Raw genomic sequence first — 72,089 nt, 5'->3', positions numbered from 1 at the left:
AGACTATTGCCAGATACAACCAATGAAGGCCAGAACTTGAGTTGACATTGGGTTGTCACCTTGGAAAAGTGACTCGATGACGAGGGTTAACCTCGGAAATGCCAATAAGTATGGACTTGGGTTTTCAGGAAAAAGAGAGAGTTGGTGCTTTCCAAGACTTATCAGACAAACTAGCTAGGTATCCGGCGAAAAGTAGATTGGAGGTTAAAAGCCGCCGAAATTGTATTGGAGTTAGGGTTTGCAACAATGTGTGGTGTTACAAGTATTTTCGATGCCCTCCCCTGTGGATCCTCCCAACCCTTATATAGTGAGCTAGGTCTCAGATTCCATCCCCGGATCGGTTACAATGACATATGTCGATTTACCCGAATTGGCTAATACTTGCCTAATTTCATCTAGTTTTTAGTCTTGGACTCTTCTTGGGATTCATTCAATCATTCCTGGATCCGCACTAGAGTTGGTAATGTCGAGTACCCAATATGGTATAACCATGTCACTCGTTACTCGAAGAGCGCCACCCAAAATGTAGTCCATGTGTGCTGCCAACCCCTCTTGCCAAGGTGTTGCTGCAATTCTCCAACCCTTGACACATAGGAAGAACTGTTGTACTATAGTCTTCAGGGCATCCAAAACACCTTTCCATCATAACTTCAAGACCTCCAATCGCAGCCACCATGACTTTCTCCACCTTCGTCAATACCATGGATATCTTTACTTAGAGCTCACGCCACATCCTCATGTAGCCTCTAGCGAAACATAAGGACGTGCACGACCGGGTCGATTCCGATCTAGATCTCCAGTGCATCATGCACCAAATAAAGATCTGCGATGGAAAAAAACGAAACTCGTTGACAACCAGATAGATAAGACCAGCATCAAGCAGATGAACAAATTGGCACGAGAAGAATTGTATGACCCAACCACCATTATTCAGGCTAGGCCAGCAGCCCCAAGCTACCAGCCGACACAAGTTCCTATTTATGGGGATCAGTATTGACCACAAATTTAACTAAAAAATCTATGCTTCCTCCAAACAAAAATATACTTTTAATTATCCAAAAAAAAATCGTGTATGCATTTCGATAATCTATGTGTGTTCGTATAGTTTCTTGGAAATCCGATAATTTTATGGTCGATTAAAAAAAGATAAAACATGTCTCACAAAAAAGTCTTACTTTTAGCACCAAATTTTGCATTTTTTACATAGCTGAAGCAACAAGTCGATTCTTCGTGGAAAGATTTTGTGCGTACACAACATGTGAAGATGTAAAAGAGAGTTTTTGTTGGGCGTGACTATTTCTAGGTCGACTGAGAACTAAATTCGTTCTCAGTCAGATGATATATCAAATCTCAGTTGCAAAGTTAGCACTAATCACAAAGAAAATCTAACGTTTTAGATAATTTTCCTTAATTAGTTGCATCTCCACTTGTAACTGAAATAATCTCAGTTGCAACTCAAGTTGTAACTGAGAAACTCAGTTGAACCTAACTCACAACTTATATGCATGAATCACGATGCAAAACAAACGGTGTAAGACTTGACTAAGCACAAACTTAGTTTTTAGCTAGCTGAGATCTAGCAAATCCCTTTTTTGTTTGAATTTTTTAACATTTTAAATTTTGTTAAAGGAGAAGACAAATAAAGGAAAGTAAACATCCACGCCCCCGCGCACACTTTGGGTGGGAGAGCTAGGGACCATTTCATTTCATGAACTACCACTGCCAAAATTCTGACTGATATCGTACTTCCTGACAAAACAGAGGCTCTTCCTCATGGAAAGAGAAAAAAAAACACAGAGGAATTTGCATCCTGTTAGAATAGATGAAGGCCTACACCGAGAAAAGAAAAGTAAGACGACGAGCGAGGATCCTCGTAGCATCTCATTAAGAAGGATGGTACAACATCACTACAATTGCGAGTAGTTGGGCGGCAACGACAATGACGTTGAGCATGGTTTGGTTGCTGCAAGACCGTGTTAGTCGGCTCCGTTCCGGCGTGTCCGAATGTCTTCAGGTTGGCCTCCTCTTGCTGTGAAGTCGAAGCTGCCTTTGGGTGGTGTACAACCTACGAGGGGCGGTTCGATGGTGAAGATCTTTTTCGGCGCAGGTCTTGTGCATCTCCTCTCCGTGGCTCGTCGTCATTATCGGAGCTACCGGCCTTTTCTTGGGGAGCCATCTGTTTGGTATAGGCCAACTCGAGCTTCGCGTTTGTGTAGCTTATATGGGTAGCCAGGGTGGCTCGGTGTGCCTTCGTGGCGTCGTGTGGGTGGGTGTGGGCTTGACCCTGTCTTTGTAGGTTTATGCCCGGTTTTCTCCTAAAAATCGGGCACCTTCTGCTTAATTAATAGATGAGGCAAAGCTTTTGCCTCCGTTTTGAAAAAAAAACAATTGCGAGTAGTAGCACTCGAACTTGGAGTATGCATGCCTACACTGAGACAGGTACCTGATTAGCTTAGTCTAGAAACGATGGACTACATTTTCTAAAACATTGGGGTATTGCACAACTGAGACGCCAAGGACATGGCAATCAGCTCATCCACAAGTGAAGGGCAGCTCCTACGCAGATGCTCGAACCCATCAGTGGCCATGGCTGCCCTCATATTTGCCTGAGAGCTGAGGAGCTCAAAGCACGCCTTCTTCAGATTGTCGCAATGGTGCTGCTCGGCAAGCGCCAAGACAGTCGCCACCGTTCCCACCTCTACGTCCCGGCATAGCTTTTCCTCGCAAATCAGTTTCAGTCTCTCCATAGCATACCTGTCCGCGGCGACAAGCAAATGCTGGAGCTTGAAATCTTCATCTTGTGTCGCCCGTAAGGTGCCAGTGTAGGCAAAGAAGAGCAAGTCCCTGAATACATCTGCCTCCATGTCTTCTATGCGTACGACCCCGGCGCTGTCTCCCTCCTTCATTGATCCGAACAGCTCGGCGCAGAAGACCGACGATCGGGCCGCGAGCACGCACCGGTGCGCGGCCATTGTCTCACCAGCGACCTCGAACACCACGTCGGCACCCTTCTGGCTGTCGAGGAGATCGCCGAAGTGCTGCCGTAGGTCGCAAGGGGGCACCGAGCTGAAGGACGTATCCTCCGTGCGGCAATCGTTGATGACGATGATGTCGCACCGGATGGTGAACGAATCGTTCCTAAGGCGCTTAGGATTCTCAAAGTCTTCCCTCCACCTAACGAATTTTGGGTACGGGCTCTTACCACGGCTAGAAAATATGTCAACCGGTGATGCATTTACCGTGGATAATGCTTGCTCCTCGACGAAATAGATGACATGTTTTGCGTACACCACCGTGGCGACATCTTCGTCGAGCATTAGGTTGATGCATATGTAGTCCTTATACGCCAACTCGTAACCATTGGGGTAGTAACACAGACGCCAACGATGGCTGCCCACGGTGAAAGGCTGGGACTTGATACACTCACCGCACGGGATGGACTTGGTGTGGGAGTAGCCGTCGATCTTCAGGAGGTGGTACCCAATCTCCTTGGTGGCAACGATAGTGGAGGCAGATCTCCACGTCTTGCCGATGGCGCCGCTGGTAGACATGGCGGACGTACTTGACGGAAGCTCTCTCTCTCTCGATCTAATGCGTGTTTTGTTTTGTGGGAACCGGCTAACCTACCTATGAAGTTAGTGCGTGTTTACGGGTTTTAACAAAGAAAGTCCCGATTCCCGAACGCAAACTGGAAAGGGGTGAGAAACATAGTCGGAGACGAACCACGTTTAGAGCATCTTCAGCCGCGTCCCCCAAATCATCCCCCAAACCGTGCCGGATTGAGCGTTTGGGGGACGTGTTTCGTTCGTGCCGTCTTTGGGGGACGTCGCTCCCCAGTCGCGTCCCAAAAAAAAAATTCGGAAATTTTAAACTTAACGAGATTCGATTAAGATTCGTCCAAACTTACATAGATTCGAACGAAATTTGACTAAATTTAAACTAAACCTAATCTAGAACCACTTGCGGCGGCCGGAGGCGTCGTAGTACTGCTGGAAGTTGTACATGTCGTCGGTGACGACCTCCTGCTTGACGCGCTCGCCGACGGGCTCGTCGACGGGCTCGTCCTTCACCGCGCCGCTTGGTCCTGCCTCGCCGTCATCGGTGAGGTCCACCAGCGGCTTGCCGGAGTCGCGGATGGACAAGGCGATCGCCGCGTCGAGGTCGCCCCTCCAGGCGTCCTTGTCGTTCATGGACGCCAAGAACGCCGCCCGCAGATCTGGGCAGTCCTCGGGGTTGTCGCTGCTGGCGATGAGCCGCTGCTGCCGCTCATACTCCGCCAGCAGCGCCGCCTGCGACGCTTCCTCCGGCTCCTCCTTCACCTCCGGCTTCGGGATGAGGAGGGCGCCGCCGCGCCTCCCTTGCTGCCGCCGGCTGCCGCTGCCGCTGCCGCCACGCCTCGTGTTGACGGGCGTCGCCGGCTCCTCCTTCACCTCCCGTTTGGGAACGGTGTACGGCGCCGACCGGTAAGACGAGGATGGCGTCGATCGCGCCGGTCCTGAGGAAGAAGAGTGCGAGGAGGACGAGTACGTCGTCCTCCTCGGCTGCCATTGAGGAGACGGCGGCGGCGACAACGGCATCTCCAGCCTTGGAGCGCCGTTGCGGATGCCGCGGATGACGTTCTCGAGGGTGCGCCCAGGAACGCCCCAGAACAGGGCGCGGCCGTCCTTGTTCTAGCTATTGGGGCCGCCGACGAGCCCCTCCATGCTGTGCATCTCGATGTCGTACTTCGCCTTGAAGTACGTCGTCCACCAGGCGTCGTTGTTGTCGACCGCCCACGTCGGATCCAACAGCTCCTGGGCGGTGAGTTGAGCCCGACGGGCCTTGACGGCGTCCCACCATTGGTCCGTGCGTGGCTTCGGCGGCGGCGGAACGCCAATGCCGTTCACGGCCATCTTCCAGCCGCCGCTGCTTGGAAGCCGCATGTCCGGCGGGACTGGATACCGGGCGTGGTACAGCGCCCACGCCTCCGCCACGGTGAGGCTGCCGCGGCCGAAGCCATTCGCCGCGGCGATCTTGCGGGAGGACGAGCTCGACATTTTTGGAGAGACGAGGAGAAGATCTGGGAGGGGGGAGGCGGCGGCGACGAGAAGGTTTGTGAGCGGTGAGAAACTGCAGGGCGTCTTTAACAGCGGCGACAGCGGGTGGTTGCACGCAATAACGCCGGCGCGGACGGCCACGCGGCCATGCACGACGAGACGCGTCCCTGCGTCGCCTGGGAAAACAGGGACGCCATTAACGTCGCTTGACCAAAGGTAGGCGACGGGGTTTTAGGCTTCCGAGCCGCTGACGCGTCGGGCCCGCGTTGGTTCGCCTCGCTTTTCGTTGTGTCCGGCGTGCCCGGTACGTCCCCTGTGGGACGGGGACGGGCTCGGGGCGCCAGACACCGTATGGGGGCGCGCCAGACAAAAATGGGCTTTGGGGGACGCGGCTGGAACGGTTTTTTTGTCCGACGCGCCCCAAATCCCTTTGGGGATGCTTTGGGGGACACGGCTGGAGATGCTCTTACAGGGCAGTTCCGGAAATTTTCTGGCGACGGTCTCGTCCTTCATGACGTCTCCACCGCTCACGTGGCCTCGATCATTTGTTGCTGCTGTGATCCCCTCGTCTCCATCTCTCACCTGGCATCGCTCCGCTAAGTGGTCAAAAGATCTATTTATAATTTTTATTTTCTTTGATGTTCTTTGTACTAGTCTACAGTAGAGGGGCGATTTTGTGAGCTCTTCCCGTCAGGCCACCTCGCTCGCCGACGAATCGGGGTTTACCCGCCCTCCGGCGGCCGCTCCGGCGACAGGAGGACGGGGGGACGTCGATTCCCGGCTTGTAAATAGTGTAGGTCTTGGTAGGATCCCAGCTGGTGGGGTCATGGAGGTGGAGGTGCTACCGGAGTGGTGTTTGCCGTCGATCTGCGGCCCATTCGACGATGGCGCTCTACGGAGTTTCGGCATGACGCGGTCGACTTCCCCGGGCTCGTGGTTCTCTGGATCTGACGAGTACTTATTGAAGCCCTGGCCAACTCTGTGTAGGCGGCAGAGCTGGACCTTGAAGAAGATGTGGAAGACGGGAGCGAATAGCTCCTGTGCGACATAGTTGAGCGAATTGGACTGAAAGGCGACGACGTTGACCGAAACAAGTCCCATGCGACACTTGTGCTAGTTGAAATAGCTCATCTCCGACATTCGACATTCGTTCGTTAGGCTTTGAAAAGAACATTAGTCCAGGTGGGACCCACGACTTAACCAGCTCAGCGTGGGACTGACGACTTATCCAACTCAGCGTAGACCCCACACCACTCGTGCAGCTCACATTTGCTGGAGACGGAGCCCGAGCGAGCTCGTGCCCACCATTGTTTACCATCTCGTCGTCCCATACCTTTTCCTCCGGCCCTGACTCAGCGGTGTCACCGTCCAACGAGAGATGCATAGCTCCACCTCGTCCACCGCATCCCGCCCATCGTGGCCTCGATACGGTCTAGTGTCGCAGACCCGCTGCCCTGACTGCCTACGAGTTGAGCCACTGAAGCGGTTGACTTGTGTGACGGAGAAGAATGGCAAGGCCGGGAGCGATTTCGTGAAATGTGAGAGCTTAGCACAACCGGGGCAAGTTAGATCTCTTTTCTGTCACATCCATTTGCTCTGATTTTTTCAGTTGCATGTGTTTTCCCCTTTTAATTTTGGATCTAGGGTTAATGTTGAAATTGGGGAAATTGGCAGAATCTGAAGCATTGGGACCATTTCGAGTGGATTGATGCATCTATTCGTACGATTGATAAGGAGGGCCTGTTTACGACCAGTGCCATTACGGGGTGCAGAGATTTTGGACCCAATTTGGGGGCAGTGCAGAGTTTGGGCAGTGCAGATGATGAACTGAAAGGGGAATTGAAGAAGATAAATAACAAGCTGAAGAAAATGATGGGTTTGAAGAAGCATTCGAACATGATGGCTGGAGCATTTTATTGTTGTATCGTTGCACTATTTTTCTTTTATTTGCAGCAGAAATAGTTGTATCATGTAAGTAGGGCTTGTTAGTGCTAAGTTCAGTTTAGGTTGTGAATACAATTGTAAAATGATCAATTTGAATAAGCAGCGTTGTTTGTGTTTGAATGAAATGGTAGAATATTTGAATTTGGGTTTTCAGTTCCTTAGTTTGGATTTGGAGAAGAACACATGCATATAGAGAATTATCTGTGCCGGCCCAAGTGGTAAAATAGATGTTGGAACCAAGTTAAAACAAGCCCAATCCAGCCAACACCCTTGTTCTTGTTGGTTTTGGGCTCTATTTGTTGACTAATATGTTTTCTGGTTTGGCAATATAAATTGTGGTTAGTTTTGTAGTAAAAAAAATATTAGGATGTGTTGTTGCTTCTTTGTGTAGTGCATGATCCAAAATAGACTGATATAGCACGAACTATAAAAACATAGATAGATAGGGGTAGATTGTACTAACCTTACATAGAAAATTCATCACACACACGATACAAACGCACACAACAAACCCCGGGCCCACAAACCCCACAACAAGACATAGATAATAAAATCACTCATGAAACTAGAAAATCAATAAAACATGAGACAACCCCGAGTCCTCCTTCGCTCCTCTACTCCTCCTCCTCATCGCCCACGGGACCGTCAATGTGGAAGATGTAGGGTAGGCAGTGCATGTTGAAACGGTTGGGAAAGATGATGATGAGTGCAGAGCATACCGTTGGGGAACCCCAAGAGGAAGGTATGATGAGCACAATAGCAAGTTTTCTCTCAGTAAGAAACCAAGTGTTGAATCAACCAGTAGGAGAAAGAAATGACTTTTGAAGGTGTTGCCAGATGACTTTTGGCAGGATGAACTACCGGTGTCAGCAACAACGTAGAACCTGCACACAACACAACCAAAATACTTTGCCCCAACTTACATTGAGGTTGTCAATCTCACCGGTTTTGCTGGAAACAAAGGGTTAACCGTATAGTGTGGAAAGAGATGTTTGTTTGCAGTGGAATTAAAGAGAACAGTGCTTGCAGTAAGTAAATAGAACATGTGTTTGCAGTAGATGATTTTATCAGTGTAAAAGAAAGGACCGTGGTCTACAGTTTACTAGAGGTGTCTCTCCATAGAGATAAATAACATGTTGGGTGAATAAATTACAACTAGGCAATTAACATAATAAATACCATACATGACAAGATGATTACTATGAGATTCATTTGGGCATTACAACATAATACATAGACCGTAATCAAACTGCTTCTATGACTAATAATCCACCTTTTGGTTAGCGTCCACACCCCTTTCAGTATTAAGTTGCAAGCAACAGATTATCGCATTAAGCAAAGCGTGTAAAGTAAACAATAGAATTATCGTTAGACAAAGTATTGTTGTTTTCTCCCTAGTAGCAACAACACATATACAACCTTAGAAATTATTGTCACTCTTTCAGATATTAGAGCCATGAACACACTATCGAGCATAAATACTCCCTCTTGGAGTCACAAGCACATACTTGGCTAGAACATCTACTAGTAACGGAGAGCATGCAAGATCACAAATAACATATGACAAGTATATAATCAATCTCAACCGTAGTATTCAATATTCATCGGATCCCAACAACACAACATGTAGCATTACATAAAGATGATCTTGATCATGATAGGGAGCTCACAGATCTAAACATGAAGCATAAATACGAGAAGACAACCATCTAGCTACTGCTATGGACCCGTAGTCCAGAGATGAACTACTCACGCATCACTTCGGAGGTGGGCATGGTGATGTAGAGGCCTCTTGCGATGATCTTCCTCTCCGGTAGGGTGGCGGGAAGAGCTTTAGAACACTCCCGAGCTAGGGTCGACAATGGCGGCCGCGACGAAACTTTTAGTGGATGGAGGCTCAGGTCCTTAGGTTTTTCTCGAACAGGTGAATAAATAGGCGGAAGGGTGAGGTCGGTGGTGCCCGAGGGGACCACACCACCCCTAGGCGCGGCCAAGGCCTAGGCCACGCCTAGGCCAGGTGTGGCCGCCTCGTGGCACTTCTTCATCTCTCCTCCGGACTCCTTCTTCATTAGAGTAAAATAGGAACTTCGGCCCTTTTTACGTCCATTTCCGAAAATATTTCCTGTACAACTTTTCTGAAATACAAAACAGCAGAAAACAGGGAACTGACACTATGGCATCTTGTCAATATGTTAGTTCCAGAAAATGCATAAAAGTGCAAGGAAGTGTAAACAAAACATATAGAAAATTGGTGTAAAACAAGCTTGGAGCATCAAAAATTATAGATACGTGTGTAACGTATTAGCATCCCCAAGCTTAACTCATGCTCATCCTCGAGTAGGTAAGTGATAACAAAAATAATTTTTGAGGTGACATGAAGCCAACACAATCTTGATCAACTGTATTGTAAAAGCATTGTGAGATGGGATCAAAGTACTCTAAACATAGGCATGATATATATAATTCTAACAATAGAACTTAGCAACTATGTTATAACATGAAAAGGAACTCAAACAAAAGATCATGAATAGTGCACTAAAAGCTACTGTTCATTTTTTAGCATAGAGAAAACATAGCAAAGTGGTACTCAACTTGTTCTTTATGAAGTAGCAAAACATAAATGTTATGACACCTTTAAAGTTCAAAGGGTGACTAAATACAAGTAATTTAAGAACAAGCAATAACATAATCATGAATCAATCGATAATAAATTTTGGGACTATGCACATTATACTCAGAATGATAACTATGCTCTCTTAATTGGTGCATAAAGTAAGAAGATGAAGACTCAACATAAAAGTAAAAGAAAGGCCCTACGCAGAGGGAAGCAAGATTACTCATGTGCTAGAGCTTTTTATTTTGAATGCAATAGAGATGTTGAAAATATATTTTGAGAGGTATGCATGTATATGTCAACGAATGACATCAAATGTTCTATCACCATTTCATGTTTAATGGCTTCAAGAGCGGCTCCCATAGAGAGAACAATAAAGTTCCTCTTCTCCTTTGTTAAAATAGGCTAAGTTCATGATTTCTCAAGTACATAGTGTTAGGAGATTTAGATTATTGGTTCAATTTATATTTAGTGGGTGGGCACCCGCACCTGTTCTTTTGAAAAATTAAGGTCTAACACACTGTGTATGCTAGTTAAAGTGTGAAGCCATAATAAACATGAAAAAGATGATAAAGGATTCAACACTTCCTCATGAGCTAAAACAAAACACAAAACATGTAATAATCTTTGAATATTTAAAGGTAGCATACAAGTAATTCACTTTGGAGTGGCGGTGAAATACCACATATAGGTATGTATGGTGGACACAATTGGTAAATTTTGGTTTTTGGTAGTTTGATGCACGAGTAGAGCTCATACTCAGTACAGGTGAAGGCTAGCAAGAGACTGGGAGCGACCGACTAAGAGAGCAATAATGGCCATAATCATGCATAACGACAAAACATTATTAATCAAAGCATAAAGTTATATTACAAGTCAAAAACTAAATGATCATAGAGTTTTTACGTGACTGGTTTCTAGTCATAACATGATGTAAACATGTGCCATCAACCCAATAAAGCATCAAAGGAGAATACCACAATATAATGCTTTGTATGATGGAAACAACACATGATTCTTTCAATGGAACATTAAGCACTCTCAGATATTTGAGACAAGTCATGCTACAACAATAACTACTAAGCATATTGTTAAAATAACATCCAACATGACATGCTAAAGTCTGTGGCATAGTCTAAACAAGCTTCCTTTTGCATCATTATAAGCATGAAATATTTTACTCGTCTCCAACATCAATCAAATTATTTGAAACAACTCTCATAGATAATAATCAATAAATACCAGAGAGCTAATCATACCTAATTAAAGAAAACTAACAAGCTCTTAACAAAATATGAGTGGAAACACAAGAGCTAAACGCATTACTAGCAAAAGAGAACACTCGCAGAACAATATGAGTGAAAACTAGAGTGTTCTATGCAATTAAAAGGGAGTGTGTCATTCTCCAAAACAAATATGCTGGGATACAACCATACGCTATAGCAAACAAAACTAAATAAAACTAAAAACAAAAATAAAGACGCTCCAAGAACAACACATAGCATATGAAATAAAAAGATGACCTGATACTTTGTCGATGAAGAAGGGGATGCCTTGGGCATCCCCAAGCTTTGACGCGTGTAACTCTTGGATATTTATTGGGGTGACATGGGCATCCCAAGCTTGATATGTTTTCCATACTTCATCTTATTACATCATTCTTCTCTCCCTACACTTGAAAACTTCCTTCATACAAAACTTCACACAATTTTCATTAGCAGCATTAGCGCAATCAAAATAACAAATCCACTTGGATTCAGTTCTAACATATGTAAAATCAATTAAAACATTAGCTATTGTAGCAACTTCTTTAAAAAGCTCTTTCCCTCAAAATAACTAAAAAAGAAAGAGATTAAGAGGCAAATGGAAATAGTGGCAGAAATCTATCAAAACAAACAACAGGTAAAGATCGATTTTTTTCGAAAATCTTCTGTAGCTCAAATCGAAAAGTGCAAAACTAACGAAAGTTAGATAATAACCTAGGGCATATGCTAAAAAATTATCAGCTCAAAATTACGTTCTTGCTAGAAATAATATTTTTTGTGACAACACAAAATCTGTTTCAGGATAGAAACTTCCCCAAATCTTACTTTCTTTCTATTAGAGGCTTTTCTTTCGAAAAGTATATTTGGCTCCCGAGCACCAGTGCTCTCGCCATTCTAAAAAAATTAAAAAATATTTATTAGTTATCAAAGAATCTGAAAAATAATTCTGTAGATTGTTAGTGATACATCTCACAATCATGGAAAATCTCAACCCAAAATTCTTTTTAATATGAGCTAGACAAAAATAACAAAATCTGACATATTTTTGTAGATTTGAAAATGACTACTCAGATCTGCACTTTTGTCTTTTTTGTGTAGCTTAAAATATAAAGTATTTGAAATTGACATTTTACACGTTTGTTGGATACATTATTGGCTATATGCATATATTTTTTCCAGAATTTTTTGAAACTCAAAAATATAATTTTTAATTTATTTTAAAAACGAGATCACTGGTGCCCATGTGCACCAAATCTCTGTCCCTTTTCTTCTCACAAAAACGAAATAAAAATGATAAAGAGAGGTTATTACATAGGTAATAAATTCCAAGACTCAACAAAAGAAAAAAAATTACAGAAATAAAATATGGTTTATCTTCCAAGATTGCTTTTCTTTAACGCCTTTCAGCTAGGCACAGAAAAAAGCCCGCATCAAGTATTTTCAAGTTAAGAAGCATCAACATCATACTTGTCCTAATAATCTAATCAAAATGTGACTTCTTTCTTTTTCTAGGGAAGTGTTCCATACCTTTCTTGAGTGGGAATTGATATTTAATAATCCCATCTCTTATATCAATAGTAGCACCAACAGTTCTAAGAAAAGGTCTTCCCAAAATAATAGGACAAGAAGCATTGCATTCAATATCCAAAACAACAAAATCAATGGGGACAAAGTTATTATTAACCATAATAAGAACATTATTAACTCTCTCCAAAGGTTTCTTCTTGGCAATATCAACAAGATGAACATCCAAATAATATTGTTCCAACGGTGGCAAATCAAGCATATCATATATTTTTCTAGGCATAACAGAAATGCTTGCACCAAGATCACATAAAGCATAGCAAGCAAAGTCATCTACTTTCATCTTAATGGTGGGCTCCCAGCCATCTTCTAACTTTCTAGGAATAGAAGCTTCATGTTTTAATTTCTCTTCTCTAATTTGCATGAGAGTATTTGTAATATGTTTAGTAAGAGCCATATTTATAGCACTAGCATTAGGATTTCAAGCAAGATTTTGTAAGAACTTAATTACTTCAGAGATATATCAATCATCAAAATCAAAGTCATTATATCAAAGGTAAAAGGACTATTGTCTCCCATACTTCGAAAAATTTCAGCACTATTATCAGAAACAGTTTCAGTGGTTTTAGGTAATTTTGTAGAAGGAGTGGGGACTTTTACTACACCAATTATTTTACCATTAATAATAGGCAGCTTGATAGTATTTGATACTTCAGCACTACTGGTGGTGGTAATGGTACAAATTTTAGTCAAATTATTATTTCTAGTAATTTCATCTTCTCTTTCCCACCTAGGATGCAATTCCACCAACATCCTAACATTATCATCAATTCTAACTTGAATGGAATTCAAAGTTTTGCTTTCTTTAACATCATGAGGCATAACCTTTAATTTAAGAAGTTCAACATCAAGATCAAGGCTATCAACTTTAGAAGCAAGAACATCAATTTTGCCAAACTTTTCCTCAACAGATTTATTAAAAGCAGTTTGTTTACTAATAAAGTCATTAAGCATGACTTCAAGATCAGAGGGTGCACTTCTATTGTTGTTGTAGGAATTACTATAATAATTGCCATAAGCATTATCATTATTAGAAGGATAAGACCTATAATTGTTACTACCAAAATTATTCCTATAAGCATTGTTGTTAAAATTATTGTTTTAATGAAGTTCACATCAAAATGCTCTTCTTGAGCCCAAAGAAGCTAAAGTTACGTTATTCGGATCAACATAAGCGTTACCATTAACAAGCATAGACATAATTGTATCAATCTTATCACTCAAAGAGGAGGTTTCTTCAACAGAATTTACCTTCTTACCTTGTGGAGCCTTCTCGGTGTGCCATTCAGAATAATTTATTATCATATCATCAAGGAGTTTTCTTGCAGCCTCCAAAGTAATGGACATAAAGGTACCTCCAGCAGTTGAATCTAGAAGATTTCTTGAAGAAAAATTCAGTCCTGCTTAAAAAGTTTGGATGATCATCCAAGTAGTTGGTCCATGAGTGGGACAATTCTTTACCAAAGATTTCATTCTTTCCCAAGCTTGAGAAACATGTTCACAAATTTTCTAAATTTCATTATTTCACTTCTCAAGGATATAATCTTAGCAGGAGGATAATATTTTGCAATGAAAGCATCTTTGCATTTAACCCAAGGATCAATATTATTTCTAGGCAAAGATAGAAACCAATTTTTAGCTCTCCCTCTCTAAGAGAAAGCAAACAATTTCAATTTATAATGTCACCATCTACATCCTTATACTTTTGCATCTCACAAATTTCAACCAAATTATTAAGGTGTGAAGCATCATCATCAGTACCAACACCAGAAAATTGCTCTTTCATAACAAGATTTAACAAAGCAGGTTTAATTTCTTAGAAAGCTGCTTCAGGAGCAGGTGGAGAAATAGGTGTACAAATAAATTCATTGTTGTTTGTGGTAGTAAATTCACACAACTTAGTGTTCTCAGGAGTACCCATTTTAGCAAAATTAAAAAAGCAACAGAAATAAAAGCTATAATAGAAATTATTTTTTTGTGTTTTTTATATAATGAAGCAAACAAGACAAAATAAAATAAACTAAGGAAAACAATAATAAAGTAAAGAGATTGGAGATGAGAGACTCCCCTTTGCAGAAATCCTCTTTCTCCCCGGCAACAGCGCCAGAAAATAGCCTTGATGAGTGCAGAGCACACCGTTGGGGAACTCCAAGAGGAAGGTATGATGAGCATATTAGCAAGTTTTCCCTCAGTAAGAAACCAAGGTTGTATCGACTAGTAGGAGAAAGAAATAACTTCTGAAGGTGTTGCTAGCTGACTTTTGGCAGGGCGCACTACCAGTACCAGCAACAACGTGGAACCTACACACAGCACAACTAAAATACATTGCCCCAACTTACAGTGAGGTTGTCAATCTCACCGATTTTGCTGAAAACAAATGATTAACTGTATAGTGTGCAAAGAGATGTTTGTTTGCACTGGAATTAAAGAGAACATGATTGTAGTAAGTAAAAAAAACATGTGTTTGCAGTAGATAATTTTATCAGTGTAAAAGAAAGGACCGGGGTCCACAGTTCACTAGAGGTGTCTCTCCATAAAAATAAATAACATGTTGGGTGAACAAATTACATCTGGGCAATTGACAGAATAAAGAACATACATGAAAAGATGATTACTATGAGATTCATTTGAGCATTACAACATAATACATAGACCGTAATCCAACTACGTCTATGACTAATAATTCAACTTGGTTAGCGTCCGCACCCCTTTCAGTATTAAGTTGCAAGCAACAGATTATCGAATTCAGCAAAGTGTGTAAAGTAAACAATAGAATTATGCTTAGACAAAGCATTGTTGTTTTCTCCCTAGTAGCAACAACACATCTACAACCTTAGAAGTTATTGTCACTCTTCCGGATTACTAGAGGCATGAACCCACTATCGAACATAAATACTCCCTCTTGGAGTCACAAGCACATATTTGGCTAGAGCATCTACTAGCAACAGAGAGCATGCAAGATCACAAATAACATATGACAAGTGTATAATCAATCTCAACCATAGTATTCAATATTCATCGGATCCTAGCAAACACAACATGTAGCATTACATAAAGATGATCTTGATCATGATAGGCAGCTCACAAGATCTAAACATGAAGCATAGATTGGGGAAGACAACCATCTAGCTACTTCTATGGACCCGTAGTCCATAGATGAACTACTCACGCATCACTTCGAAGGCGGGCATGGCAGTGTAGAGGCCTCCGGTGATGATCTTCCTCTCCGGCAGGGTGCCGGGAAGAGCTTCAGAACCCTCCCGAGCTAGGGTCGGCGATGTCGACCGCGACAGAACTTTTTGTGGATGGAGGCTCGGGTCTTTAGGTTTTTCCCGAACATGTGAATAAATAGGCGGAAGGGCGAGGTCGGTGGGTGCCCGAGGGGCCCACACCACCCCTAGGTGCGGCTAGGGCCTGGGTCGCGCCTAGGCTAGGTGTGGCCGCCTCGTGGAACTTCTTTGTCTCTCCTCCGGACTCCGTCTTCATTACAGTAAAATAGGAACTTCGGATTTTGTTACGTCCAATTCCGAGAATATTTCCTGTACAACTTTTCTGAAATATAAAATAGCAGAAAACGGGGAACTGGCACTATGGCATCTTGTCAATATGTTAGTTCCAGAAAATGCATAAAAGTGCAGCGAAGTGTAAACAAAACATATAGAAATTGGTGTAAAACAAGCATGGGGCATCAAAAATGATAGATATGTTTGCAACGTATCAGATGATGTGGAAGTTGGTGTTGATATTATACGTAGTAAAGGCGATAAACTCGAAACCACACCAGAACACCTGCCCTAGGAGGTGGGGCGCGTCAAAGGGGTTCGTGAAGTGGACGAAGAGACCAATCTCATGGTTGTTGTTGCCGTCGTAGTGGGACTCGATCGTGTACATGGGCGGCGAGCCTAGAGGGAGCTTGAGGTGGCGGTAGCCCTGGCGCCCCTTGATACGTCTCCAACGTATCTATAATTTCTGATGTTCCATGCTAGTTTTATGACAATACCTACATGTTTTGCTCACACTTTATAATGATTTTATGCATTTTCCGGAACTAACCTATTAACAAGATGCCGAAGTGCCAGTTCCTGTTTTCTGCTGTTTTTGGTTCCAGAAAGGCTGTTCGGGCAACATTCTCGGAATTGGACGAAACAAAGGCCCACGATCTTATATTTCACGGAAGGTTCCAGAAGTCCGAAGGGGAGACGAGGAAGGGCAGCAGAAGACCCACACCATATGGCGGCGCGGGTGGCCCCCTGGCCGCGCCAGCCTATGGGGAGGGAGCCCCCTGGCCCCTCCGACTCCGCCTCTTCGCCTATATAATCTCTCGTGACCTAAAAACCCGATACCAATTGACGAAACTCCATAAAGACTCCAGGGGCGCCGCCGCCATCGCGAAACTCCGTTTCGAGGGACAGAAGTCTCTGTTCCGGCACGCCGCCGGGACGGGGAATTGCCCCCGGAAGTCATCTCCATCGACACCACCGCCATCTTCATTGCCGTTGCTGTCTCCCATGATGAGGAGAGAGTAGTTCTCCCCCGAGGCTGAGGGCTCTACCGGTAGCTATGTGGTTCATCTCTCTCTACCATGGTGTGATCTTTATGTGATCATGAGCTTTGTATCACTATTAATCTATGTGCTACTCTAGTGATGTTATTAAAGTAGTATATTCCTCCTCCATGATGTAATGTTGACAGTGTGTGCATCATGTAGTACTTGGCGTAGGTTATGATTGTAATCTCTTGTAGATTATGAAGTTAACTATTACTATGATAGTATTGATGCGATCTATTCCCCCTTTCATAGCTATTGGTGACAGTGTGTATGCTATGTTAGTACTCGGTCTAAATTGCAACGGTCTATTATGCACTCTAGAGGTTACTTTAATATGAACTCCGGACGTTGTGGAGCTTGTTTACTCCGGTTTGAGGTGTGCTTTGTAGCCCTACACAATGAATGGTGTTTGTTATCCAACAAGAGTGTTTAAGAGTATCATTTATTTATTCAGTTATGTGATCATTGTTGAGAGTGTCCACTAGTGAAAGTATGATCCCTAGGCCTTGTTTCTAAGCATTGAAACATCGTTTCCAACAAGTTCTGCTACATGTTTGCTTGCTGCCATATTTATTTCAGATTGCAATTACTACTTACAATCATCCATATTACTTGTATTTCACTATCTCTTCGCCGAACTAGTGCACCTTTACATCTGATAAGTGTATTAGGTGTGTTGGGGACACAAGAGACTTCTTGTATCTTAATTGCAGGGTTGCTTGAGAGGGATATCTTTGACCTCTACCTCCCTGAGTTCGATAAACCTTGGGTGATTCACTTAAGGGAAACTTGCTGCTGTTCTACAAATCTTTGCTCTTGGAGGCCCAACACTGTCTATAGGAATAGAAGCGTGCGTAGACATCAAGCTATTTTCTGGCGCCGTTGTCGGGGAGGTAAGGTAAAAGGTATTCACATCCTCCGACTACTAAGCTATTTTCTAGTACTGTTGCCGGTGTGTGAGTGCTCGAAGCTATTTCCTTTAGATCCTGCAATTATATCTTTTTGTTTCTTGTTTTTATTTTTCACTAGTTAGGCTTAATGGAAAACAACAACAAAAATAGAGATCTTTATGAACTTTATATTGAATTAGTACATGATGTGTTTGAAGAGAGAATTAAAAAACCCATGGAACTTTGTTTGCAAAATAGTTGTAGCAATGTTATTAGCATGAACACTATTATTGCTAATGCTATGGAAGAATTTAAGCTTGGGGAAGCTGGTTGTGATATTTTTAGTCCCCCAAGTTTTGAGGAGAAAATTTTCTTTGATGATACTTTGCCTCCCATTTATGATGATTATAATGATAGTGGTATTTTGGTGCCACCTACTATGGAGGATAAAGTTTATTATGATTATACCATGCCTGCAATTTATGATGATTACAATGATGGTTGTGATAGTTTTACTCCCACTATTACTAATAAAATTGATTATGCTTATGTGGAGAGTAATGATACTTTTATGCATGTGAATAAGAATGCTTTATGTGATAGTTATATTGTTGAGTTTGTTCATGATGCTACTGAAAGTTATTATGAGAGAGGAAAATATGGTTGTAGAAATTTTCATGGTACTAAAACACCTCTCTACATGCTGAAAATTTTGAAGTTACTCGTGTTTTATCTTCCTATGCTTGTCACTTTGTTCTTCATGAATTTATTTGTGTACAAGATTCCTTTTCATAGGAAGTGGGTTAGACTTAAAAGTGTTTCTTATTTGCTTTTGATGCTCTCTTTTTGCTTCAACTCTTATTTCTTGCGAGAGCATCATTAAAATTACTGAGCCCATCTTAATGGTTATAAAGAAAGCACTTCTTGGGAGATAACCCATGTTTTTATTTTGCTACTGTTTTGTTGTGTCTTGGAAGTTGTTACTACTGTAGCAACCTCTTCTTATCTTTATTTTACTGCATTGTTGTGCCAAGTAAAGTCTTTGATACTAAGGTTGATATTAGATTTGGATTTCTGCGCAGAAACAGATTTCTTGTTGTCACGAATTTGAGTAGATCTCTCTGTAAGTAACTCAGAAAAATCAGCGAAAAATCATGAGTAATCCTCAGATATGTACGCAACTTTCATTCAATTTGAGCTTCTTCATCTGAGCATGTTAAGTGCCTCTAAAAAATTCTTCTTTACGGACTGTTCTGTTTTGATAGATTCTGCCTTTTATTTCACATTACCTCCTTTACTGTGTTTGAATGGATTTCTTTGTTCCATTAACTTTCAGTAGCTTTGGGCAATGTCCAAAAGTGTTAAGAATGATTGTGTTACCTCTGAACATGTGAATTTTTGATTATGCACTAACCCTCTAAAGAGTTTGTTTTGAGTTTGGTGTGGAGGAAATTTTCAAGGATCAAGAGAGGAGGATGATATAATATGATCAAGAAGAGTGAAAAGTCTAAGCTTGGGGATGCTCCGCTCGTTCATATGAACACTGGTGTTCTTAGCTTTACTTTTAATGTTCATGGCGAAGGTTGGAAACTGCTTCGTTTATTGCTATTTGGTTGGAAACAGAAAATGTTTCATGTGGTAATTGGTATATTATCTTGAATAATTTGATACTTGGCAATTGTTTTGAGCTCTCAAATAGATCATGTTTAAGCTCTTGCATCATGTAGTTTGAACCTATTAGTGGAGAATTACTGTAGAGCTTGTTGAAATTTGGTTTGCATGATTGGTCTCTCTAAAGTCTAGATATTTTCTGGTAAAAGTGTTTGAACAACAAGGAAGACAGTGTAGAGTCTTATAAGGCTTGCAATATGTTCTTATGTAAGTTTTGTTGTACCGGTTCATACTTGTGTTTGCTTCAAACAACCTTGCTAGCCAAAGCCTTGTACTGTGAGGGAATGCTTCTCGTGCATCCAAAACCTTGAGCCAAAAACTATGCCATTTGTGTCCACCATAACTACCTACTATGCGGTATTTCTCTGCCATTCCAAAGTAAATTTCTTGCGTGCTACCTTTAAAATTTCATTCCTTGTCTTTGCAATACATATCTCATGGGAAAATAGCCTTAAAAACTATTGTGGTAAAGAATATGTCGCTTATGTATCTTATTTCTTATAAGTTGCTTGTTGAGCGGTAACTATGTTTCTGGGGACGCCATCAACTATTACACTTTTGTTGAATATCATGTGAGTTGCTATGCATGTTCGTCTTGTCTGAAGTAAGGGTGATTTGTCATGATTAAATGGTTTGAGTATGCATATTGTTAGAGAAGAACATTGGGCCGCCAACCAAAGCCATGTATCATGGTGGAAGTTTCAGTTTGGACATTAATCCTCAATCTCTTATGAGAATATTATCTGTTGTTGAATGCTTAAGCATTAAAGAGGAGTTCATTATCTGTTTTCTATGTTGTCCCGGTACGGATGTCCTTAGTTGAGATCTATCAAAAACGAGAAATCAAATACGATCTATCTCCTTGGACCTTTTTACAGGCGACATAGAGGTACCCCTTTGTGACACTTGGTTGAAACATATGTAATGCAATGATAATCCATGGAAATCCAAGCTAATTAGGACAAGGTGCGAGCACTATTGGTATTCGATGCATGAGGCTTGCAACTTATAGGATGTTTTATGCATAACGATGGATCCACCTGTTAGGGTGTGCCTCTTCGGAGCGGTTGTCCGGTGACTTCCTAGCTGCCATGGGGCTTGCTCCGTTTGTCCAAGCGTTGTGGAGCAGCGGCAGCGACGCGCCACCGGCTCGCTCTATTCTCCGGGGAGGCCGGGATCCAGAAGAGGGTCTTCTTTGTTATTTTCGTGTTTCTTTCGGGTCTTTCTGTAAGAACGAAGATTTAATATATCACTATCTTTTCTCGCAAAAAAAAGTTCTTTGTACAACTGTTAATGGTGATTAGTAGATTGGTGGTCCTTTCGCAAAAAAATAGAACTATTAAAGTTTTAAAAGAGGCCAAAAATAATTTCAAGTTTAAAAAAAGGTTATTTAAGACAAAGAATTCGTTTTCCTTCCGTACACAATTGGCTAAGGCTAGTGTACCTAGTACTCTTTCTCAAATCAAGCTGGATGTCGGCGGTTGGCCCGAATATGAGCATCGGAAACGATTGGGGAAAAAGAAAAGCGTGACAGACTTGCTGCGTGAGAGCTCCACATTCGTCCCCCCTCTGTACACCGAATCTTTCCAGAGCACGTGCGAGCGACGGAACGAAGCCTCTCCAATTCTGCAACCTCGCATTCAAGCGCCTATATTCGTACCCATCGAACGAGCGCATTTTCCCTATCGTCTTCTCCGCCGGAAAGAAAACTCTACCGGCACAGCAACACCACAACTGACAGAGTCACTCCACACGACGACATCGCTAGTTCGATCACCATGGCGGAAGGAACCAAAATCTTTCATATGATAATACTAGAGGACGAGGACCGAGGATGTTTGGTTCACAGTCACCAATTTGGCACGCATAGTTTAGTTCGACTGTGTTTGATTTTAACCATATTTTGGCTTCTCGAATTTTATTGCTTGTATGATTTATTTGGCATAGACTTATCTTTCTTCCTAATTTTTGCTGAAGTTTGGTTTTAATATTTTAAGCTATACTTTTGTAGCTGGCCACACTTTGGCTTAACAAATTGTGGCTAGGAACAAAACTCGCCCTAAGCATTTCTAGTGGCCCAAAACAAACAACCATGTGCCTGATCACGTGACCCATTTTTTCAGTGTCCGTGCGCATCCTCCTCTTCCACCTCCAAAGTCCATCCGCTTCCTCTCCCGTCACCAGAAACCTTAAAAACTTCATTAGCGGTGAGTCACCGCGAGAGCAAAGATGGCCCATTTAGTACCTGATGTCGCGGTGAAGGCCACCATTGAGCTACAATGGCCCTACAGACCAACACCAATGCCCAGATCTACACCTCTATAGCCGCGGCATGGGTCGTATTTATAAGCAAGTAATCCAGGCCGTCGGCGGTGGCACCTTGTCAACAAGATCGGTAACTTCCCAGGCCGCAAAGCCGCCTCGACAACGTCGTCCACTCCATTTGAAGTCGGCTACGCCATGCCTGCTTGCCCCCAAGGACAGGCACTCCCACACGCGCGGCTCACTGGGCGTGATCATCATCACAGGAGGTCCTTTTATTCCATGTCGGCCTCGCAGAGCCTAGCCTTGATCTCAACCGCACTCCTACCCCCGGCGAATCAGGCCTGGCACCTAGCAAGTGGCCACGGGGGATTCTGGCAGTGATCATGGCCGTGCCCCGAGATATGTTCGACGAAACGGCATCGCCGATGCCGAGTGACCACGTATGGCCGCTACCATCTATTTATTCACCCACTTGAATTTGAGACTATTTTCTCGCTTGTGATGGCTTATTATCCATATGCCTACTATATCGAGGACAACGATGTCTACATATATACATGAGATGACCAATGTCAACGGCTTCATCCCGGATAATGCCCTTGATACCGAAGAAGATACCCAAGGAAAGGGTTAAGACATCGACGAGGAGCCATTGTTTGGGCAATATGACCATACCATGGGCCAAGCCACCACCGTGGATGATGATACCGACACTGAGGACGAGCTAGCCATGGATGTATGAAGGCGTTCCCAAGGATAATGCCCACGCCGGTGATGGAAAGAAAAAGAGCCAAAGGACCGTAGGCTGTACGAGCAAGGAGGACCCATGCCTTTGTAAGTCTCGGATGTAAATTAGGAAAGATCCAATTTGCAACGCGGGGCAAAAAAGGAAATTCATATTGGAGGAAGGTCACCCAGGGTTTCCATGAGCTAGCGAAGGCTATTTGCTCCCTTCTAAATTCATACTGACCGCGACCTAACTTCAATGCAAAAGAGATGGAGGTACATCCAACAAGATACCAATAAGTTCTGCACGGGATCGATCACATGCTTTCCCGCCCGTGAGCGGCCTTGGCGCCGCCGATTTGGTAAGGCCAATGACATTGTAAATAGGACACTGTAAATTAGTTTGCATTTAACTCCTCTAACGCTTTGCATACGTGTAGGTGCCACAATATTTGGACTACTTCTAGTCCATTCATAAATAGTCCTACACGATGGTCCATTGTTGGAGGGTGCTCAAGGAGGGCCCCAAGTGGAGGCTTGGCTATCACGCCTACGTCACAAGTCTAAAGAATGGCGGTGGCACGGCATCGGTTGTCATTGATGTAGAAGGGGAAGGCCCAACCACTGGTGCCCTTCCATATCAGTCGAGGAAGCACGAAACCCCTGGGGCCAATCTCAAGTGTACTACTTCCGCACTTGCACTAAGCGTGACCTTTAAGGCGATGATGGGGGAGAAGGAGGAAGCACTATGTAAGAGGGATGATAAGAGACACCGAAGAAAAAGGCCACATTTGCCACCTCCATTGATCTCACAAAGAGGGCTCTTAAAATCCAAGCCATTGAGACAGTGGCCAAGTTGTTCGCTGTGGAGAACCGGATTATGTTCGACCCGGAACAAAGGGCTTGGTTAGAGAAGAAGCGGGCCATTATCGGCTAACATATGCATGATCTTCCTCACATATATATCTTACGTTTTCTAGTTTGCTTGAAATTTCTGCCCTTTTGCACTTTGATTTGGTACTAGTGCGTGTAAACTATGTGATTCCCTAATTAGTGGTAATATATCAACAATTTTGGTGACCTCTTTCATTCATATGCTGGCTAATTGAGTCGAAATAGGGAAAACAGATTTGACGCGGCCACACAGACCAAATGCGTCGGGCCGCTAAGGCTATCCCTGACCCAAGTAAACAAAGGTGGTTGGACGACTGTTTTTGTGTTCACGGCCCGACACAAATAGACCAAAACAGACACTTTTGTTGTACAAATGGGCCGGGCCGTTGGAGACCAGTGCAGAGAGAAATGCGTTCGTTTTCTCACTTCTCCGTATGGATCGGAGTGCACCCAATCCCCACTTTTTTTTACGGCAACTGCTCGCCCCATATCTCTTCGCTCGGGATCTCCTCGGTGAAGAAGAGCTCCCTCTCCTCCTCCTCGTCCATCTTCACGTCCACGGGCGGGGCATCGATGTAGTCTTATTTGTCGTTGCCGAGGAACCGACATGGCGTTGCGGATCCCACTCCATGTTAATGTAGGTATCCCACATCGACGTGTCGAGGTTGTTGACAACATCCACAAGCAGATCAAGAGGCAGGAGGGTCGGACGACACATGATCTCCACGCGTAGCACCCGTCCCTGCAGCGGCACTAGCACCCTCTGCGTGTTGAGTTGCCAGCCACCGAGAAGGTAGAGTCATCCCACCCGGTAGACGTGTTGTTCGGGAAGTACCCACGCCACGTCGGCGATGATATTGGCGCGGGTGTCTTTTTCCTTGTGCCGCGATCCGACCTTGACGTCGTTCTTTGTCTTCTTCCAAGACAAGCCCTTGACCATAGTCCTCTGATACGTCTCCGACGTATCGATAATTTCTTATGTTCCATGCCACATTATTGATGATATCTACATGTTTTATGCATACTTTATGTCATTATTATGCGTTTTCCGGAACTAACCTATTGACGAGATGCCGAAGGGCCAGTTCCTGTTTTCTGCTGTTTTTGGTTTCAGAAATCCTAGTAAGGAAATATTCTCGGAATTGGACGAAATCAACGCCCAGAGTCTTAAAACTCCACGAAGCTTCCAGAACACCCGAGAGCCGCCAGAGGGGGGCCACAGGGGCCCCAGATGATAGGGTGGCGCGGCCAGGGCCTGGGCCGCGCCCCCCTGTTGTGTCGTCGCCTCGTTGACCTTCTGACGCCGCCTCTTCGCCTATATAAAGGTCCCTGACCTAAAACTTCGAGACGGAAAAGCCACGGTACGAGAAACCTTCCAGAGCCGCCGCCATCGCGAAGCCAAGATCTGGGGGACAGGAGTCTCTGTTCCGGCACGCCGCCGGGACGGGGAAGTGCCCCCGGAAGGCTCCTCCATCAACACCACCGCCATCTTCATCACCGCTGCTGTCTCCCATGAGGAGGGAGTAGTTCTCCATCGAGGCTAAGGGCTGTACCGGTAGCTATGTGAAGGAGATATGCCCTAGAGGCAATAATAAAGTGATTATTAATTATATCTTTATGTTTATGATAAATGTTTATATATCATGCTAGAATTGTATTAACCGAAACATTAGTACATGTGTGATATGTAGACAAACAAGAAGTCTCTAGTATGCCTCTTAAACTAGCTTGTTGATTAATGGATGATTAGTTTCATAATCATGAACATTGGATGTTATTAATAACAAGGTTATGTCATTGTATGAATGATATAATGGACACACCCAATTAAGCGTAGCATAAGATCTCGTCATTAAGTTATTTGCTATAAGCTTTCGATACATAGTTAACTAGTCCTTATGACCATGAGATCATGTAAATCACTTATACCGGAAAGGTACTTTGATTACACCAAACACCACTGCGTAAATGGGTGGCTATAAAGGTGGGATTAAGTATCCGGAAAGTATGAGTTGAGGCATATGGATCAACAGTGGGATTTGTCCATCCCGATGACGGATAGATATACTCTGGGCCCTCTCGGTGGAATGTCGTCTGATGTCTTGCAAGCATATGAATGAGTTCATAAGAGACCACATACCACGGTACGAGTAAAGAGTACTTGTCAGGAGACGAGGTTGAACAAGGTATAGAGTGATACCGAAGATCAAACCTCGGACAAGTAAAATATCGCGAGACAAAGGGAATTGGTAATGTATGTGAATGGTTCATTCGATCACTAAAGTCATCGTTGAATATGTGGGAGCCATTATGGATCTCCAGATCCCGCTATTGGTTATTGGTCGGAGTGAGTACTCAACCATGTCCGCATAGTTCTCGAACCGTAGGGTGACACACTTAAAGTTGGATGTTGAAATGGTAGTACTTGAATATGGAATGGAGTTCGAATATTTGTTCGGAGTCCCGGATGAGATCCCGGACATCACGAGGAGTTCCGGAATAGTCCGGAGAATAAGATTCATATATAGGATGTCATTTTATGTGAAATAAAATGTCGCGGAAGGTTCTATGGAAGGTTCTAGAAGGTTCTAGAAAAGTCCGGAAGAAACCACCAAGGAAGGTGGAGTCCACATGGGACTCCACCTCCATGGCCGGCCAGCCCTAGGTGGGGAGGAGTCCCAAGTGGACTCCCCCATAGGGGGCCGGCCACCCCCCACATGGGAGGTGGAAATCCCACCTTTGGGTGGGAGTCCTAGTTGGGCTAGGTTTCCCCCTCTTATGGAAGGTTTTTTGTTCGGGTCTTATTCGAAGACTTGGACACCAACACTTGGGGATCCACCTATATAATGAGGGGCCAAGTGACAAGGGATTAACTTGTCAATGCCTATGGATTGTAGGCTAGGGTTTAGTTAGAAGTAGAGGGCAAGTAGATCTCGAAGGTTTCAGCCGAAAAGTACTCGACGACTATGAAAACTAGGGTTTGCAGACAATGATTCGATTGATTCTTTTGTCCCTCGACTCCCCCTTATATATGAGGTGAAGCCGAGGGATTCGTGCTATACAAGTTTACAGAGTCCGGGACGTTTTCTAACTCGTCCCGCCAGATTACAAACAACACTTCCTATTACAACTCTATCTTTCCTTAGTAAATCTTGGGCTCCCGAATCTTCTTATTCTTCGGGTATTGGGCCTCCAGTAAACCCCGGGTACCATCTTCGGCAGGCCCATTTGGGATGCCTATGTCAGTAGCCCCCGAGATTTTGCTTGAATCGTAGAGTCAGGGAAAATCTCCATTGTTTATTTTTACTCGAAAGCTTTAACCTTTTATATTTCCTCACATAAAATTCTATATTGTACAGGGATACTGGTAATTGGGGCTAGTTCATCTGACGGATCAGGTACTAGTTAACTGCTCTAGTGGCAATCCGCAAAAACCTACTTCAAAATCACGTCCCCGGACATGATCTCGGGATACTGGTGTAAACGTCGACAGGTGCCGCTTAAGGTCTTACCATTCTGTCGAGTCCCAGTCAAATTTATCGGGTACCTAACGCGTCCGTTAGGATTTTTCTTCGTATCTGTTGATACGGATAAAAATAGTGAGCGCGATCTTTGGCGATGCCACGCCAGTGAAACGGATCTGGGGTCTTACCTTCGCAAATTTGCGGCATTCAGAAATTGATCGCAACTTCGGCGTTCTGAGAATATATTGTCGAGTGCTTTTCCGGCTGTTGGAATGGCACATTTTATCGAGTCATATATGACTTATATTGTTCTCCCGATGGGAGTATATGTAGAGTTAATTATAACTCGAAATATACTCTCTTGTTTTTCTATTTTTGTTAATTTCATCGGGCACGCGAACAGCGTTCCCGATGGGAGTAACTTGAGGCTACAACCAAGAACTTGTGCTTGGTTGTAGGCTCAACATTTTAGTCCACCTTGTCGCTATATTTTCATTACTTCCCAATATGATCTCTTTCTTCTTCTCTCTTTTTTTTTTTTTTTTTTTATCTCTCGGGTGCGCGAACAGCGTTCTCGATGGGAGTAGCCCCCGAGGCTACAGCCAAGGACTTGTGCTTGGTTGTAGGCTCCCGCAATTTCTATATTTATCATACTCGAAAATTTACTTTTTTCTGAAGTAGCCCCCGAGCATTTGGGCAAAAACTTGTATTTGACCAAAGGTTCCCGAGGTATTGAATAATTCTTTCTGTCGCCGTTTTTCTTGTCGACATACTTCCCTTAATCAAATTTACTTCATCCTCCTCGAATAGTCGTGATTTTTCTGCCCTGTGGGTCCATTGCTTCGACTACGTTGACACGTCGTGCAAGTAGTGGACACACGTCCTCCGCTTTTCCTGGCGCACGTACGGTAACGCCTATTTCAGTAAAAATACTCTTTTGCCCTTGTGTCTAGAAGATCCATCCTCACCACACGATTTCTTCATCCAACGGCACACTGCTTCACCCGAATCTTATATAAACCCTTCTTCAACCTTCGTTCATCCCCTCGCTTGCGCCGCTCACCTGTTCCTCTTCGCAAAACTTCCCCTGCGCCCAACTCTCTCCAATCTTCCGTACGCACATACATTGCTCTGCCCACTGCCGTTGATGCCACCGCGCACGCGTCTGACTCGCCACAAGACGCCGGAATCCAAGATGGCCGCCGAGGATCTTGAGTGGGAGAGATCCAAAATCTCCAATCAAGACATCAACACGCTGAAGAGGCTCGGCCTCATGACGAAGGAGGACGCCATCCGCTTTCCTAGCGAAGAAAGCTACCCCAAGCCTCCAATGGAGTATCGGGTTAGTTTTGTTGATCACGATCCGCGGCCTTTCAACCCCAATCCACGATTTCCTCCGCGGCCTTCTTTTTGTTTATGGGATTCAACTGCACCAGTTGACTCCCAATTCCATCCTTCACATTTCTATTTTTATCACACTTTGCGAATGCTTCCTCGGAATCACTCCCAATTGGGCTCTGTGGAAGCGCATTTTCTGTCTCCGCCGTAATGGCTCCCACAACGTCACTTATAACATAGGTGGCGTTGTTATCTGTGTTCGGACTGATGTCGATTATTTCGACGTCAAGTTTCCTGATTCTGTCCAAGGATGGCGCAAAAAGTGGCTCTACATCCACGAAGAAAGCGCCAATTCTGTGGAGCACAACATAGTTCCTTTCGACGGAAGTGCCAGGATTCAGCGTCGCCGTTCCTGGGATGCCGAAGCTTACGAAGAAGAGAAAAAGCGACGAGGCGCTCATGGCTCGTATCCGTCATCTTCAAAACACTCGAGGCAAAGAGCTATCTGGTGTTCAAATTCACGCCTACTTCCTTAGGATTAGAGTGCAGCCTCTTCGGGCTCGCAAAAATCCCCTTTGGACGTATTCTGGTGAAAATGACGCCAACAGAATCTCCGGTGATCTTTACGTAAAGGACTTGGAAAAATTGGTTCGAAGAATTTCTCGATTAGGCAAGAAGGATCCTATTCCCTCCTCCTGTCGAGTGGAACCATACAGTGCTTCCAATCCTCTTCCCGAGGTATTTTGTCTTCTCGAAGTTTTATCTTGTTTTGAATTCCTCGTATCTTATTTGCGGTGGTATCTCACTTATTCTCTTTTGTCACTATTTCTTTGTAGAATCATCCTACTATGGCTTCCCTTCCTCCTCTTCACGAGGATGGAGAGGTCGAAGAAAGAGCCGTTGTCGATGATGTCAACCAGAGACCCCCTCTTTTGTGAATGAACCCGCAGATTCTCGAAAATCTGCGGGATCTACTGAGAAGGATGCTGCCTCTGAAGATACAACATCAGCACAATCTCCTCCTCCTGCTGTTTCTCCGAAGAGCAAAAGGAAAAGGAGCAATGCCGAAGATTCCGGGACCTCGAAACCCGAAGAAAGCTGCTCTGCACCTCGAAAAGCAGCTTATGATCCATACATCGAGAGTATCATCAGCTCGTAGGTTCCTTGCTCTTTTCCTTTTTTATTTGAAGAATTTTATTTTGCCTTGCTTTTTATGCTGCCACTATTTTGTCACAGTGATGATGAAGAAACTCCAACTTTAGATGTGGCTGCTCGAACGAGCACATCACATACTTTAGTAATTTCAGAAAAACCAGTTGAAGGGGAGGAATCGTCGCCTCCTCAACAAAATGTTGATACATCTACTCCTTCGAGCCCCCGTGCCCCTCCACCAAAAAGGGCACGGGTTGAAAAGATTGTTGATCCTGCCCCTCAGTTGGGCAGTTCGTCGCCCCCGCTCCTAGATGATGTAAGTTTGTCGACATCTATATTTTCTTTATTTTATTTCTTCCCATCTCTTTTTTTATGCCGATGTTTCTCTTACTGTGTTCACGTTGAACAGCCTATGATCAAGGATCTTCTCCGCATCGGTTCCCAATTTATTGGGTACCGTGAATATGCTAATAGAGCCGAAGGTAACGACTGTCATACTTGTCGTTTTTCCTTAATTTGTCACTCCTGTTGCTTGCCGCGATTTTTTGATCTTTCTTCTCTCTTTTTTCCATATCTCGACAGAGAAATTTGCAGAGGCTAACGAACGCGCCGACGCACTGGCTCAAAAACTTGAGCAAAGTGAGGCGGCTCGCAAGAAAGCCGAACTCGCTGCTAGCAAAGCCAAGGTCGAAGCTGATGAAGCTAAGGCGAAAGCTGCTGGTGTCGAGGAACTGCAGAAGAAACTTGAGGATGCGACAACTGCCTTGGATGAGCTCAAAGCTGCACAAGCTTCTCGTGACGAAGGAATCCTCAAGCGTTTGAAGTCGCAAAGTCGACGTACTCTGAGTAATATTATCAATCCCTTTTATTTTACTGCACTTCCTGTTTCTTGGTTGTTTGGTGATGTCTTGTCTCGTGTGGCAGCCCAAACAAACCAGGATTTTGATCTGGATAATCCTGTCAACGATCCTCTCCTTGACGCACTTTCTCTTACGGAGTTTCACGGGCGCGAAATTCGTGAAGGCGTGGCAAATGCTAATGCAGGATTGTCGAGCGTTGTTCCCTTATTTCTTTCCGAAGAAAGAAGAACCCGCAACTTTCCTTAACCTCGCCAAGATGTTTAATGCTTCGGAAGACCTGGGATTGAAGATGCGTCGAGGAGAATATGAAGGTTCTTTATCGAAATCTTGTTGCCCTGGTTCTTGACAGCCAACGACGCTTGATTGGATGAAGGTTGGCGACACCGGTCGGATAGAGCAGTCAAGATGGAGGTCGCTGATCAAGGCGGCCAAGCCCAACACGAAGAAGATCTTGGCGTATCTGGGGATCAAGCCGGCTTCAACTCCCTAGCTCCTCGAGGCCGGAGGTCTAGTTGCATGCCTCTGTTTTTCTTTCTGTTTCTTTTGCTTACGTCGCCAAAGTAGTCATTTGGCGACACGTACTTTCTTAACTCCTTTGTAATGCCCTTGTAATTATTCCAAGAGATTAATGAAGACTTCTATATTTGCTTTTTTTTTTATTTTGTATTGTTTATTTTTCATTTTATTTTTGATAACTATACTCCATCTTCTGCTCCTTCCAATGTTTCGCCTTCTTCTTCCCGCGAGGAAAGCTTTTGGTGATACCGCTCTGTCGACGATACCTTGTCGCAAGAAGCTGGATGAACTTCGGCAACAACTTCGGTATGCGAAGAAGCAAACACTTGTGATGATGGAGCAATCTCGTAAGTCATACGAAGCCGAAAAAATTGCTCTTCAACAAGCTCGCGAGGCCGTAGCTGCTAAGGAAATTGCTGCTTCCGAGGCTGAAAAGGCGACTATTCGAGAAAATTTCATGCTCGAATTAATGAATGAAGCGGTGCGGATATGTCGGGTATGCTGTTTCATCCGCCGATATCCTTTATCTGCATACTATTGTTTCTTTGAAGGTTTCCGCTTTTTTGTTTTGATAGGTGCCTTTGCGATGCTGCTTTGCCGAGGAAGAAAGGGTGAATGCTAGGACAACCCTCCTTGTTAATCTCTCCTTGGACCATGGTTCTTTGTTTTGGGCTACAGGAAAGGACCCGCCAAATTGTCGATTTCAAGATCGCGCCTCTCAAACTCGCGATTTCCTCGACTTCTGTACCAAGACCTTGTCCATGGTTTACAACTCCATGTTTCCTCGCAACGTCCAACCAAAAACTCTTCCTGAATTGATGGAAAGGTTCAAGGATGCTCGCGATATCCATGATTTTGTCAAAGCTCAACTAGTAGCTGGCGCGGATTTGCTCTTATCATGCTCCAAATCTGCCACTCGAAGCTTGACCTTACCCAGGTTGTCGAGAAGGTTCACCAAAAAGTAAAACGGCGGAGAGTTGGTGTTGACAGGATTAACACGAAGGTTACGCCTATAGCCGAAGAAATGATTGAGGACCTACTTCGGATGGATGCCGAGCTTTTTGCCGATGGCCATTATGCCGATTTTCTTGGTGCTGCTCCTGAGGAAAACAGGGTTACTCTTGATGACATATTGAATCAAGACTAGTTAGTTTCTTCTTGTAGATATTTCTTCTTTGTAATCCATGACTATATTGTAAAGCAATCATTATATTTCTCTGTTTGTTTAGCCCCGAGTGTTTCGGTGACTCTTTACTATATTTGTATACTTGCGAGGTTTTGAACCAAGGCATTTATATATTTAAGGCGAATATGAGCCCCCAAGCTTTTTATTGAGCACTATTTTGTATTTTTGTTGACTCACGAGGTATTTGAATACCAAGGCAAGCTTTTCCTTTTGTCGATGAACTATATTGAAATTCGTCGGAGCGAAGACTTTGGTTATGTCGATAAAGAAGAAAAGTTATATTGTCACTATCTTTATTATATTGCAGCACCGCGAGCCCGCCTCATTAAAAACCTTCTCCGGCCCCACTCGGTGCCCCGAAAAAGGAAAAGAGTGCGTCTGAAAACTCGCGGGCGTTTCAGTACATTGAAGCTTTACAAAGACTATATTTTGACTCTAGGCGTAGAAACGCCTAAGTTGCGCCACGTTCCGGGGTTTGGCTCCTCCACCCCTGTCTTCTTGTCCTTTATTCTGTATGCTCCTCCTCCAATTACTTCCGTGACAATGTAAGGGCCAAGCCATGGTGACTCGAGTTTTTCATGACTTTTTTGCGTGAGCCGAAGAACTAGGTCTCCCACCTGAAAAGATCTTGGCCGCAAACGTCGACTGTGGTAATTCTTCAAGTCTGTTGATATTTGGTTACCCGAGATAATACTTCATCTCGAGCTTCATCAAGTGCGTCGACGTCGTCTTCTAGCACTCTTCTCGACGTTTCTTCATCATATTCGGTGACACGTGGAGAGTTGTGCTCTATCTCGATTGGTAGTCTTGCCTCTGCTCCATGAACCGGGAAAACGGAGTTTCTGCGTTCTTGTGTTTGGTGTTGTTCGGATGCTCCACAACACGCTTGGTAGTTCTTACGGCCAGGTATGTCGAGCTTTTTCCAGTGGTCCTAACAAGCGCTTCTTGATACCATTGCAGATGATGCCATTGGCTTTCTCGACTTGCCCATTGGTTTGAGGATGTGCAAGCGACGCAAAGTTCAGCTTAATACCCACCTCTTCGCAATAATCTTTGAATTCATGGGATGTGAAGTTGCTGCCGTTGTCTGTGACGATGCTGTGGGGCACTCCAAATCTGAAGACGAGGCCTTTTACAAATTTTACTGCGGATGCTCCATCGGTGAATTTATCGGCTTCGCTTCTATCCACTTTGTAAACTTATCGACGACTACTAGCATGTACTCCTTTCCTCCTGGCCAGGATTTGATTAACTTACCCACCATATCAAGTCCCCATTGAGCAAAGGGCCAAGACAATGGTATTGGTGCTAGCTCTGCTGCTGGAGAGTGAGGTTTTGCGGCGAACCTTTGACATGCGTCGCAAGTTCTTACTATGTCCTTGGCGTCCTCGATTGCTGTCAACCAGTAGAATCCTGCCCGAAAAACCTTGGCTGCGATAGCTCGACTACTTGCGTGGTGGCCACATATTCCTTCGTGTACATCCTTCAGGATTATTCTTCCTTCTTCGGGTGTAACGCACCTTTGCAAAACGCCTGAAATACTTCGCTTATACAATTCTCCCTTGACCACCGTAAAAGCTTTGGAGCGTCGAATTACTCGCCTTGCTTCAAGCTGGATCATCGGGTATTTCTTTCCTCATGATGTATGATATGTACGGCTGCATCCATGGTATCTGTATCACCATGACCAAGTCCTGATCCTCTTCTTCGTCCTCTTGCTTTTCCTTGGCAGCTCCAGGGTTTCTTCTCCTTCTTTTTTGACTTTGTTGGCTTAGTGGATCTCTCTGTTATCTCTTCCCGAGAATACACTGGCGGGATGGAAGGCACTTTGTGACCCGATGTTTGCAAGAACGTCGGCTTCGTCGTTGCTCAACCTTGCTAATATGATTTACTTCGCATCCATCGAATAACTTCTCAAGCTCGTTGTACACCTCCTTGTATGCCATCATGCTATCATTGATTGCATCACATTGGTTCATAACTTGCTGAGCCACCAAGCGTGAGTCGCCAAAGATTTTTAATCGAGTTGCTCCGCAGTGCTTTTGCCATCTTCATCCCGTGTATGAGAGCCTCATATTCTGCTTCATTGTTATATGCGTTTAGGAACTTCATCCGGAGTATGTACTTCAATTGGTCGCCTTCATGTGATATGAGTACTACTCTGCTTGACTCCTTCTAGTCTCTTGGACCCATCAAAGTTCATGGTCCAAGTTCTCGATAAATCTGGAGGTCTGTATTTTGCAACTCCATCCATTCTCGCGATGAAGTCCGGCGGTATTTGCGACTTTATTGCTTTTCTTTTTCATACGTGATGTCCCGAGGAAAGTTCTATTCCCCAAAGGGAGACACGACCCGTAGCTTCGGGTTATTCGGTATATTTGATAAGGAGCTTCATTGACCACTATGATCGGGTGTGCCGAAAAATAGTGGCGCAATTTTCGTGCTGTCGTGAACACTCCATATGCTAGTTTTTGGTGCGAGGGTACCTTTGTTTTGAAGGTGACAAGACTTCGCTCCACGAAGTATCTTGCGCTGCACTCCATGGATTTGCCCTTCTTCTTCTCTTTCGACCACTAATACCGTGCTAACCACTTGGGGCGTGGCTGCGATATATAGCAGGAGAGGTTCCTTTTCCTTTGGAGCCACCAGGATTGGTGGTGTCGAGATTTTTCGCTTCAGATCCTCGAAAGCTCTGTCGGCCTCTTCGTTCCACCGGAATTTATCTCCTTGTTTTATCAGCGCATAAAATGGTAACGCTTTTCTCCTAACACGGCGACGAACCTGCTCAAAGCTGCGACTCGCTTGATTAGCTGCTGTATTTCTTTCAACTTTGTTGGTTTTCTCATTGTTACTATGGCTTGTATTTTTCGGATTTGCTTCAATCCCTCTTGCCGAAACTAGAAACCCCGAAGTTCTCCTGTTGGGACGCCAAAAGAACACTTCGTCGGGTTCAGTTTGAGGCAGAATTTGTCGAGGTTGTCAAAAGTTTCTTTGAGATCCTCGATCAATGTTGTCCCCTTTTTGATGTTATGACGACATCATCGATGTATACTTGCACGTTTTCCCGATCTGTGTTGCTAAACACTTCGCATCATCCTCGATATGTTGCTCCCGCATTTTTTAGACCAAAGGGCATTGTCTTGTAGCAAAACACGCCGTAAGGTGTAATAAACGCTGTCTTGGCTTCATCATCTTCTTTTAATCTGATCTGGTTATAAGAGTATGCATCCAAGAAGGAAAGACGTTCGCAACCTGCCGTGGAGTCGATAATTTGATCGATCCTTGGGAGGGGAAAGTGATCCTTAGGACAATGTTTATTGAGGCACGTAAAGTCGACGCACATGCGAAGGACTGTCGTGTTTTTCTTCGGCACCATCACTGAGTTAGCTACCCATGTGGCTTCTGTAGATATTTCTCTGATAAAACCAGCTTCTTCGAGTCGATTTATTTCTGAAAGCATGGCTTTGCGGTTTGGTTCCGAAAAACGCCGCAAAGGTTGTCTGATTGGTTTTATTGTTGGATCCAAATTTAGGTGGTGCTCGGCAAGTTCCACAGGTACTCCTGGCATGTCAGCTGGACACCATGCAAAGATTTTCCAGTTCTCACGGAGGAACTTGACGAGCGCGCTTTCCTATGCGATATCCATATCGTTTGCGATAGATGTCGTCTTTTTTGGATCTGTCGGGTGAATCTGCACCTCCTTAGAATTTTTCTCTGTGTTGAAAGTTGATTCTTTATTTGCCCTTCCAGCGTCTGGTAGTACGTCGTAATCAGTCATGCTTTTTGACGCCAAGTACTCGGCTTGCATCCCAAAAGTTTACGCCAACTTTGTGAAAATCCTTGTCGCACTTATCGGCTAAGGCAAAGCTTCCCTTGACTGTGATTGGTCCTCTTGGTCCGGGCAACCTCCACAACAGGTATGTATAGTGTGGTACTGCCATAAATCTAGCATATGCTGGTCGTCCCAACAGAGCGTGGTATTGTGATGGAAAATCCACGACTTCAAATTCGAGCTTCTCGATTCTATAATTTTCTCGGGTCCCAAATTGAACATCGAGATTGATTTTTCCCAATGGATAACTTGGTTTCTCTGGTGTGATGCCGTGGAATCTTGTGTCTGTTGGTTTCAAGTTTGCTAAGGATATGTTCATCTTCCTCAATGTATCTGCATACATGAGGTTCAAGCTGCTGCCGCCGTCTATGAACACTCGAGAGACATCAAATCCTGCGATAGCTGGCGAGAATAAGTGCTGACTGCCCTGGTCGAGGAACTTGCTGCGGATGATCTGCTATTGTGAAGCCGATATCTTGTCTGACCAATTAAGGTACTCAAGCTGTTGGTGGAGGCATTTTCTCTGCCATAAACACCTGTCGTGAGATTACTTTTTGAGCTCTATTGGACGGCCTTCCCTTCTGAATCATCACACTGCTCCGTTGGAGTTAGGATCAACATAGGGTGGTGGTGCAGGTGCTGCCGCTATTCTTAGCTGGTGTCGATTGTCCTCTGTAATCGCGGGAGGTGGCGGTAGATGAACCTCGCTCCTAGGCTCCCGAGGGTTTCTCTGTGCTGCTCGAGCGTGAGCATTTTCTCGCGTGTCTGAACATTGCTGAAAATTTCGACGGTCTTCTGCAGTGCCCGACTGTCTTTTCCCGTTCTTTGTCGAGGAAGAAGTGCATCCGGCACGGTCCGTTCAGCATTTCCTCGGGGGACACGAAAGGTCTTGGAAACCTCGGCCCACTATTTTGCACATTGCGTGAATCATCCCTATTATCACCTCGCTGTTCACTTTGCTTCTCGGTAATCATCTCTGTTGCCTCCTGTATTTGTCCGAAAACCTGCCGAAATTTGTCCTGGGGCGTCGTAGTTACGAGTACGTCCGAGGAAATCTTCGCCTCGGTTGATAGTTTCGACCACGGTCCTCCTCTGGCGACCTGTGTCGTTTGTTGTGGACAGCGTCTTCTCCATCTGCCCATTTATTTGCTATCTCCATCAACGCGGATACTGTCCTTGGATTGGTCCTTCCCAAATCCTCGACAAAGTCTCCACGCCTGACTCCTGCGACAAACGCATCTATTGCTCTCTCGTCAGATATGTTTTCTGCCGAGTTTTTGATGATATTCCACCTCTGGATGTACTTTCTCATTGGCTCATCGGCTTTTGTCGACACGCTCTCAACTCCTCTAACGATGCGGGTTTTTGCACGTGGATCTGAAGTTCTTGACGAACACGTCCTCGAAACTTTCCCATTTGTCGATGGATCTGGAGCGAAGTTTCTTTATCCATGATCGTGCGGCACCACTAGGGTGCACCTGGATGCTTTGCATGGCTGTTGCCCTAGTTCCTCTGTCGGCTTCACCGTCTCCAGGATAGTCGACTAGCCAATCCTCCGGATCTTGAAGGCCGTCGAATTTCTTGAAATTATCGGGTAACTTGAATCTGAGGGGACTCGCGTTTTCGGACTCTCCTCGTGAAGCATGGTAAGCCGCACATATCTTCGTCGTTAAGTTACGGGGATTGCCGATGATCCCTTACGCTTTGCCGCGCTCTGTCGACTCTTGCTTGTGCTTCTTTGTGTCTCTTGCTCCACTTGGCCCTTCGAGTCTGCCGGCTGTTCTTCTGCGGGTCGCGGACTATTTTGCCTTGCCACTCCTTCGGGAGGCGTTGATATAAACGCTGTCCCCATAGCTCCAACTCTGCTACCGCCATATTGTACGGTGTTTCCCTTGGGTCACCGGAGGTGGTTTAGATGCAAGTATAAAAGCGTGTGTCGCCATATACCCAGCCTCTGGTGTCTTAGGGATGATGTTTCCTCTTGTATCTATCGACATAAAGGACATGTCGAGGTTTTGAACCAAGTGTTCTCTTTACGCCTCGGGTATGTGTTGCAGCCTTGATCTTGCTCTGTTCCGCGCCTCCCGATGGCTATCACCCGTAGTTCTAGATTGTCGACTTAAATCTGCCCTTCTCCTGCGGATGCGAAGCTGCCTCCTTTCTCTGTTCAACTCAATTGTCTGTTTTCCAATTCCCTGGCAGCTCGTGCGAGCCTATATTGATATGCTTGCAATTCTTCCGGTGTGGCTGTGGTAGCCATTGGTTACGTGCCGTTCATAGCTCTCGCAGCTCTGTCCCATGCTGCTTGTGAAAGTTGAACTCTATCTCGCGGCTACGGCCCGACGTATTTGTTGCCCAAGCCTTGTCGCAGATTGGAGGGATCGACGTATGGATTTCCCAAACTGTCGAAAGCCTCAGATGTCTCCTCTTGATTTTCAATGGCGTAAATCTGATGATACCTTGTACTCAGATCTATGTTGGGTTTGGTGACATCATCGTTGAGATTGATGAAGACCTTGCCCACTGTGAGAGATTTGTCGATGAAGTCATGACTGTCGACATCGCTTGAGCCATCGCTTATATACGAGTCCATGAGATGACTCAAACGATATGTCGTTGAAGATCTTGGCGAGTTTCTCTCTTGCTCGATGCGACGTAGCGTGTCGCCGAGGTTTCTTCTTCTCCTGACTCGTTTGACGATGCATAGCTTGAAAAATCGGAATCGGCCACTGATGATCCCGACGAAATCGGAATCTCGACACGATACGATCCTTCCTTCTCGACGCGAAAGTGGAACCTTCCGAACGTCATCTCCATGGGCTCCGCCAGATACGCATATGCATCCAAACGGGAGGGTGGGTGAGGAACAAAATCGACAAGACCAGTAGCGATCTGTTTACCTCGATCCATTGTGTTGCTTGCGGTTGACGATGTCGAAGATCTTGAGCGTGCCATCGAGATCAGCTCCTTACGCCTCTAATTCCCACAGACGGCGCCAATTGACAAGGGATTAACTTGTCAATGCCTATGGATTGTAGGCTAGGGTTTAGTTAGAAGTAGAGGGCAAGTAGATCTCGAAGGTTTCAGCCGAAAAGTACTCGACGACTATGAAAACTAGGGTTTGCAGACAATGATTCGATTGATTCTTTTGTCCCTCGACTCCCCCTTATATATGAGGTGAAGCCGAGGGATTCGTGCTATACAAGTTTACAGAGTCCGGGACGTTTTCTAACTCGTCCCGCCAGATTACAAACAACACTTCCTATTACAACTCTATCTTTCCTTAGTAAATCTTGGGCTCCCGAATCTTCTTATTCTTCGGGTATTGGGCCTCCAGTAAACCCCGGGTACCATCTTCGGCAGGCCCATTTGGGATGCCTATGTCACCAAGGGAGGGGGCCGGCCACCCCAAGACCACAAGCTGGCCGCCCCCCTTGAGTGGCCGGCCACCCCCTCCCAAACCCTAGCCGCCCCCCTCTCCTCCATATAGCCCGCGTAGCTTAGCGAAGCTCCGCCGGACTTCTTCACCGCCACCGACACCACGCCGTCGTGCTGTCGGATTCAAGAGGAGCTACTACTTCCGCTGCCCGCTGGAACGGGGAGGTGGACGTCGTCTTCATCAACAACCGAACGTGTGACCGAGTACGGAGGTGCTGCCCGTTCGTGGCGCCGGAACCGATCGTGATCAAGATCTTCTACGCGCTTTTGCAAGCGGCAAGTGATCGTCTACCGCAGCAACAAGAGCCTCATCTTGTAGGCTTTGGAATCTCTTCAAGGGTGAGACTCGATACCCCCTCGTTGCTACCGTCTTCTAGATTGCATCTTGGCTTGGATTGCGTGTTCGCCGTAGGAAATTTTTTTGTTTTCTATGCAACGTTATCCTACAGTGGTATCAGAGCCGTGTCTATGCATAGATGGTTGCACGAGTAGAACACAATGGTTTGTGGGCGTTGATGCTCTTGTTATCTTTAGTTTGAGTACTTTGCATCTTTGTGGCATAGTGGGATGAAGCGGCTCGGACTAACTTTACATGACCGCGTTCATGAGACTTGTTCCTCGTTCGACATGCAACTTGTATTGCATAAGAGGCTTTATGGTGTCTGTCTCTCCTACTATAGTAAAGATTCAATTTACTCTTCTATTGAAAACATTAGTATCAACGTTGTGGTTCATGTTCGTAGGTAGATTAGATCTCTCTCGAAAACCCTAAACCACATAAAATATGCAAACCAAATTAGAGACGTCTAACTTGTTTTTGCAGGGTTTGGTGATGTGATATGGCCATAATGTGATGATGAATATGTATGAGATGATCATTATTGTATTGTGGCAACCGCGAGCCTTATGGTTGTCTTTAAATTTCATGTTGAGTAGTATTTCAAAGTAGTTGTAATAGTTGCTACATGAGGTGAACAACCATGAAGACGGCGCCATGAACCTTGACGTTACGCCGACGATGATGGAGATCATGCCCGTTGATGATGGAGATCATGTCCGTGCTTTGAAGATGAAGATCGAAGGCACAAAGACTAAAAGGCCATATCATATCACATATGAATTGCATGTGATGTTAATCCTTTATGCATCTTATTTTGCTTAGATCGTGACGGTAGCATTATAAGATGATCCCTCACATTAATATCAAGATAATAAAGTGTTCTCCCCTCGTATGCACCGTTGTACAGTTCGTCGTTTCGAAGCATCTCGTGATGATCGGATGTGATAGACTCAACGTTCACATACAACGGGTGTAAGCAATGTTGCACACGCGGAATACTTGGGTTTGCTTGACGAGCCTAGCATGTCTGAGACATGGCCTCGGGACAACGGAAACCGAAAGGTTGAACACGAGTCATATGGATGATATGATCAACATGTTGATGTTCACCATTGAAGCTACATCATCTCACGTGATGATCGGTTTTGGTGTAGTGGATTTGGATCGTGTACCACTTAACAACTATGAGGGATGTTGTATTAAGTGGGAGTTCATTAGTAATTAGATTAAAACATGAACTAATTATCATAAACATAGTCTGAGTAGTATTTTGTATTAATTTTGTAGTATTGGCATCCGTTTACTACTATGCGCTAGTCTTGTTATTGAGATAGAAATACTGTTAAATCTGATAAGAAACTTTACGGATTAGTACCGTATTGTTAAAGAATCAAGAATTGATTAAGTCCTATTGCAAACTTTTAGTAAACCTCACATTGTTGATTCAAAGAGCTATGGTTTCAATTAGTACCCAAAGTTATCTTGTCTCCGTGAAACTTGAAGTTCAAATCTGTTTGAAAAGTAAGGAGCTGAAAATTTAGTTTTCAGAAATAATCAAGGTATGAGATATATGTGATATCTAAGACCTTATTGCAAGATGATAGAATATAAATTTGGTGAGACTACATAAACTCATAAGTTTTATGGGAATGTATGAAGGTTGAAGACGCCAAGCGTCACAATCCTCCAACTATTGGGGCACTAATAATATTCGCATATCCATGAAGTTATCATCCTTAGTATGCACCGTTGCTAAGACTCGTCGTTTCGAAGCATCACGTGGTTATCGGGTGTGATAGATTCTACGTGTGCATACAACGGGTGCAAGCCAGATTTGTACATGCGAATACTAAGGTTAAACTTTATGAGCCTAGCATGTACAGACATGGTCTCAAAAAGTTGTCATGAATTGATGGATAAAATTATGAGTGAAATTGTTCATCATAGTTACTAATAAGTGAAATCTAGAACACTTGTCATATGATGATCAACTTCAAAGTAAGAACCTCAAGGTTATTGGTAATTGACCAACAAACCTAGAAGTTATTGATGTTGAAGTGTTTTTCTTAATAATGAGGAAAGCTAAAAGAGAAACTGCAAAAGATATTTTGGCAAAAAGAAAAGAAAAGACTAGAAAGTCTAGCTCAGGTGTATATAAATGATATACATGTTATGGTTGTATTCCTAGTTAAGTCACACTATGAAATTCTTGGGTATTAGTACTATATTGGTTGGTATGAAGTGTCATACAAAACAACGCAATACAAGAATACAATGGCCTAAGTGACTGACAAGGAATATGATAGGAATGCACGTCTGGAACAAAATAAAGTGTTATTATGTTCGTCGTTGGCATTCTATCTAGCCCTTAGAATTTATAATAAAGAACTTAATAATTGTTATTTTGCTCTGGTCAAATGAAAACAATGAGTTGTTCAAATTATGACATCACTCCATGTACGATGGATAAGTTATTATAAATCTTAATGGTGAAACACACATACATAACACTGACGCTAAAATGCCATAAGGCAAATGATTTGAATTCCACTTATTTGTGGAACCGCCATTTAGGTCATGTTAGAAAGGAATGCATGAAGGAACTCCATGCAAATGGATTTTTGGAGTCATTTGATTTTTGAATCATTTGGCGCTTGCAAATCTTTTCTAAAAGGAATGACTAAAATACCGTTCATAGGCCAAGAGTTGAACGGGCAACTAACTTAGTGGAAACATACATGCTGATGTATGTGTTTCACTGGGCATAGTTGTGTGCGGGAGATTCTTCTACTTCATAAAAACTTCCAACAATGAATTGAGTATATATATATGGATATACTCAATAAGGAAGAAGTTTGAAACATTTGAATGGATTCAAATAAATTTCAGTATGAAGTGGAAATCATCGTAATAGAAATCAAATATCTATGATTGGATCATGGTGGAAATATTTGAATTACGAGTTTTAGCGAACATCTAAGAGAGTTATGAAATTGTTCTACAACTTACGTTTCTTGGAGTATCATAGTGATGATGAAGTATCCAAGAGATATATCCAAACTTTGTTGGATTAATGATGAGATAAAATATTGATGCCATTATATTTTTGTGGATTATGCTTTAGTGACTACCGCTTTTACACTGAATAGAGCATCATCATGATCCGTTAAAATGACACCATACAAGTTATGGCATGGGTATAAACCCTAATAGTCAACCAAAATCGGATGAATGTCTTTGTTGGTTATCCCAGAGATTTAATTGGGAATTCTTCCCACGAGACAAAGACAAAAGTGTTTGTCAATGTTTCTTATTTCCGAGAAATTGTTTCAAGTGAAGTATTTGAGTGGGAGGACAATATAATTTGATAAGGTTTATGAACCTGAGCATAATGATCAGAGTAGCGCAGCATCGGAATTGGTTTCGGAAGCGGCCACGACGATCATGGCTCTCATGACTACAAAGTGTTTTAGCCATGGAGATCGAAGTACATATTGAACCTTGTAGGTATGGTTTACTTTGTGATCAAATAAATGATTTGTGGACAAAGGATTGATTTTGAACAATGATAAACCAACTACAAAACAAAGAAGTTATGATGGGCCCTGACTCCGTTAAAATGGCTATGCGCCATGAAATCCAAGATAGATGAATACTTTATGAAAGTAAATGGATCTATCAAATTGATAGACTTGGATGAAATATCCTTGAAGAAAGCTTGACTTATCGAAAAATTGTTTACGACAAAGTTCAAAGAGTTGAATACGATAAGATTAGATCTTCCGTAGCAATGCTTATAGTCTATGTGGATTATTCTAGTAATCACTACATATTTCTTTTATGAGATATGCTAGTAGGATGGCAAAATACACTACTTAACAGAAGTATGTATACAAGATACAACCAAGAGTTTTGCTGGTCCGTGGAATACTAGATAGGTATACAAGCTTCAATTGGATGAAGTAAGTATCACGGAGTTGGAATCTTCACCAGATGAAATAGTCAAAGAGTTTTTGATTTCATCAGAGACGATGAAAAGGCTTGCATTTGCAAGAAATTAAGTGGGAGCGCTAAGACACATTTATAATACTTTATGTAGGTGACATATAGTTGGTTATAAATGATGTAATTATATACTTGATTAAAAAGGTTTCATTGAGAATTAACTTCAATGAAAGGATATGGACTGAAACAAATTTAGTGTCAAGATCTATGAAGATAGATTGAAACACATAAATAAGTTTAAGTCAAAGTACATATGATGGATATTGAAATAGTTCAATATAGAAATATTAAGAAAATGTTCTTGTCATGTGAAGGTTTAACAAGACTTGAGTGTATCTGACACTCAATGAGTAAAAACACATGAGTGATTATAGATCACGAATAATATGTACAAAATCAGTTATCTTGTGCTCTAAAATGTTATGAGCATATACCGAAATGATTCATAAGATGATCATAGGACGACAGTAAGGATATCCTTGAGTACTTTAGAAGAACTAAGGATATACATATATATTTTTGTATGAAGAAATGACAAACAAATCGCTGTAAGGTGTTACACCGATATTTATTTTGTCACATATCAAAATAGAATTTCAATCTCAAATTAGACTAAGTGTTGTTTTAAAGGTAGCACAATGAACTAGAAGTTGTCTATGTTAGATTTAGAAGAGTTCTAAATATTGTGATGGATTCTACAAAACGAAGGCAGAGTATGTTATTTGTTTTGACAAATGACTGAGGATGTTGAGTCAAGAAGTTCTTTGAGAACTTGGTGTAGTTCCGATAGTGTCAGAACTTTGAAGCTATATTGTATGTGACAATATTAGTGACTTATTTCAAACCGCGGAATTAAGGTTCCACCATAAGATCAAACATATTTAATGCCAACTCATTTGGAAATGAGTGATGCGTTGAGACGCAAATGAATTACAAAATACATACGTTTCTGAGCGTGTCAGATCCGTTGACTAAAAACCTCTCCCGTGAGCAATACATGATAAAACACCATAAGGCCAAGGTGTTATATCTTTACAAATGTAAACTAGATTATTGACTCAAGTGCAAGTGGGAGACTGAAGGAGATATGCCCTAGAGGCAATAATAAAGTGATTATTAATTATATCTTTATGTTTATGATAAATGTTTATATATCATGCTAGAATTGTATTAACCGAAACATTAGTACATGTGTGATATGTAGACAAACAAGAAGTCTCTAGTATGCCTCTTAAACTAGCTTGTTGATTAATGGATGATTAGTTTCATAATCATGAACATTGGATGTTATTAATAACAAGGTTATGTCATTGTATGAATGATATAATGGACACACCCAATTAAGCGTAGCATAAGATCTCGTCATTAAGTTATTTGCTATAAGCTTTCGATACATAGTTAACTAGTCCTTATGACCATGAGATCATGTAAATCACTTATACCGGAAAGGTACTTTGATTACACCAAACACCACTGCGTAAATGGGTGGCTATAAAGGTGGGATTAAGTATCCGGAAAGTATGAGTTGAGGCATATGGATCAACAGTGGGATTTGTCCATCCCGATGACGGATAGATATACTCTGGGCCCTCTCGGTGGAATGTCGTCTGATGTCTTGCAAGCATATGAATGAGTTCATAAGAGACCACATACCACGGTACGAGTAAAGAGTACTTGTCAGGAGACGAGGTTGAACAAGGTATAGAGTGATACCGAAGATCAAACCTCGGACAAGTAAAATATCGCGAGACAAAGGGAATTGGTAATGTATGTGAATGGTTCATTCGATCACTAAAGTCATCGTTGAATATGTGGGAGCCATTATGGATCTCCAGATCCCGCTATTGGTTATTGGTCGGAGTGAGTACTCAACCATGTCCGCATAGTTCTCGAACCGTAGGGTGACACACTTAAAGTTGGATGTTGAAATGGTAGTACTTGAATATGGAATGGAGTTCGAATATTTGTTCGGAGTCCCGGATGAGATCCCGGACATCACGAGGAGTTCCGGAATGGTCCGGAGAATAAGATTCATATATAGGATGTCATTTTATGTGAAATAAAATGTCGCGGAAGGTTCTATGGAAGGTTCTAGAAGGTTCTAGAAAAGTCCGGAAGAAACCACCAAGGAAGGTGGAGTCCACATGGGACTCCACCTCCATGGCCGGCCAGCCCTAGGTGGGGAGGAGTCCCAAGTGGACTCCCCATAGGCGGCCACCCCCACATGGGAGGTGGAAATCCCACCTTTGGGTGGGAGTCCTAGTTGGGCTAGGTTTCCCCCTCTTATGGAAGGTTTTTTGTTCGGGTCTTATTCGAAGACTTGGACACCAACACTTGGGGATCCACCTATATAATGAGGGGCCAAGGGAGGGGGCCGGCCACCCCAAGACCACAAGCTGGCCGCCCCCCTTGAGTGGCCGGCCACCCCCACCCAAACCCTAGCCGCCCCCCTCTCCTCCATATAGCCCGCGTAGCTTAGCGAAGCTCCGCCGGACTTCTTCACCGCCACCGACACCACGCCGTCGTGCTGTCGGATTCAAGAGGAGCTACTACTTCCGCTGCCCGCTGGAACGGGGAGGTGGACGCCGTCTTCATCAACAACCGAACGTGTGACCGAGTACGGAGGTGCTGCCCGTTCGTGGCGCCGGAACCGATCGTGATCAAGATCTTCTACGCGCTTTTGCAAGCGGCAAGTGATCGTCTACCGCAGCAACAAGAGCCTCATCTTGTAGGCTTTGGAATCTCTTCAAGGGTGAGACTCGATACCCCCTCGTTGCTACCGTCTTCTAGATTGCATCTTGGCTTGGATTGCGTGTTCGCCGTAGGAATTTTTTTTGTTTTCTATGCAACGTTATCCTACACTATGTGGTTCATCTCTCTCCCTATGTACTTCAATACAATAATCTCATGAGCTGCCTTACATGATTGAGATTCATATGATGATGCTTGTAATCTAGATGTCATTATGCTAGTCAAGTGGATTTTACTTATGTGATCTCCGGAGACTCCTTGTCCCACGTGTGTAAAGGTGACAGTGTGTGCACCGTGTGGGTCTGTTAGGCTATATTTCACAGAATACTTATTCACTGTTATGAATGGCATAGTGAAGTGCTTATTTATATCTCTTTATGATTGCAATGTGTTTTGTATCACAATATATCTGTGTGCTACTCTAGTGATGTTATTAAAGTAGTTTATTCCTCCTGCACGGTGTAATGGTGACAGTGTGTGCATCGTGTAGTACTTGGCGTAGGCTATGATTGTGATCTCTTGTAGATTATGAAGTTAACTATTGCTATGATGGTATTGATGTGATCTATGCCTCCTTTCGTAGCGTGAAGGTGACAGTGTGCATGCTATGTTAGTACTTGGTTTGGTTATGTTGATCTGTCATGCACTCTAAGGTTATTTAAACATGAACATCGAATATTGTGGAGCTTGTTAACTCCGGCATTGAGGGTTCGTGTAATCCTACACAGTTAGTGGTGTTCATCATCCAACAAGAGGGTGTAGAGTCTAGCATCTATCTATTTATTCTGTTATGTGATCAACGTTGAGAGAGTCCACTAGTGAAAGTATGATCCCTAGGCCTTGTTTCTAAATACTGCTATTATCGCTGCTTTTTTACTGTTTTACTGCATTTGTACTGCCTGCAATATTACCACCATCAACCACACGCCAGTTCTGGACAGCAAAGCACTTTTCTGGTGCTGTTGCTACTGCTCATATACATTCATACCACCTGTATTTCACTATCTCTTCGCCGAACTAGTGCACCTATTAGGTGTGTTGGGGACACAAGAGACTTCTTGCTTTGTGGTTGCAGGGTTGGTTGAGAGGGATATCTTTGACCTCTTCCTCCCTGAGTTCGATAAACCTTGGGTGATCCACTTAAGGGAAACTTGCTGCTGTTTTACAAACCTCTGCTCTTGGAGGCCCAACACTGTCTACAAGAATAGAAGCTCCCGTAGACATCATGCTCCCAGTGTGAGTGTTGTCGATGCTTTGGAGACAAGATGAGGCCCGGAAAGGCAATGGTGTGAAGAGGTGTGTGTGAGAGGCATGCGCAACTGCTTTCCTCTTAAAGACTTGGATGTGGCCACCATCAATATCAGCGCAGAAGAGTAACGATGATTGCGAACCCTACGGAAGGTGAAGCTGAGGCCAATAATGACAACGAACAAGGGCTAGCGTGTAGAAGGTGAAACAGTTGCTCGATCGTTGTCGGCCTAGGACCAAATAGGGAGAACACACATGGTCCGTAAACGTGAAAGACGTCATGGTGAACATGTTGGTCTGTTTGCGTCGTACCGTGGAAGATTCAGGAGTTACCAAACACAAAATGTGAAGTAAGCATGATGTAATGAGCAGCACGGCACCAGCGTAGAGAAGGGATTAATCATGGAGCCTTGAACAAACAATAATTTCCTGGGCTTACACAAGAGATGTAAATCCAAAGAAAAACAAATCAGCGAGACCTAAACAAAGAGGATGGCCGGATCCTTCTAATCATCTGCTACTCCACTAGTGTTGACTACGTATAGCATTCCTTCGTTCCCCTTTCCTGAGCGCCTAGTGGACTAGTGGTTGCCCAGGAACAGTTAAAAAAAAATGAAAAGGACAATAAATGGCTAACTAATTAAGGTGTCATCAGTATGGGGGCCCCACCACGCCGGGTTGCCCTGCCCAAAAATGTCGAAGAAAAAAAAAACTTTGGGCGGCCTAGAGATCCGGCAGGTTGCTGAGGAGCTCGGCGAAAGTTCTTGGCGAGGGCACGGTGGGCGTGGCGAGGAGGTTCCGCGGGCTGGGGACGAAGGGGTCGGAGTAGTAGGATTGTGGCGGGGGCCGTGCGGAGCCGCCGGCGCCGCCGCTGCCGGAGGAGGCTGCGCCCGTGGATGCGGTCCGGAGGATGGGGCTGAGCTCGTTGAGCCAGCTGAGGCAGCTGGCGTCGAACGGGAGCGGCGAGAACTGGCCCGAGGCCGCGGCGGGCGGCAGCGAGGACGGCAGGGGGGAGAGGATGCCGGGCCGGGCCGAGCTGACGACCGCCGCGAGGCCGCCGTCGTCGAAGCGGTAGTCGGAGAAGTCCATGAACTGCGCCGGCGGCGCCGGCGCGGGGGAGGGCCGGACGGACCGCTCGATTGTCGCCAGCCTCGCCGCCGGGGACATGGCGGCGGACGGCGAGAGGAGGAGCTCGGGCGGGAGGTACATGGGCTGGTCGTCGGGCGCGTCCTCGTCCATCTGGCAGCCGGAGGAGGAGGGGAGCGCGGCGGAGACGGAGAAGGAGCCGGGGCCGGTGAGGCGCTGCACGAGCGCCATGAACTCGCTGGGCTTGGTGTGGATGATCTTGGGCGACGCGTCGTAGATGATCACCGGCTCCCGCGGCGGCTGCCCTTGCTGCTTGTCCTCCCGGCGACCGTGCCCCTGCGCCTGAGCGGGCACCCCGGAAGATGGCTTCTTGATGGCGTGCGACTCGGGGCGCACGTTGAGGCGCGGCGGGCGCGGGCCCTGGAGCTGGAGCTGGCGGCGCGGCGTGGTGGGCGTGCCCGCGGGGGAGGAGGAGGATGGCGGGTCCATCCGCGGGCGGGCCGTGAGCCTGGCCCGGGCGTGGTCGGAGGGCGGCGGGGCGGCGACGGCGCGGGATAAGAGGCGGAGGAGGGGGGGAAGGGTGCGGTGACCGTGATGGGAATGGGGGTGGGGATGGTTCAACATGTGAGTGTGTGGGTGTGCGAGCTCGGCTTCGGCCTGTGGGAGTGGAAAGTCAATCAAGCTTGTGGCGGTGTGCTGTAATCGGAGGTGGAATTTCCACGGACGGTCGGGTGGAGGGTTTGTAGACAACGGCAAGGCATTCTGTGTCGGGACTGGTTCTTTGCGCGGGACGGCAGCAGCGGCAGTGGACTCGGCTCGCCCCCGCCGCTCCGCGTCGCCGGCGATTGTTTTTTCGCTGACGGCGACGTTGCCGGAATACAGGAGAGCCAAATGCGCCCTCGGTTGAACGGGTCCGTCGGTGGCCGTGCACAACAACAAGTACGGCACGGTTTTCTTTGGCTTCACAGTACAGGCAGGCTACCGTACATACTCTTTTGAATAGGAAGTTTTGTCGTTCCGATGTCGCCGGAAAAGGTTTCACTTGTCCGACCAGTAGCCGTACCTATCTGAGCATCATCGGTGTATCACAGCTACATCCGCTACTCCTTCTGTGCTTTCAGTCCACCACAGCAACGCCGCGTGGTACGTGCGCGTAGCCCCTGCCGCACAAATCGCACATGTGGCAGCCAACCCCGACGGCCCGACCTCCTGCCCATGATCAACTATTCATGCGATGCCGATGCCACGGACCACCTTTGCACTGAGACTCTGCAAAAGTTCATTTATGTATCCAAGACCCATCCTATGCGATTCTGTCTGTTTGGTGGGTCGACCCGCCGGCAGAATTCGGGTGGCACTCTAGCATCCCAAACCATCGTCGACACCGGCGTGATCAATCTTAGAGCATCTCCAGTCGCGTACCTCAAACCGTTCTCCAAATAGCGCCGGATCGAGTGTTTGGAGGATGAGTTTTGTTCGTGTCACGTTTGGGGGACGTCGCTCTAGTCGCGTCCCCCAAACGCTGTCCCCAATCAGAAATTCAAATAGTTTACATTCAAAAGAGATCGTTCCTGTCGAATCATCGCGATCAGAGTAATGGCGATCAAAGTACTGGGCGCGCAATCATATTACAGACCGGTGGTGCATCCTAAATTAGAAGAAGGGGTTGGGCGAGGTCGACGCATCCTGAGTCGACGTAGGCCCGTTGATCACGGTGAACTCATCGTGATCTGCCCGGTGTGCATGCTCTGTCTGTTCTGACGCCGAGGCCGACGCAGGTGTAGTAGCAGATGCTGTCATAGACGCGTCTGCCGGCTCTTGCCCTGGGGTTGGGGTTGCTGCCGCTGCCTGGGCCACCGCCTCGGCCGCCGCCATTTTGGCTTCGATATCGTCGAGGATCTGGCCTTTGAAGAAGTTGTGCGCCGCTCGCGTTCGGGGAGACATTCCTTCTGTCGACGCTCTCAGCAGGGACATGTCGTCCCTGCGTTTCTTGAGCTCCATCTTCTCCTCTTGCCTCTTGAGCAACGCCGCCCACCTTTCGTCGGCCTTTTTGTCGTGGGAGAGCAAGGTCGAGGAGACCTCGACGAGGCATTTCGTGATCGACGTCTGCGTCTTCTCGGACGACGCAGCGTCGGCCTTGGCAGCCTTGTTGCCGACAGGGCGCCCTGCCGACGTTGCCAGCAGCGCATCCAGATCAATGGCGTCTTTCCCCTTCAACAACGACTGGCGCGTCAATCGCCATTTCTTGTTCATCTTAAGCTTGCTATAGCAATGCGTCAGCGTGAAAGACTTATGTCCTTCCGAGTTCCTCCGGTACAAATCCATGGCCTTGTCAAACTAACCAAAGGAAACGCAATCATTTCATCGAACAAAATGTAGGCGCTACAGATTACGTAAGAAAGAGTCGCACCATTTGGCTGATGTCATCGCCGCTCTCGCCTCTAGTCTCCATCTCGCTATGAAACCCATGGAACATGTTCACCGACGCATGGATGATGGCCCATCGCGTCGACATTGCCTTTTGGCTCCTCTTCATTGCCACTTTGTTGTAGTCGCTGTTCATGAGCTTGCGCTCATCGAACCCGGCCTTAATCCTCGCCCAATACTTCCCGTACTTTTGGTTGGCGCCGATGATGGAGTCATGGCTCACCGTCGCCCACGACTCGCACAGACATTGATCCTCCAGAGCCGTCCACTTGGGGCCTCGTGTGCCCGACGCCTTCTTCTTCTTGTTCTTCCTCACGCCGTCCGCGTCAACCTCCACGGGATCATCGGCACCCTCCTCGTCCTCTTCCTCGCCGTCCTCTTCGTCCTCATCATCGTCGTCGTCCTCCACCCCCTCCCCCTCCTCCTCGTCCTCCTCTTCCCCCTTATCCTCCTCCTCAGCATCGGCACTGTCGAATTCGAGCGGCCCCTGCAGCCAATGAACGGGGCGCCGTCCAGACCGGGTCCTGGCTCGCGCTGGGGCGTTTTCTCGTATGCCGGGGAGTAGAAGAGGGAGGTGGGGTTGAAGTCGCCATGCGGCAGCGCATCCTGGTAGTGGAGCGACAAGTTTGGCGTCACGCACCCGGGAGCGGCGGAGGGGCCGTCGTCGTAGAACCCGGATGTCGACGGAAAGAGCACTCCTGAAACATACACCGACGCCGACGTACTCCATGGGCTCGCGTTGGTGGCAGCGATACACCCGGCCAGCATGTGCTGGTGCGCGCGCGCCGCCAACGCCTTCTTCTCCTGCTGCACCACCCTCCGTCCTTTCCGCTCCGCCGTGGAAAACTTCCGGCGTAGACAGTCTTGATGCCACTGATCATCGGTCCAGCCTTCTGGCTTCTTCTTCAGAGTCGGTGCCTTCCGCGGCTTCGCGAACGGAGCCTTCGCCCCTTTTGTCTCGCTGCCTGGTGGCTTCTTGGCCGCTTTCTTGGCCATCTTTTTGGGGGTTGTCGGGGGCGCCATGGATGCGGAGAGGGTAGCAGCAGCGGGAGGAACAGAGTAGCGACGGCGGGAGGGAGAAATGAATCGGCGGGATAGAAGGTCAAATGTGTTGGGAGGCCAGAAATGTGCGGCGGGAGAGGCGCGATGTGGCGGGAGGGGCACGATTTGGCAAGAGTGGGGGACGAATTTTTCATGTGCCGCTGACGCGTCGGGTCCGCGTCTCTTCAGCTCGCTTTTCGTTGTGTCCGGCGTGCCCGGAGCGTCCCCTGTGTAGCGGGGACGGGCTCGGGGAACCGAAGAGGCTTTGGGGGACGCGGCTGGAAAGGTTTTTTTGTCCGGCGTGCCCGAAATCTCTTTAGGGGACGGTTTGGGGGACGCGACTGGAGATGCTCTTATTCATGCTAGCCATTTTAGCTATGCATACCAAGTTTGCCAATTCTTTCACATTTAGCAACACAAAAATATAAATTGGCAACTAAATAAAGTGGCAAATATGTTCCATTGCCCTTCATGCATCGCCAACAAATGGCAAGTTCCTTCCACATGTACAAAATGAGACAATATCATTTTGGCTCTTGGACACCAGTGCTCTCATTATATTAAAGAAAATTGAAGACTATATTTGTATGTTTCAAAAAAATATGTAAAATTCTAAAAGGAGCTGATGATGTATCCCACTAACGTATAAATCTCAATTACAAATGTTTTATTTTCTGAGCTACACAAAAGTGACAAAATCTGATTTCTTTTTGGAGATTTAAATCACTATATTCAGTTCCACACATTTGTTATTTTTGTGTAGCCCAAAATACATATTATTTCCAGTTAAAAGTTTACATGCTCGTGGGATACAATATTGTCTACGTCATACTTTTTTTATAGAATTTTCTAAAACTAGAAATATGATTTTTAATTATTTTTTCCAAAAGAGATCACTGGTACCCGTGTGCACCAAATCTCTGTCCCAAAAAGTGGCTATATTTCCCAATAAAATGGCAAGTTCCTCCCGTGTGGCAATCATCTATGCCATTGCTCTTCAAACATCTCGAGCTCAGATTATTTTTGTTTCTTCTCAATCCAAGACTTTTGTTCGGGATCGTAGATGGTCTCCATGTCAGTGAGCATGATCTGGTTCTCCTCGACCATGACCTTGGCTTCAGCATCTAAGAGCCTAGACTTGGCATCGGCATCTATGAGTCTAGCCTTGGCTTCTCCCTCGAGGAGCCGAGACTTGGCATTGGCATCATCCACCTGAAGAGCTCTCCTTTGGAGATAGACAAAGCTTCTTGTTACAACCTTTTTTTCTCTCTCTCTCTGTGTCGCCTCTCTTCCTTCTTACCAAGGGTTTCTTCCTTCTTCACCGTCAACTCCCTCAAGGTTTTTTCGAATGCCAAGGAGGAAGCTTAGCGGTTGATGTCAGTCTTGGTGGCCTTGTGCCCTACAGGCCAGCGGGCACGACCATGCCCGCCTAGCTCGTCGGTTGTACGGTTGCCAAGGTAGGTGCCATCGTCGTAAACGTCAATGGCTCCATCAATGACACCATCCACTGACGCGTTACCACCCGCGTTCTCGAGTTTTTTCCCAAAGGGCATAAGCTAGTTTCCCACTTCTTGGTATCCTTGCTCGCAATTCAGCAATGACTTGGTGTGAAAGCCTTGTTGTCATAAGACGCCTTGAAATGTTCCAAAACGTGCACAACCTACAAATATAGGCAACAGCCATTGACAATTGCTCACGTAATTGCAGTTTACATTGAGAAGAGAGGAAGTAAGGGAAAAAAAATTGTCGTTCCAATGTTGCCGGAAAGGTTTCATTTGTCCTCGCAATAGCCGTACCAAGCATCATCGGTCGGTGTATGACAGCTGGTCCGGTGAAACATTTATTCAATACTCCTTATGTGCTTTCAGTCGACCACAAGAACGCCGCATGGTACTTGTGCCTATCCCCTTTCACAGAAATCGCAGAAATTTTGGCAAAAGAGACCACCTGCCCCAACGAATTGCTAAAAAGAACCACCTACGAATTAAATTGACAAAAAGGACCACCTTTTCAGTGGCGGCAGCGCCCCCAGCTGACGCGTGAAGACGTGCCGCCGAAGTAGATGGCGGCAGGGTTGCCGTCGCGACGGTGCGGGGCCACCTGGAGCATGCCGCCCCTAGCATTGGCGGCAGGATCTTGATCCCTACCTGGTCATAAAATCTAGTGCGTGTCTGTGTTAATCTAGTGCGTGTCTGTGTTAGAATTGGTGCGTTTATTCCCAGCTATTTACATGATCTGTGTAAGATTGCAACCCATATAAATAAAATCACTCGGTTTTGGTTTAATTTGAGCCGCCTATTTTGTTTTGCGCATCTCTAACGGGGCGACGCAAATGGACGTTCGCGCGGACCAAAAATACGTCTGTATCATGTTTCAGCGGCCCAACGCATAGTATTCGGGCCATCCGCGGAGACCCAAACGCGGCTCAAATATGCGGTACGTTTGCGATCGTCCGCATGCTTCTCGCACGGGCCCACCTAGCAGCGCACATATGCTTCGTCTTCAGCGCGGCATGACTTACGGGCGGCGCGCTGCAGCTTTTCAGGACCGCGTTAATGGTGCGCCTCGGCTTCCACGTGCGTGCGCTGGTGGGTGGTGTCGCCGTGGCAGGCCATTGAAGGTGAGATGGTGTTCGAGCCTTTTGAAGGTCCACTGGCGGCGCCCAATTTCTCGACCACACCATTGTTACAGACCGTCGTATCCACCCGACCGACGCCATGTGGAAAAAATCTTGGCCGTTCCGCAAAACCAAGAACGACCACGAGGCTAGGAGCTCACGGTCCGGCAAGAAGCCACGGGTCGGGCGGTACGTCCGCATCGATTTCGCCGGCGCCTCTGGGAGGAAAACCGGTCGGTGCCATGGTCGAACGCTAACCTGCCTGGAGGCGTCGTCATCCGCGACGAGGCGATGCGCGCGTCCTCTGCTCCGGCCCGTCGGACGAGAGGGTCGGGCCGCCGCCCCCGCGTCAAGGAGGGGGATGTCGCGGCCTCGCCACCACTTCCACCGGCGAAGAAGAAATGGTGGGAGAAGGAGGCTGAGGCGTAGGCAGCCCTCAGTGGCGACGACGACGAGGAATTTCCCGCCCTACAGTTCATGGTCGGCCGCTCCGTCGACGAAGACTACCGGCACATTACACTGGACCCGCGGCAGGCGGCGGTGTGGTCCGCCAGGGACCATGGCGCCAACTACGTCGACTTCGCCGGACCATCGGAGCTGCCGGCGCCAAAGGAGGAGAAGGCCGACGAGGAGGAGGCCGACGATGGCACCGATCGGTTTTCCTCCCAAAGGAGGCGTGCGAAAAATCGATGCAGTCGTACCGCTCGACCCGCGGCTTTTTGCCGGACCATGAGCCGCTAGCCTCGTGGTCGTTCTTGGTTTTGCGAAACGGCCAAGATTTTCTCCCCATGGCGTCGGTCGGGTGGATACTACGGACTGTGACAATGGTGTGGTCGAGAAATTGGGGGCCGCCAGCGGACCTTCAAAAGGCTCGGACACCATCTCGCCTTCAATGGTCTGCCACTGCGACACCACCCACCAGCGCACGCACGTGGAAGCCGAGGCGCACCATTAACGCGGCCCTGAAAAGCGGCAGCGCGCCGCCCGTAAGTCATGCCGCATTGAAGACGAAGCATCTGTGCGCTGCTAGGCGGGCCCGTGCGAGAAGCATGCAGACGACCGGCCTATCCGTGTAGTGTCCACGCAGACGCAAACGTACCGCATATTTGAGCCGTGTTTGGGTCTCCGCGGATGGCCCGGATACTATGCGTCGGGCCGCTGAAACAAGATACAAATGTATTTTCGGTTCACGCGAACTCGTTCGTTTGCACGCAAAACAAAATAGGCGGCTCAAATTAAACCAAAACCGAGTGATTTTATTTATATGGGTTGCAATCTAACACAGATCATGTAAATAGCTGGGAATAATCGTACCAATTCTAGCACAGACACGCACTAGATTAACACAGACACGCACTAGATTTTATGATGAGGTAGGGATTAAGATCCTGCCGCCAAAGCTAGGGGCGGCATGCTCCAGGTGGCCTTGCCGCCACAAGCGGGGGCGGCAGGTCCCGCACCATAGCGACGGCAACCCTGCCGCCATCTACTTCGGCGGCACGTCTCCACGTGTCAGCTGGGGGCGCTGCCGCCACTGAGAAGGTGGTCATTTTTGTCAATTTAATTCATATGTGGTCTTTTTTGCCAATTCGTTGGGGCAGGTAGTCTCTTTTGTCAAAATCTGCTGCCCATAAGCAACTATTCATGGGATGCGGATGCCGGACCACCTTTGCCCTAGAAGTTCATTTATGTACTCCTTCTAATCCATAAAAAATACGTGAGGTTTATTAAAATTTAAATGTATCTCAGGTAATCTTTATGGAACGGAGGGAGTATGTTAAACTCTGAGTACGCATCAAACAACAGGGCTAGATTGACATGTACGGGGAACGCCGGCATCAATGGCATGTACGATGCCTATGCTCAGTCTGACACTCGCCGCGCACTTCATACGACCTCCCGAAGGATTTTTTTTACCTACTTTTTTTTAATGTATGGCATCTTAAGGGCTCCTTTGATTTGAAGGATAGGAAAAACATAGGAATAGGAAAGGTATAGGATTGGAATGGCATGTCTACTTGAATCCTATAGGAAGATGAAGTTTGTTTGATTGTAGCAAATGAATTTTTCCATGAGGTATGAGCTAATGCTTTTTTCTATAGGAATTACACTATAAGATTCCTATAGGAATTTTTCCTATAAGCTATATTTCTATGAATCAAACAACATGTATATGAAATTTTCCCATAGGAACCAAATCCTACATAATTCCTATGCAAATCCTTTGAATCAAAGGAGCCCTAAGTAGTTCAACACAAACGAATTTAGGGTGTTTGTTTTGATCCGCAAGAACAAAGACACAAAACCCAATTCAGCAATCCGAAGCAAACGAACTGAGACACACGTATCGAACTATTCTCATCCTAAATTTTGAGCTTGACATGCGTGTGCACGAACAGCAGCAGAATTGGGACAAAGAAGAAAGTCAAAAGCAGGAGGTAGGTCCGTGGTTTCAAGTTGAGTAGTGAGTGGTTCCTTGAGGGGAGTCGGCGGAAACCTTTACTCATTTGATTTCCTCCCAAAAGAAGGAGGGGCAAGGCTGATGTGGTAGGCGCCAAGAAAGATACCATTCAATTAGGCACCAGGTACTATCCATCACACTTATATCCACGCACGTCCACGTCTTCTCCTCCTCCGTCCAGCGCACATGTGGCACACAAGCCACTCAACGCACAAAATTGACAATACCTCTGCACACAACCCTACCGCGACGCCAACATTACCCCGTTCCTCGCTATTCCCAGTATCATCTGTTTCAGTTGTTGCTCGCCGGAGCCCAGTCCCGATGTTGACAGCCTTGTGCGCACTTGCCGCCACCTGGACATGTCCATTTTGCCGCACATCCCCTCAAAGACGCCAACCAAAATCAACGCCTAGATCCTTTTTGGCCATTTGCGTAGCCGTATTTGAGGTACAAACCTGGAACTATTCAACCATTTACGCTGGCATAGATATTGGCCAGTGACAATATTATAAGACCATTGTCTCATGTGTATGTGGACATCGCTAGGTCGATCGAGTATTTCTACAAAAAATATTGGAGATATGCCCTAAAGGTAATGCTAAAGATTATTATTATCGTATTTCTTGCTCATGATAAATGTTTAAACTCCATGTTAGAATTGTATCAATAGGAAACATAATACTTGTGTGGTTTCATAAACAACGCCATGTCCATAGTACGCCTCTATAACTAGCTTGTTGATTAATGATGGTTAACATTTCCTAACCATAGACATGTCTTGTTAATTAATAAGGTATTGTCCTTAGGAGAATGGCGTGATAGACATACCCAACTAAGCGAAGTAATTAGATCGTGCCAATGTGTCTAAACTGCCATAGCTTTCTGATACGTCTCCAACGTATCGATAATTTCTTATGTTTCATGCTTGTTTTATGACAATACCTACATGTTTTATACATACTTTATGTCATATTTATGCATTTTCCGGCACTAACCTATTAACAAGATGCCGAAGAGCCGATTCTTGTTTTTCTGCTGTTTTTGGTTTCAGAAATCCTAGTAAGGAAATATTCTCGGAATTGGACGAAATCAACGCCCAGGATCTTATTTTTCCACGAAGCTTCCAGAAGTCCGAAAGGGAAACGAAGTGGGACGACGAGGCGGCGACACGCCAGGGCGGCGCGGCCCACCTCCTAGCCGCGCGGCCCTGTTGTGTGGGCCCCTCGTGGCGCCCCCTGACCTACCCTTCCGCCTACATAAGCCTTCGTCGATAATAACTCCAGTACCGAGAGCCACGATACGGAAAACCTTCCAGAGACGCCGCCGCCGCCAATCCCATCTCGGGGGATTCAGGAGATCGCCTCCGGCACCCTGCCGGGGAGGGGAATCATCTCCCGGAGGACTCGTCACCGCCATGGTCGCCTCCGGAGTGATGTGTGAGTAGTTCACCCCTGGACTATGGGTCCATAGCAGTAGCTAGATGGTCGTCTTCTCCTAATTGTGCTATCATTGTTGGATCTTGTGAGCTGCCTAACATGATCAAGATCATATATTTGTAATGCTACATGTTGCGTTTGTTGGGATCCGATGAATATTGAATGCTATGTTATGTTGATTATCAATCTATCATCTATGTGTTGTTTATGATCTTGCATGCTCTCCGTTATTAGTAGAGGCTCTGGCCAAGTCGTTACTTGTAACTCCAAGAGGGAGTATTTATGCTCGATAGTGGGTTCATGCCTCCATTAAATCTGGGACAGTGACAGAAAGTTCTAAGGTTGTGGATGTGTTGTTGCCACTAGGGATAAAACATCAATGCTATGTCTAAGGATGTATTTGTTGATTACATTACGCACCATACTTAATGCAATTGTCTGTTGTTTGCAACTTAATACTGGAAGGGGTTCGGATGATAACATGAAGGTGGACTTTTTAGGCATAGATGCATGCTGGATAGCGGTCTATGTACTTTGTCGTAATGCCCAATTGAATTTCACACTACTCATCATAACATGTATGTGCATTGTCATGCCATCTTTATTTGTCAATTGCCCAACTGTAATTTGTTCACCCAACATGCTATTTATCTTATGGGAGAGACACCACTAGTGAACTGTGGACCCCGGTCCATTCTTTTACATCAAATACAATCTACTGCAATACTCGTTCTACTGTTTTCTGCAAACATCATCATCCACACTATATATCTTATCCTTTGTTACAGCAAGCCGGTGAGATTGACAACCTCACTGTTAAGTTGGGGCAAAGTACTTTGGTTGTGTTGTGCAGGTTCCACGTTGGCGCCGGAATCCCTGGTGTTGCGCCGCACTACACTCCGCCGCCATCAACCTTCAACGTGCTTGTTGACTCCTACTGGTTCGATAACCTTGGTTTCTTACTGAGGAAAAAACTTACAGCTGTACGCATCACACCTTCCTCTTGGGGTTCCCAACGGGCGTGTGCTTTACGCGTCATCAAGACTGTTTTTCTGGCGCCGTTGCCGGGGAGATCAAGACACGCTGCAAGGGGAGTCCCACTTCCAATCTCTTTACTTTGTTTTTTGTCTTGCTTTATTTTATTTACTTCTTTGTTTGCTGCACTATATCAAAATACAAAAAAATTAGTTGATAGCTTTACTTTATTTACTGTCTTGTTTGCCATATTAAAAACACAAAAAAATTAGTTACTTGTATTTACTTTATCTAGTTTGCTTTATTTACTATTGCTAAAATGGGTACTCCTGAAAATACTAAGTTGTGTGACTTCACAAACACAAATAATAATGATTTCTTATGCACACCTATTGCTCCACCTGCTACTATAGTAGAATTCTTTGAAATTAAACCTGCTTTACTAAATCTTGTTATGAGAGAGCAATTTTCTGGTGTTAGTTCTGATGATGCTGCTGCCCATCTTAATAATTTTGTTGAACTATGTGAAATGAAAAAGTATAAGGATGTAGATGGTGACATTATAAAATTAAAATTGTTTCCTTTCTCATTAAGAGGAAGAGCTAAAGATTGGTTGCTATCTCTGCCTAAGAATAGTATTGATTCATGGACTAAATGTAAGGATGCTTTCATTGGTAGATATTATCCTCCTGCTAAAATTATATCTTTGAGAAGTAGCATAATGAATTTTAAGCAATTGGATAATGAGCATGTTGCCCAAGCATGGGAAAGAATGAAATCTTTGGTTAAAAATTGCCCAACCCATGGACTGACTACTTGGATGATCATCCAAACCTTTTATGCAGGATTGAATTTTTTCTCGCGGAACCTATTGGATTCAGCTGCTGGAGGTACTTTTATGTCCATCACTCTAGGCGCCGCAACAAAGCTTCTTGATAATATGATGATTAATTACTCTGAATGGCACTGTTGCCTGCCAAAACCCACCGGCGGGCAGCGGCCTATCAACACAGTAGAGCCGGGAAGAGCCTAGAGCTGCGGCTGGCTGAGACCCCTCCGAGCGACGGCCCGCAATGCTCTTCTGGTCACACGCGGCGATGCGAAGTGCAAGGGCGTGCCACCTGACCTATACCTGGTCAGGAAGGTGATGGGGATGCCTCGCTTAGTTCCTGCATGGCATACACGTAAACATTAAATACGAGCCTCGATCGGCTCTCAGGTTATCCTGTGAATCGGCTCAAAGAGCCGATTCACCCATGATCCGTACGGGGTGCACGAATACTTGGTGATCCTGCTTGATCAAAATATAGCTAATGAGATCTATGACGATTTAGGGTTTTCACCGCATAATCGGATCATCCTACTCCAGGTTGGGCCTCGCGGCCACGCACGGTGCTCATAAGCCGATCCTAAACAAGGCCTAAAAACCAACATGACGTTGATCCTCGGAACATCCTGTTTAGGACTTGCGAACGCCACCCTACGTGCCGCTGGATCCTCCACCCCTTTGTAAGGCCTAACTATTGCAGATATTAAACTAATCCTTGCAGAGCAAGGAGCAATCGTAACGGATCAGATCTACTAGATGATGAACAAGCAGGGTGCCGCCCCCACACCCGAGATGGGCGTGAGGGCGGCTAGACATGCAGGGGTTGCACTACGTAAGCATGTTATACGAAGAGCTATGCTAACCCTAACACATCTATGATAACTACGTTGCTCGCCATCAAAGACGCTTCAGTACGAGCAACGCATGAACAACGTGGAGCTTGTGCTGCCTAGATCGCAAGATGCGATCTAGGCAGCATGTCGCTTACCTGATTGAAACCCTCGAGATGAAGGAGTTGGCGATGCGCCGAGATTGGTTTGTTTTGGGTTGAACGTGAGTTGTTGTTTTATTCCATAAACCCTAGATACATATTTATAGTCCAGGGGACTTTCTAACGTGGGAATATCCCACCGTGCACGATACAAACTCTAATCTTGATCTAAAACATAATCTACTATAATTAAAGATACACGGGCAAACTAGCCCAAATTCTCCGTGCAAGGCCGCTTCAGAGATCTTCCACGTGTAGTCTTCCAAGCCCATCTCTCTTACGGCCCACCTCTGGATTTGTCCAAAATCTGGTGATAACACATGCCCCCCTGGTTTTGGAAATAATTTTTCCAAAATCATTATGCTTTCCTTCGTCGGGTCATGTCGTGGCAGAACCGTTGCAGTATCCTTCATCATGATGTCCTGCCTTCTCAACTTCTCCGCGTGATCTGGCAGTTTTTTTTTTCTTTAGGCACCACTTCCTCGGAAACTGCTGTGGCATTGAATTTCCACTATATCCCCTTTTATTTAACCGCCATGAACAGTTCTCCTCTGCATCTCCTCCGCATTAGCACTCCAAAAGCCCTCCTGCCACCATGTCTTCTTCCTCCTCTGCTCCATCGGATCCTTCCAGCCAGTCCTCCACATCCCGTGAGCCGACGCCGGAGTACAACCCGGCAGAGGTCCACGCGGCAAACACCCGCCGCGCCATTGCGGCCGGGGAGGAGTCAGACCACGACTTCTCCATCTGGTCCGAGGACGACCAATCCTCGACGGACGGGGAGAGCGACCTCCGCTTCCTCGCCGTTGGGGAAACGGAAGAGGAGAGTGACGACGACAGCTTCTCCTGCGACTTCACCTCTTCCGGGGAGGAGAAGCAGGAAGAGGAGGAGGAGGACGACGACGAGAGCTCCTCCGACGAGCCGCCGGCCAAGCGGTTCTGCCCTTGGCCGGGCAATCTTAGCGACTTCGACAGCGATGAGGGCGACGCTGACGAAGAAGATGAAGACAACGAGGGCCCGGTCGGCGGCCATTGGAGCGACGACGAGCCCGCCGGGAGCAGCGCTGATAGTGGCGACGACGGCGACGACGAGGGCAGTGACGGCCCATAGATAGGGCCTCTAGAATAGGGCCAGTAGTAGTAGATGGGGCAATGGATCCCCTAGTATTTCCCTTTTGAGAGCAATTAGCTCTTTATGTAAGAAATCTCATCTAATCAATGAAGAACTTTTCCCCAATTTTGATTTTGCCGATTCCTTCTGAGTTTAATTGAGCCGATTCCCTCTTCTACTGACCTTGCCGATTCGTCCCCTTTGCCAATGCGTAATGAGCCGATCGCACCGCATCGGTCCTTTGAAATTCACCCTTCTCTTCTTCAGCTGATGATTTTCCAAATCTGGTAGAAAATGCAGGATCTTCAGGAAAATCTTTAAACTTTTCCAACCAAACCCAATAATCCTTTTCAGTACCCATCATTGTGAAGAAGGTTGCAATGAAGGACCAGCCGATGGTATCCCCATCGGCTCTTTAAGCAAAGTATCCACTAGGCCTGCTGCCCCCCGAGCCTTACTCGAGCCTGCTGCCCCCCGAGCCTCACTCGAGGTGAGAATGTCAGAGAGAATGCGCCACAGCCGATCCTCTTTCTTCCTCCAACAGCCGATAATCTTCCGTTTCAGCTAAACTAGCTCCAAAGATTGGAAATCCTTGACAAAAAAGGTTCAGGAACCCGGATCGGCTCGAAGCAGCTGAAGAAGTTTCCATTGTTATACTCCCTCGAGGCAACAGAAGGCACCACCGTTGGTCTAGATTTGGTGGAGACTCGATAAACGTTGCATAATTCCACTAAAGTCGATGGCTGCGCATCGGCTGCCTCTCAATTCTAAAGTCGATGCCCTTGCATCGGCTGTAAAAAGTTTTTTTTTTTTTTTGTTTTTACTGGCCGATTTTTTCCTATCGGCCCCCAGTATTTCATTGCACACATGTACCCCTGCATCTGGTTCCCCTGTTTAGGTGCCCCCCGAGCCGAAGCTGTCAAAGAATGGCAGATATCGGCTCTGTAATTCGCACGTCGGCTCCTGATAGGGTCGAGGGTGAACACAAGCAGAACATGTGGCGAGGATAATTTTGGCCGATTGCTGGGGTCGGCCTCCATAATGATTGGGGCGCTGACTGAAGGTTCTGTAATGTCCCTTCATAGACCTTTGGGGCCGATCACAAGGACCAGCCTCGCCAAGTTGCACATCGCATCGCTTCAACTATATGGTCAGGCCAGTGGATAAAACCAACTTAACCCTTCCCTTTGTCACATCAATGCGCTCGCAGTCGTCCAAGTTAATGCCTGAAAGGGGTTCTTGGCCTGCTGCTTCCCATGCGTTCATGCCAGCCGTTGAAATTTCGGCTGAGTCATCGGCCTGGACGACCTCTACCTCATCTCCATCCCACTGTATTATGCATTGGTGCATCGTGGAGGGAATACAGCGATTAGCGTGGATCCAATCTCTTCCAAAGAAAGACAAAGATAACTGCTTGTGCTATCGACGATGAAGAACGTTGTAGGGATAGTTTTCCTTCCTACGGTCAGATCCACGTTCAGAACTCCTTGTGCCTCAGACGCTTGGCCGTTGAAATCGCTCAAAGTTACGTTGGTCTTGATTAGATCCGAGCTAGAGCGTCCCAGCCGACGTAGCATAGAGTACGGCATGATGTTAACTGCCACTCCGGTGTCCACCAGCATCTTATTTATAGGCCTCCCATCGATATATCCTCGCAAGTACAGGGCCTTCAGATGTCTGTAGCTCCTTTCTCGTGGCTTCTCAAAGATAACCGGCCGTGGGCCGCAGTCAAGTTGTGCCACGGATGTCTCATCTAACCCTGGAGCACTGAACTCTGAAGGGAGGATGAACACCATGTTCGTGCCAGCCGATGTTTCATCATCGGCTCTCCTTTGTTTGGGGCGCCACTCCATTCTCCGTGGACGACCCTCTTCATCCAGGGCTCGCTGAACCTTTGCAGCCAGATCAGGTCGTGCCTTCCTTAGCGTGTGCAAGTATAACCTTTCGGCTTCCTCCAGGCCGCGCAACCGCTGAACCCTGCGTTTTTGTGAACGGCTGAGTCCGTCAGGGCACCACCTTGGACGGTGGTACCTGTCTTCTTCTCCTTCTAGTCCCTCGTCTTCGGAATCCTCAAGATCTGCCCAACGAGGTGACTCAGCACGTTTGCTCTGTGGCGGGAGAGGCCCTAAGCGCTTGAACACAGACACGTTGGCTGCCTCCTTCTTCTTCTGGTTGCATTCTGGGCAATTGCCGATTGTGGGCAATCGGCTCATTCCTGAATCCCAGCAGTGTCTGAAGAAAGGGCAATCCCAGTGTCTGGCGTTGTCATCTTGCTCCCTTGACTTGTCCGTGGCACGGCGCTCGTGTTCCTCCTCATCGCGATCCTGCCGACGATGTCTTCTGGCTTCTCTAGCCAGACGATCTCCTTCATCATCATAGTTGGACCGTCGGCGTTGGTCATACTGACTCACATATTTGTTGAGGAGGTGATCAGAGAGAGGTCGTTGATATCTTATGTTCTTCACTTCTCCCTCTGTGACGTAGCGCTTACCATCATGATGGAGCCGATCGCGTGGAGCGGCCTCCTCTGTGTCCTTGCTATGAGAGCGGCTGCCCTCATCTCCATCTTTGCCAGAGTGGTTCCCAGGTCCTACCATGTTAATGCTGAACGTGGGACCTGGCTGGCAACCCTCAGGGTAGATGGAGGCAACCCTCAGGTCCCACCGGGCATGCCAGAATGTGTTGCCTGCCAAAACCCACCGGCGGGCAGCGGCCTATCAACACAGTAGAGCCGGGAAGAGCCTAGAGCTGCGGCTGGCTGAGACCCCTCCGAGCGACGGCCCGCAATGCTCTTCTGGTCACACGCGGCGATGCGAAGTGCAAGGGCGTGCCACCTGACCTATACCTGGTCAGGAAGGTGATGGGGATGCCTCGCTTAGTTCCTGCATGGCATACACGTAAACATTAAATACGAGCCTCGATCGGCTCTCAGGTTATCCTGTGAATCGGCTCAAAGAGCCGATTCACCCATGATCCGTACGGGGTGCACGAATACTTGGTGATCCTGCTTGATCAAAATATAGCTAATGAGATCTACGACGATTTAGGGTTTTCACCGCATAATCGGATCATCCTACTCCAGGTTGGGCCTCGCGGCCACGCACGGTGCTCATAAGCCGATCCTAAACAAGGCCTAAAAACCAACATGACGTTGATCCTCGGAACATCCTGTTTAGGACTTGCGAACGCCACCCTACGTGCCGCTGGATCCTCCACCCCTTTGTAAGGCCTAACTATTGCAGATATTAAACTAATCCTTGCAGAGCAAGGAGCAATCGTAACGGATCAGATCTACTAGATGATGAACAAGCAGGGTGCCGCCCCCACACCCGAGATGGGCGTGAGGGCGGCTAGACATGCAGGGGTTGCACTACGTAAGCATGTTATACGAAGAGCTATGCTAACCCTAACACATCTATGATAACTACGTTGCTCACCATCAAAGACGCTTCAGTACGAGCAACGCATGAACAACGTGGAGCTTGTGCTGCCTAGATCGCAAGATGCGATCTAGGCAGCATGTCGCTTACCTGATTGAAACCCTCGAGATGAAGGAGTTGGCGATGCGCCGAGATTGGTTTGTTTTGGGTTGAACGTGAGTTGTTGTTTTATTCCATAAACCCTAGATACATATTTATAGTCCAGGGGACTTTCTAACGTGGGAATATCCCACCGTGCACGATACAAACTCTAATCTTGATCTAAAACATAATCTACTATAATTAAAGATACACGGGCAAACTAGCCCAAATTCTCCGTGCAAGGCCGCTTCAGAGATCTTCCACGTGTAGTCTTCCAAGCCCATCTCTCTTACGGCCCACCTCTGGATTTGTCCAAAATCTGGTGATAACAGGCACACGGAAAGAGCTCCACAAGGTAAGAAGGTAAATTCTGTCGAAAAAACCTCCTCCTTGAGTGATAAAATTGATGCTATTATGTTTATGCTTGTGAACGGTAGGACAAATGTTGATCCTAATAATGTTCCGTTAGCTTCATTGGTTGCCCAAGAAGAACATGTTGATGTGAACTTCATTAAAAATAATAATTTTAACAATAATGCTTATCAAAATAATTCTAGTAACAACTATAGGCCATATCCTTATAATAATGGTAACGGGTATGGTAATTCTTATGGGAATTCTTACAACAGTAATAGGGATACACCCCCTGGACTTGAAGCCATGCTTAAAGAATTTATTAGTACACAAACTGCTTTTAACAAATCTGTTGAAGAAAAGCTTGGGAAAATTGATATACTTGCTTCTAAAGTCGATAGTCTTGCTGCTGATGTTGATCTTTTGAAATCGAAAGTTATGCCTAATGAAAATAAAGATATTAAGTCGTTTGCTACAGCAAACGCCATCCAAGTTAGAATTAATGAAAATATAAGATTGATGGCCGAATTGCGTGCTAGGTGGGATAAAGAAGAAAATGCTAAAGATAACAATATAGCTAAAGTTTGGACTATTACCACCACTAGTAATGCTAATGCTTCACATGTTGCTGCACCTCCTACTATTAATGGTAAAATAATTGGTGTTGGCAATGTTTCCACTTCTAATGCAAAGCCTGCAAAACTGCCGGAACCTACTAAAACTGCTGAAACTGCTTGTGATAAAACTGCTGAATTTTTTTCCCATATTGGGGATAATGATCCCATTGCTTTAGATCATAATGGTTTAGATTTTGATGATTGCCATATCTCTGAAGTTATAAAGTTCTTACAAAAGCTTTCTAAAAGTCCTAATGCTAGTGCTATAAATTTGGCCTTTACGAAACATATTACAAATGCTCTCATAAAAGCTAGAGAAGAGAAACTAAAACTTGAAACTTCTATTCCTAGGAAGTTAGAGGATGGTTGGGAGCCCATCATTAAGATGAAGGTCAATGATTTTGATTGTAATGCCTTATGTGATCTTGGTGCGAGTATTTCCGTTATGCCTAGGAAAATCTATAATATGCTTGACTTACCACCATTGAAAAATTGTTATTTGGATGTTAATCTTGGGGCTATTTGATAAAATGCCCCGCTTTACTTTGCCATTTGCCCCAAAGGGCATATTTACTTTGGCATGGCTAAAATGCCCTACTTTACATTGTCAGTTTGCTAAAATGCCCCGTTTAGATGATTTGCTGCAAGTTAATACTAATCTCTAACCTGCAGGGGTGGATTGCTCCAGAGCTTCCTAAGCTAATCTTTGTGTCGCCAGTATCTATTCCGTACGAACAAAACAGGCTACGCCGGCGATGGCGACGAACCGTCCGACCGCGACGACGAATCTCGGCGCCGCCCTCCCCCTCTAAGCTGCCGCATCCCTCGTCAACTCTCTCATCCGAACCATGAGTCGCTGGGAAGCACCGCCGCCGCCATGTGCGGTCGCCGCCTGGCCGGCGAAGTCGACCTACCACAGGGACGTGGACGGAAGAGCTAAGCACGTGGCTGGGAAAAGAAAGCAAGGCGCTGGGCTTGGTCGCGCACTCGCTGGTCGGCCGGCGGCCGGTCGTCACCGTCACCGGCATCGCCTGCTAAGTGCGTATTCGTACAGGCGAGACAGGCAGATACGCACTTGGACGGGTGCCCAGATTCAATCCACTCAAGGGCAAAGTGTAATCGCAGGTTACAGATTAGACTGTGTTAAGAGGGTATTATTTCAAAAAGTACCAGTAAATCACCCAAACGGGGCATTTTAGCAAATAGACAATATAAAGCAGGGCATTTTATTCATGCCAAAGTAAATGTGCCCTTTGAGGAAAATGACTAAGTAAAGTGGGGCATTTTATCAAATAGCCCTTAATCTTGCTGATAATTCTACAAAGAAACCTTTGGGGAGGGTTGATAATGTTCGCATTACGGTCAACAATAACCTTGTCCCCGTTGATTTTGTTGTCTTGGATATTGAATGCAATGCATCTTGTCCCATTATATTGGGAAGACCTTTTTTCGAACTGTTGGTGCTATTATTGATATGAAGGAAGGTAATATTAAATATCAATTTCCTCTCAAGAAAGGTATGGAACACTTCCCTAGAAAGAGAATGAAGTTACCTTTTGATTCTATTATTAGAACAAATTATGATGTTGATGCTTCGTCTCTTGATGTTACTTGATTCACACTTTCTGCGCCTAGCTGAAAGGCGTTAAAGAAAAGCGCTTATGGGAGACAACCCATGATTTTACTTCTGCACTTTTGTTTTATATTTGAGTCTTGGAAGTTGTTACTACTGTAGCAACCTCTCCTTATCTTAATTTTGTTGCATTGTTGTGCCAAGTAAAGTCTTTGATAGTAAGGTTCATACTAGATTTGGATTACTGCGCAGAAACAGATTTCTTGCTGTCACGAATTTGAGTAGTAGTCTCTGTAGGTAACTCAGAAAAATCTTCAAATTTACGTGAGTAATCCTCAGATATGTACGCAACTTTCATTCAATTTGAGCATTTTCATTTGAGCAAGTCTGGTGCACCTAAAAAATTCGTCTTTACGGACCGTTCTGTTTTGACAGATTCTGCCTTTTATTTCGCATTGCCTGTTTTGCTATGTTTGATGGATTTCTTTATTCCATTAACTTTCAGTAGCTTTGTGCAATGTCCAGAAGTGTTAAGAATGATTATGTCACCTCTGAACATGTGAATTTTGATTATGCACTAACCATCTAATGAGTTGTTTTGAGTTTGGTGTTGAGGAAGTTTTCAAGGATCAAGAGAGGGGGATGATACAATATGATCAAGGAGAGTGAAAGCTCTAAGCTTGGGGATGCCCCCGGTGGTTCATTCCTGCATATTTCAAGAAGACTCAAGCATCTAAGCTTGGGGATGCCCAAGGCATCCCCTTCTTCATCGACAACATTATCAGGTTCCTCTAGTGAAACTATATTTTTATTCCATCACATCTTATGTGCTTTACTTGGAGCGTCTGTTTGTTTTTGTTTTGTTTTGTTTGAATAAAGTTGGATCCTAGCATTCATTGTGTGGGAGAGAGACACGCTCTGCTGTTGCATATGGACAAATATGTCCTTAGCCCTACTCATAATGTTCATGGCGAAGGTTGAAACTGCTTCGTTAATTGTTATATGGTTGGAAACAGAAAATGCTACATGTAGTAATTGGTAGAATGTCTTGAATAATTTGATACTTGGCAATTGTTGTGCTCATAAGGATCATTTTTAAGCTCTTGCATCATATACTTTGCACCTATTAGTGAAGAAATACATAGAGCTTGCTAAAATTTGGTTTGCATGATTGGTCTCTCTAAGGTCTAGATATTTTCTAGTAAGGGTTTGAACAACAAGGAAGATAGTGTAGGGTCTTATAATGCTTGCAATATGTTTTCATGTGAGTTTTGCTGTACCGGTTCATACTTGTGTTTGCTTCAAATAACCTTGCTAGCCTAAGCCTTGTATTGAGAGGGAATACTTCTCGTGCATCCAAATCCTTGAGCCAATAACTATGCCACTTGTGTCCACCATACCTACCTACTACATGGTATTTCTCTGCCATTCCAAAGTAAATTGCTTGAGTGCTATCTTTAAACACTTCAAAAGTTATTACCTCTTATTTGTGTCAATGTTTTATAGCTCATGAGGAAGTATGTGGTGTTTATCTTTCAATCTTGTTGGGCAACTTTCACCAATGGACTAGTGGCTTCATCCGCTTATCCAATAATTTTGCAAAAAGAGCTGGCAATGGGATTCCCAGTCCCAAATTAATTAACCTTCATAATTTTACAAAAATAGACACTCCTCCATGGTATGTGATTGTTGGACGACACCTGAGGATTCGGTTAGCCATGGCTTGGGAAAGCAAAGGTGGGGAGGAGTGTCATCTAAATAAAACTAAAATAAAAAGGCACTCCTTCATGATATGAGATTGTTGGCAGGCACCCGAGGATTCGGTTAGCCATGGTTTGTGAAAGCAAGGTTGGAAGGAGTGCCACCCAAAAATAAAAATGTTTCATGGGAGCCGCTCTTTAAAGGTTTGTCTGGCAAGGGGGTTAGAGTACCCACTACCATTCGTTGATAACAACAAACACCTCTCAAAACTTTACTTTTATGCTCTCTTTATGTTTTCAAAATAAAAGCTCTAGCACAAATATAGCAATCAATGCTTCCCTCTGCGAAGGGCCATTCTTCTACTTTTATGTTGAGTCAGTTTACCCACTCCTCTCCATCTTAAGAAGCAAACACTTGTGTTAACTGTGCATTGATTCTTACATGCTTGCATATTTGCATTCATCATATTACTTTATATTGACAACTATCCATGAGATATACATGTTACAAGTTGAAAGCAACCGCTGAAACATAATCTTCCTTTGTGTTGCTTCAACGCCTTTACTATGAATTTATTGCTTTATGAGTTAACTCTAATGCAAGACTTATTGATGCTTGTCTTGAAAGTACTATTCATGAAAAGTCTTTGCTATATGATTCAATTGTTTAACCATTGTCTTTACCATTTCTTCGAATCGCTGCATTCATTACATGTGCTTACAATAGTATTGATCAAGATTATGATGCGTGTCACTTCAGAAATTATCTTTGTTATCGTTTACCTACTCGGGACGAGTAGGAACTAAGCTTGGGGATGCTGATACGTCTCCAACGTATCGATAATTTCTTATGTTCCATGCTTGTTTTATGACAATACCTACATGTTTTATACATACTTTATGTCATATTTATGCATTTTCTGACACTAACCTATTAACAAGATGCCGAAGAGCCAGTTGCTATTTTCTGCTGTTTTTGGTTTCAGAAATCCTAGTAAGGAAATATTCTCGGAATTTGACGAAATCAACCCCCAGGATCTTATTTTTCCACGAAGCTTCCAGAAGTCCAAAAGGGAAACGAAGTGGGGCGACGAGGCGGCGACACGCCAGGGCGGCGCGGCCCACCTCCTGGCCGCGCGGCCCTGTTGTGTGGGCCCCTCGTGGCACCCCCTGACCTACCCTTCCGCCTACATAAGCCTTCGTCGATAATAACTCCAGTACCGAGAGCCACGATACGAAAAACCTTCCAGAGACGCCGCCGCCGCCAATCCCATCTCGGGGGATTCAGGAGATCGCCTCCGGCACCCTGCCGGAGAGGGGAATCATCTCCCGGAGGACTCTTCACCGCCATGGTCGCCTCAGGAGTGATGTGTGAGTAGTTCACCCCTGGACTATGGGTCCATAGCAGTAGCTAGATGGTCGTCTTCTCCTAATTGTGCTATCATTCTTGGATCTTGTGAGCTGCCTAACATGATCAAGATCATCTATTTGTAATGCTACATGTTGCGTTTGTTGGGATCCGATGAATATTGAATGCTATGTTATGTTGATTATCAATCTATCATCTATGTGTTGTTTATGATCTTGCATGCTCTCTGTTATTAGTAGAGGCTCTGGCCAAGTCGTTACTTGTAACTCCAAGAGGGAGTATTTATGCTCGATAGTGGGTTCATGCCTCCATTAAATCTGGGACGATGTGAGAAAGTTCTAAGGTTGTGGATGTCTTTGTTGCCACTAGGGATAAAACATCAATGCTATGTCTAAGGATGTATTTGTTGA

General features: G+C 45.4%; 3 protein-coding genes across 3 annotated transcripts in view; 1 reads left to right on the top strand and 2 right to left on the bottom strand.

Annotated features, from left to right (window-relative positions):
* LOC127329123 (BTB/POZ and MATH domain-containing protein 2-like) overlaps positions 1-3,551 on the bottom strand; it is an 8,139-nt gene extending 4,588 nt beyond the window's left edge. Inside the window, exon 1 of the mRNA XM_051355666.2 lies at positions 2,512-3,551. Coding sequence (XP_051211626.2) covers positions 2,512-3,551 — 1,040 coding nt within the window. The remainder of the gene's footprint in view (positions 1-2,511) is intronic.
* Positions 3,552-21,832: 18,281 nt separating this feature from the next.
* On the top strand, positions 21,833-31,383 carry LOC139835720 (uncharacterized). The gene is made up of 6 exons (XM_071825584.1): positions 21,833-21,906; positions 29,477-29,708; positions 29,802-29,874; positions 29,975-30,238; positions 30,317-30,440; positions 31,344-31,383. Exons 1-6 carry the CDS (start codon positions 21,833-21,835, stop codon positions 31,381-31,383), a joined length of 807 nt encoding a protein of 268 aa, XP_071681685.1.
* Positions 31,384-47,964: 16,581 nt separating this feature from the next.
* Positions 47,965-49,412, bottom strand: LOC127334782 (uncharacterized). The gene has a single exon (XM_051361316.2). It carries the CDS (start codon positions 49,276-49,278, stop codon positions 48,292-48,294), a length of 987 nt encoding a protein of 328 aa, XP_051217276.1. The 5' UTR covers positions 49,279-49,412; the 3' UTR covers positions 47,965-48,291.
* Between the last annotated feature and the right edge of the window lie 22,677 nt (positions 49,413-72,089).

Source organism: Lolium perenne, chromosome 2 (assembly GCF_019359855.2).
Source record: "Lolium perenne isolate Kyuss_39 chromosome 2, Kyuss_2.0, whole genome shotgun sequence".
Classification (NCBI taxonomy): Eukaryota; Viridiplantae; Streptophyta; class Magnoliopsida; order Poales; family Poaceae; genus Lolium; species Lolium perenne.
Note: the sequence above shows the minus strand (reverse complement) of the source record. Positions and strands in the feature narration are given on the sequence as shown.

Bases quoted from the DNA above. Each gene is read 5' to 3' on its own strand.
- LOC127334782 (XM_051361316.2), bottom strand. From the start codon at position 49,278: ATGTTGAACCATCCCCACCCCCATTCCCATCACGGTCACCGCACCCTT.
- LOC139835720 (XM_071825584.1), top strand. From the start codon at position 21,833: ATGGCCCTACAGACCAACACCAATGCCCAGATCTACACCTCTATAGCC. The intron at 29,709-29,801 runs GTAAGTTTGTCG...CACGTTGAACAG, and splicing joins CGCCCCCGCTCCTAGATGAT to CCTATGATCAAGGATCTTCT. The intron at 29,875-29,974 runs GTAACGACTGTC...ATATCTCGACAG, and splicing joins ATATGCTAATAGAGCCGAAG to AGAAATTTGCAGAGGCTAAC.